General features: G+C 45.4%; 1 protein-coding gene across 1 annotated transcript; it reads left to right on the top strand.

Moving 5' to 3' along the window:
• The first annotated feature begins 34,436 nt into the window (after nt 1–34,436).
• LOC124692585 (lysine--tRNA ligase, chloroplastic/mitochondrial-like) lies at nt 34,437–50,398 on the top strand. The gene is made up of 14 exons (XM_047225983.1): nt 34,437–34,696; nt 34,806–35,018; nt 35,741–35,852; nt 36,725–36,833; nt 39,123–39,180; nt 39,714–39,782; nt 44,291–44,398; nt 45,909–46,001; nt 46,206–46,310; nt 46,614–46,817; nt 47,726–47,820; nt 48,998–49,088; nt 49,731–49,907; nt 50,042–50,398. The coding sequence occupies exons 1-14, from the start codon at nt 34,463–34,465 to the stop codon at nt 50,132–50,134; spliced, it is 1,761 nt and encodes a 586-aa protein (XP_047081939.1). The 5' UTR covers nt 34,437–34,462; the 3' UTR covers nt 50,135–50,398.
• Nucleotides 50,399–70,693: the final 20,295 nt, after the last annotated feature.

The raw sequence follows: 70,693 nt of genomic DNA, 5'->3' as shown, positions 1-70,693 counted from the left end.
TATTCATTCATACCACTTGTATTTCACTATCTCTTCGCCGAACTAGTGCACCTATTAGGTGTGTTGGGGACACAAGAGACTTCTTGCTTTGTGGTTGAAGGGTTGCATGAGAGGGATATCTTTGACCTCTTCCTCCCTGAGATTGATAAACCTTGGGTGATCCACTTAAGGGAAACTTTCTGCTGTTCTACAAACCTCTGCTCTTGGAGGCCCAACACTGTCTACAAGAATAGAAGCTCCCGTAGACATCAAGCTATTTTCTGGCGCCGTTGCCCGGGAGGAAAGGTAAAAGGTACTCACACTCCGGATCTCGGCTACTAAGCTATTTTCTCCGTTGTAAGTACTCGAAGCTATTTCCTTTAGATCCTACAATTGCATCTTTTTGTTTCTCGTTTACACTAGTTAGGCATAATGGACACCAATGAGCTTCTTATTCTATTTCCTGATTTAAGACATGGATGGTTTGATGCGAAAATTAAAAAACCTATGGAATCTTATTTGCATGCTGGTAGTAATATTAGTATGAACGCTTTGAACACCATTGTTGATAATAATATAGAAAGTTCTAAGCTTGGGGAAGCTGGTTTTCATGATCTTTTTAGTCCCCCAAGCATTGAGGAGAAAATTTTCTTTGATGATACTTTGCCTCCCATATATGATGATTATAATGATAGTGGTCTTTTGGTGCCACCTACTATGGAAAGTAAATTTTGTTGTGATTATACTATGCCTCCTACACTTGATGAGAATAATAATGATAGCTACTTTGTTGAATTTGCTCCCACTATTACTAATAAAATTGATTATGCTTATGTGGAGAGTGATAATTTTATGCATGAGACTCATGATAAGAATGCTTTATGTGATAGTTATATTGTTGAGTTTGCTCATGTTGCTACTGAAAGTTATTATGAGAGAGGAAAATATGGTTGTAGAAATTTTCATGTTACTAAAATGCCTCTCTATGTGCTGAAATTTTTGAAGCTACACTTGTTTTATCTTCCTATGCTTGTCACTTTGCTCTTCATGAACTTGTTTATTTACAAGATTCCCATGCATAGGAAAAAGCATGTTAGGCTTAAATTAATTTTGAATTTACTTTTTGATGCTCTCTTTTGCTTCACCTACTATTTCTTGCGAGTGCATCATTAAAACTGCTGAGCCCATCTTAATGGCTATAAAGAAAGAACTTCTTGGGAGATAACCCATGTGTTTATTTTGCTACAGTACTTTTATTTTGTATTCGAGTTTTGGAAGTTGTTACTACTGTAGCAACCTCTCCTTATCTTAGTTTTGTGCTTTGTTGTGCCAAGTAAAGTCTTTGATAGTAAGGTTCATACTAGATTTGGATTGCTGCGCGATAGCATGATTTCTTTGCTGTCACGAATTCCGGTCTGCCTCTCTGTAGGTAGCTCAGAAAATTATGCCAATTTACGTGCGTGATCCTCAGATATGTACGCAACTTTCATTTGATTTGGGCATTTTCATTTGAGCAAGTCTGGTGCCTCAATAAAATCCATCTTTACGGACTGTTCTGTTTTGACAGATTCTGCCTTTTATTTCGCATTGCCCCTTTTGCTATGTTGGATGAATTTCTTTGATCCATTAATGTCCAAGTAGCTTTATGCAATGTCCAGAAGTGTTAAGAATGATTGTGTCACCTCTGAACATGTTAATTTTTATTGTGCACTAACCCTCTAATGAGTTGTTTCGAGTTTGGTGTGGAGGAAGTTTTCAAGGGTCAAGAGAGGAGGATGATATACTATGATCAAGAAGAGTGAAAGCTCTAAGCTTGGGGATGCCCCGGTGGTTCACCCCTGCATATTCTAAGAAGAATCAAGCGTCTAAGCTTGGGGATTCCCAAGGCATCCCCTTCTTCATCGACAACATTATCAGGTTCCTCCCCTGAAACTATATTTTTATTCGGCCACATCTTATGTACTTTGCTTGGAGCGTCGGTTTGTTTTTGTTTTTGTTTTTGTTTTGTTTGAATAAAATGGATCCTAGCATTCATTGTGTGGGAAAGAGACACGCTCCGCTGTAGCATATGGACAAGTATGTCCTTAGGCTTTACTCATAGTATTCATGGCGAAGTTTCTTCTTCGTTAAATTGTTATATGGTTGGAATTGGAAAATGCTACATGTAGTAATTCTAAAATGTCTTGAATAATTTGATACTTGGCAATTGTTGTGCTCATATTTAAGCTCTTGCATCATATACTTTGCACCCATTAATGAAGAAACACTTTGAGCTTGCTAATTTGGTTTGCATATTTGGTTTCTCTAGAGTCTAGATAATATCTAGTGTTGAGTTTTGAACAACAAGGAAGACGGTGTAGAGTCTTATAATGTTTACAATATGTCTTTTATGTTAGTTTTGCTGCACCGTTCATCCTTGTGTTTGTTTCAAATAACCTTGCTAGCCTAAACCTTGTATCGAGAGGGAATACTTCTCATGCATCCAAAATCCTTGAGCCAACCACTATGCCATTTGTGTCCACCATACCTACCTACTACATGGTATTTCTCCGCCATTCCAAAGTAAATTGCTTGAGTGCTACCTTTAAAATTCCATCATTCACCTTTGCAATATATAGCTCATGGGACAAATAGCTTAAAAACTATTGTGGTATTGAATATGTACTTATGCACTTTATCTCTTATTAAGTTGCTTGTTGTGCGATAACCATGTTTACGGGGACGCCATCAACTATTCTTTGTTGAATATCATGTGAGTTGCTATGCATGTCCGTCTTGTCTGAATTAAGAGAGATCTACCACCTTAATGGTTGGAGCATACATATTGTTAGGGAAGAACATTGGGCCGCTAACTAAAGCCATGATTCATGGTGGAAGTTTCAGTTTTGGACATATATCCTCAATCTCATATGAGAATAATAATTGTTGCCACATGCTTATGTATTTAAGAGGAGTCCATTATCTGTTGTCCATGTTGTCCCGTATGGATGTCTAAGTTGAGAATAATCAAAAGCGAGAAATCCAAAATGCGAGCTTTCTCCTTAGACCTTTGTACAGGCGGCATGGAGGTACCCCATTGTGACACTTGGTTAAAACATGTGTATTGCGATGATCCGGTAGTCCAAGCTAATTAGGACAAGGTGCAGGCACTATTAGTATACTATGCATGAGGCTTGCAACTTGTAAGATATAATTTACATAACTCATATGCTTTATTACTACCGTTGACAAAATTGTTTCATGTTTTCAAAATAAAAGCTCTAGCACAAATATAGCAATCGATGCTTTCCTCTTTGAAGGACCATTCTTTTTACTTTTATGTTGAGTCAGTTCACCTATCTCTCTCCGCCTCAAGAAGCAAACACTTGTGTGAACTCTGCATTGATTCCTACATACTTGCATATTGCACTTGTTATATTACTCTATGTTGACAATTATCCATGAGATATACATGTTACAAGTTGAAAGCAACCGCTGAAACTTAATCTTCCTTTGTGTTGCTTCAATACCTTTACTTTGATTTATTGCTTTATGAGTTAACTCTTATGCAAGACTTATTGATGCTTGTCTTGAAGTACTATTCATGAAAAGTCTTTGCTTTATGATTCACTTGTTTACTCATGTCATTACCATTGTTTTGATCGCTGCATTCATTACATATGTTTACAAATAGTATGATCAAGGTTATGATGGCATGTCACTTCAGAAATTATCTTTGTTATCGTTTTACTCGCTCGGGACGAGCGAGAACTAAGCTTGGGGATGCTGATACGTCTCCGACGTATCGATAATTTCTTATGTTCCATGCCACATTATTGATGATATCTACATGTTTTATGCACACTTTATGTCATATTCGTGCATTTTCTCGGAACTAACCTATTAACAAGATGCCGAAGAGCCGATTCTTCGTTTTCTGCTGTTTTTGGTTTCGAAATCCTAGTAACGAAATATTCTCGGAATTGGACGAAATCAACGCCCATGGTCCTATTTTGCCACGAAGCTTCCAGAAGACCGAAGAGGAGTCGAAGTGGGGCCACGAGGCGCCGCCACACTAGGGCGGCGCGGCCCAGGCCCTGGCCGCGCCGGCCTGTGGTGTGGGGCCCTCGTGTGGCCCCCCGCGTTGCCTTCCGCCTACTTAAAGCCTCCGTCGCGAAACCCCCAGTACGAAAAAGCCACGGTACGAGAAACCTTCCAGAGCCGCCGCCATCGCGAAGCCAAGATCTGGGGGACAGGAGTCTCTGTTCCGGCACGCCGCCGGGACGGGGAAGTGCCCCCGGAAGGCTCCTCCATCGACACCACCGCCATCTTCATCAACGCTCTTGTCTCCCATGAGGAGGGAGTACTTCTCCATCGAGGCTCGGGGCTGTACCGGTAGCTATGTGGTTCATCTCTCTCCTATGTACTTCAATACAATAATCTCATGAGTTGCCTTACATGATTGAGATTCATATGATGATGCTTGTAATCTAGATGTCATTATGCTAGTCAAGTGGGTTTTACTTATGTGATCTCCGGAGACTCCTTGTCCCACGTGTGTAAAGGTGACAAGTGTGTGCACCGTGTGGGTCTCTTAGGCTATATTTCACAGAATACTTATTCACTCGTTATGAATGGCATAGTGAAGTGCTTATTTATATCCCTTTATGATTGCAATGTGTTTTGTATCACAATTTATCCATGTGCTACTCTAGTGATGTTATTAAAGTAGTTTATTCCTCCCGCACGGTGTAATGGTGACAGTGTGTGCATCCGTGTTAGTACTTGGCGTAGGCTATGATTGTGATCTCTTGTAGATTATGAAGTTAACTATTGCTATGATGGTATTGATGTGATCTATTCCTCCTACATAGTGTGAAGGTGACAAGTGTGCATGCTATGTTAGTACTTGGTTTAGTCGTGTTGATCTTTCATGCACTCTAAGGTTATTTAAATATGAACATTGAATTGTGGAGCTTGTTAACTCCGGCATTGAGGGTTCGTGTAATCCTACGCAATGGTGTTCATCATCCAACAAAAGAGTGTAGAGTATGCATTTATCTATTCTGTTATGTGATCAAAGTTGAGAGTGTCCACTAGTGAAAGTCTAATCCCTCGGCCTTGTTCCTAAATACTGCTATCGCTGCTTGTTTACTGTTTTACTGCGTTACTACTGCTACCATATTACCACCATCAACTACACGCCAGCAAGCTATTTTCTGGCGCCGTTGCCACTGCTCATATTCATTCATACCACTTGTATTTCACTATCTCTTCGCCGAACTAGTGCACCTATTAGGTGTGTTGGGGACACAAGAGACTTCTTGCTTTGTGGTTGAAGGGTTGCATGAGAGGGATATCTTTGACCTCTTCCTCCCTGAGATCGATAAACCTTAGGTGATCCACTTAAGGGAAACTTGCTGCTGTTCTACAAACCTCTGCTCTTGGAGGCCCAACACTGTCTACAAGAATAGAAGCTCCCGTAGACATCAGAAGCAAACATCACTTTCCACACCATACATTTAATCCTTTGTTTTCAGCAAGCCGGTGAGACTGACAACCTTACTGTTAAGTTGGGGCAAAGTATTTTGATTGTGTTGTGCAGGTTCCACGTTGGCGCCGGAATCCCTGGTGTTGCGCCGCACTACACTCCTTCACCAACAACCTTCACGTGGCCTTCATCTCCTACTGGTTCGATAACCTTGGTTTCTTACTGAGGGAAAACTCGCTGTTGTACTCATCATACCTTCCTCTTGGGGTTCCCAACGGACGTGTGCTTTACCGTCACAAGCACTCATCGCCGTTGCCGATGCATTTCGGAATGTGGGTGCCAAACATATTGATGTTTTTTAGATCAAGGACAAGTACATTGATTGCATGATGCCTTTTGAACTCGTGGATGTCAAGAGTCTCCTTGGAAGAGAAAGCTACCCCCCTCTCACCTCTCAACAAGTTGTGCACGAGTTGCAAGCTCTCAAGGTGGCCGAACAAAACTCTCAGGACTCTCGCAATCGTGCCATTGGAATGTATAGAGGTACAAACCTTGCCTTGACGGTCAATTTCGTGGAAGAGGTGAACCCTCAAGAACCATATAGGGCATCTTGGAGTATGTCCTATCCGGATGATTTGGAATACCACTACAATGACCACATGACATTCCATGCAAAAACCTTTTGGGTTGATCCATGCAAGGCCAAGGAAGACAACATCAAGAGAAACAACTCAAGTGGGTTCAAGGGTTTGGGCCCAAAAACAAGACCGTGCTACAATTGTGGTGACAAGAACCATTTCATCGTCCAATGCCCCTATGAGCATAGGGAAACTCGCGGTGGAAGGCTCATTCCCAAGGACAAGAGCAAAGATTCAAAGGCTCCCAACAATAAATTCTACAACAAGGGTAAGAACAAGAGGCCTTCAAGGATTGTGCTAATGACTAAGGAAGAGTATTCTTCCGATGAAGTTGAGAGTGGTAGTGATGAAGAAGAAACCTCAAAGGAAGTGGCCGCCATTGCCACCACCAAAATTCCCTCTTCATCTCTCTTTGAATCCCCCAATGATAACCCTCACATCAAGAATGCACATTGCTTCATGGCTAGGTCCTCCTTGGACACATCTATTGTGCTATCGACTCAAGAAAAAAGAATATACCTCCGGAGATGATGATGATGATGATGATGATATTGATGATGATGATGATGATGAAACTTCGAATGGATTGATTGCTCTTGCTTCTCTCTCCACCAACTCTTCATCACCAAGTGAATTCCCCAATGAAGACATTCACATGGAGGAAGAAAGTTGTCTCATGGCTAAATCTTCTGAGGTATCATCCCTTAACCCCTCTATGCCTAACATATCAAATGATCTAGGGGTTGATCATGCTAGTTTAAAAGTGAAACAAGAAATGCTTGATTTTGATGAGTTCATTCTTGACTTGAAAGGTGACACTAAAAAGCATGTTTCAAATCTCATGGTTCGACTAGCACAACTTGATGATACCCTTGATAAAAAAATTCAAATAGAGAGAGAGGACTCTCTTGAAATACATGCTCTTTAAAATGCCCTTGAGGAAGGACAAGAAACTATAGTTTCTCTTGAAGAGAGGCTAGAAATTCTTGAAGAGCCTCAAGATGAAATTAATAAGCTTACTAAAGATAGAGATCTTGCTAGGGCTAAGGTAAAAGTGCTTAAAAAGGAAAAGGCCAAATTTGGTGTTGTTCATGAGAAACTTGTGAAGGATCTAGAGGAACTAGACAAGGCTCATAAAGCTTTGAAGAGTGAATACTCTCTCCTCTCCAAGTCTAATGACCGACTTCAAATTAGGCTTGCTAAATATGATGTACCGAGCTCCTCTACCCCCTCTTGTGATCATGAAAATCTTGTTGAGGAAAATGCTAGGTTGAAGGATGAACTTGCTAAGGCCTCCTCTCCCCAAAGTAAACTTTCTTTGGATGACCTTTTGAGTAAGCAAATTGGTCAAACAATGGGAAGGAGGGCATTGGCTTTAAGGCCAAGGTAAACAAGGCAAACAAGAAGATGGCCAATCCCGCACAAGAAAAGAAGAAAGTTATCACTAATGGTGAAGCCTCCAAAGGCAAAACTATTAATGATGATAGTGCGGGAATTGCTAACCCTCACTATGTTTTATTTAAATATTATTATGGTGATGTGTACGCAAAATATGTTGGCCCTTATGATGGTTATGTTGCTTGGTCTATTTGGGTCCCAAAGACCCTTGTTGCTAACAAAAGAGGACCCATTGAAAAATGGGTACCTAAATCTAAGAATTGATCTCATGTAGGACTATGCCGCCGGAGGGTCTAAATGGGTGCTTGATAGTGGATGCACAATTCATATGACCGGCGGCAAGAATCTCGTCAAGGAGTTGAGACCCAACATAAATAATATCACCGTCTCCTTTGGCGATAATTCTACATCTGAGGTATTGGTAGAGTTTCAAGCGGGATGGGACTTTCCAGCAATCCCGTGTCCCATCCCATCCCACTAATCCGGTTTAACCCTCTCAGTAATTTCACTAATCCCGTACGGGCTGAGTGGGACAAGCCCTATCAGCCCAGGGACAGCCCACGCGTCCCTACTCCCTCTCGAGTGAACTCTCTCACGCAGTTTTTGCACGCCCACGCAAATCTTCCGCCGCCGCCGCCTCCCTGTCTCCGCGCGGCCTCAACTTCTTCCAACGCGCGGCGGCCTCGACGCTGGACGCGCCGCAACGGCGCCAACCCCTGCTTCGAGCCCACCGCGGGGTACCACCTATTCACGGCGACGGCATGGTGCACGCCATCTCCATCCGCAACGGCGCCGCCGAGTCCTACGCGTGCCTCTTCACCCAGACCTCCCGCCTCTCCACGGAGCGCGCCGCGGAGCGCCCGCTCTTCCCCAAGACCATCGGCGAGCTCCACAGCCACTCCGGCGTCGCGCTGGCTGGCGCTCTCTGCGGCCTCCTCGACCCGTCCCAGGGCGCAGGGGTCGCGAACGTGGACCTCTTGTACTTCGACGTGGAGCGGAGCGCGAGGCGGCGCGCCGGAGCAACAACGCCACGGGCGCGCGGGCGCGGCCCAAGGGGATTCTGAAGGCGCATGCGAGGAGGAGCGCGGGATGCGGCCACTGTCGGAGCTGGCGGCAGCGCTGGTGATGCGGTACGCGTTCGCGGAGAGCTGGGCGCGTACCAGGTCCGCGTCACTGCCGGCAGCGACCTCGAGACGGTCGGCCGCTACGTCTTCGACGGGCAGCTCATGTAGCTCTCTGTTCGTTTGGGATTATTTGTGAGTTTAATAGGGGCAAGTGGGATATCCCGAAGAAACCCGATTCGTTTTTGAGTTGCTGGGATTACAGGGAGATGGGACAACGGGATAATAGGGACGTGGGAGAATGGGAGGCGGACGTCCCATGTCCATCCCACCTGAAACTTTAGGTATTGGGTTTTGGCAAGGTTGTGCTTGCACACAACATTACTCTTGTGGATGTCATGCTTGTCAAAACCCTTGGTTACAATTTATTATCCGCTTCCGCCCTTTTCAAGATGGGTTTCACCGTCTTTATTGATAATGATATAGTGGTCCTCTTATGGAGCAAGACTCTAAAAGTCGCTTTCGTTGGGTATCGCGAACATAACTTGTATGTGGTGGACTTCTCGGGGACCACCACGACAAGTGCGATGTGCCTATTCGGAAAGGAGGATGTGGGTTGGTTGTGGCATCGCCGCTTGGCCCATGTCAACATGAGAACTTTGCAAAGTCTTCACAAGGGGAACCATATTGTGGGTCTAATGGAAAATGTGTCTTTTGCCAAAGATCGTGTTTGTAGGGCTTGTGTTGAAGGCAAAATGCATGACCCTCCGTACCCAAGCAAGACTATTATCTCTTCCAAGAGGATCTTGGAGCTCCTTCATGTGGATCTCTTTGGTCCCACCACTCATGCAAGTCTTGGTGCGAAGAAACATTACTTGGTGATTGTTGATGACTTCTCAAGATACACTTGGGTCTACTTTCTCAAAAAGAAAGATGAGACTCAAAAAATCTCCATTGACTTTGCCATCGAGGTGCAACGTCAACACAACCTCCTTATAATGGCAATAAGAAGTGACAACGGCTCCGAGTTCAAGAACTACACACTCAATGATTTTCTTAGTGATGAGGGGATAAGACATCAATATACCGCTGCATACACCCCTCAACAAAATGGTGTTGCGGAGAGGAAGAACCGGACTCTTATGGATATGGCAAGATCTATGATGGCGGAGTACAAATCCCGCTATAATTTTTGGGCCGAAGCCATCTCCACCGCTTGCCACTCTTCTAACCGGCTCTATCTCCGCAAGGGCTTGAACAAGACTCCATATGAAATACTCACCGGGAACAAGCCTAACATCTCATACTTCAAGGTGTTCGGGTGTAAGTGTTTCTATAAAATCAAATGAGTTCGTTTATCTAAATTTGCTTCTAAACCTTTGGAGGGTATATTTGTTGGTTACGGTGTCGAATCTTACACTTATAGAGTCTTTGATGTATCCTCCGGGATTATCATCGAATCTTGTAGTGTGAAGTTCGAAGAAAATGATGGCTCCCAAGTGGGGCAAGTTGATGTTTGTGCAGGTGATGAAATACCACAAGATGCCATAGTAAGAATGGGTGTGAGATTTTTCTGCCCCATTGAGGGACACGGTGTGGCGTCTCGGGAAGGACTATGCTCTACCATGGTGGAGCCCTCATCTTCTTAACATCAACAAACTCCATCTCTTGAAGCTAATGATGCACCAACCCAAGAACAAGAACAAAACCCTCCCTCTAGTGTGCAAGATCAAGGACAAGATCAACCAAAGTTTCATGATGGCTCCAATGAGGATCCATTCACTATTTGCCATTCATTGAATAATGTCCAAGATCAAGCACATGATGTTGAGGAATCTCAGGAAATTGAGGAAGCTCAAGTTGAAGGTCAAGACAGGGACCCAAATGATCAAGTTGATCAAGTGATACCTCCAAGGCCAAGAAGAACCAAGGAGGAGATTGAGGCCCGTCGTCTAGCAAGAAGAGATAGGAACTTGGAAATTCTTGGACACACTCATGATAAGGTCCTAAGTGATGTAAGAGGAAGAGTTTCCACAAGAAGGCAATTGGATAACTTTAGCAATCATCATGCTTATATCTCCTTAGTGGAACCCAATAAAGTATTTGAAGCTCTTGAAGATTCGGATTGGTTGGAAGCTATGCACACTCAACAACTTCAAGCGCAATAAAGTATGGACTTTATTAGAGAAGCCAAATGAGTGCTGCAATGTTATAGGCACTAAATGTATTTTCAAGAACAAGCAAGATGAGTTTGGAAATTTTGTGAGGAGCAAGGCAAGATTGGTGGCTCAAGGTTTCTCTCAAATTGAAGGAATTGACTTTGGAGAAACTTATGCTCTCATGGCTCGCCTTGAGTCCATCCGTATCCTTCTTGCTTATGCATCACATCATAACTTTAAGTTACAACAAATGGATGTGAAAAGTGCATTTCTTAATGGTCCTTTGCATGAAGAGGTTTATGTTAAGCAACCCCGGGGTTTGAGGATCTCGACTTTCCTAACCATGTCTATAAGCTTGATAAAGCACTTTAGGGTCTCAAACAAGCTCCTAGAGCTTGGTACAAGCACCTTAAATAATTATTGATAGACTGTGGGTTTGATGTTGGGTAATCGATCCCACTCTTTTTACTAAGAGGGTCAATGGGGAGCTTTTCGTTTGCCTATTATATGTTGATGATATTATCTTTGGCTCTACTAACAAAGCTTTCAATGATGAATTCTCAAAGCTTATGACCGATAGGTTTGAGATGTCTATGATGGGAGAGATGAGGTTCTTTCTTGGTTTTGAGATCAAGCAATTGAGAGAAGGGACTTTCATCAATCAAGCAAAATATCTCCAAGACATGCTCAAGAGGTTCAAGATGACGGAGATGAAGGGAGTAGACACTCCAATTAATGGTTACTAAATGTCATCTTGCACTTGATCCCTATGTTAAAGAGGTGGATCAAAAGGTATATCGCTCCATGATTGGATCCTTGCTCTACCTTTGTGCATCTAGACCGGACATAGTGTTGAGTGTTGGTGTGTGTGCAAGGTATCAAGCTTCTCCTAAGGAGAGTCACATGATGGATCTCAAAAGAATCTTTCGATATTTAGTTGATACCCCAAGATATGGTCTTTGGTATCCTAAAGGCTCAAGTTTCTTTCTCAATGGATACACCGATGCGGATTTGGCGGGAGGCAAGGATGATAGGAAATCAACCTCCGGGGCTTGCCAATTCCTTGGTAGGTCCTTTGTGTGTTGGTCTTCTAAGAAGCAAAATTGTATATCTCTCTCCACCGCCGAAACCGAATATGTTGCCGCCGCAAGTGGGTGCACTCAATTGTTATGGATGAGGCAAACTTTAAAGGAATACAGTGTCACTTGTGACAAAGTGCCTCTTTTACGTGACGATGAAAGTGCCATCAAGATTGCTTATAATCCGGTGCAACATTCAAGAACGAAGCATATTGAGATTCGGAATCATTTTATTAGGGATCATGTTGCCCGTGGTGATATTGAGCTATGCTATGTTCCTACCAAAGATCAACTTGCCGATATATTCACGAAGCCTCTTGATGAAGCAAGGTTTTGCTATTTGAGGAATGAGCTAAATATCATTGATTCAAGGAGTATAGCTTGACCATCTTGCAAACACACCTTTGTCTCAAAACTTTATTTGATTTAGATGTGGGCATGGAAATAGGGGGTGCGGTTTAAACTATTGAGCTATCCCTCCCCCCATGATGCCGATAGTAAGAAATCATTCTCTTTATATCATACATATTGATATGTGAGCTTTAATGACGAGTATTGGTTTTGGGCCCAAGATATATCTTCGCGGTGCCAAACCATAACACTCCTACATGGTGGCCTAGGCCACCACACTCTTCTTTGTGAAGAGTTGGGGTTATTTGGATCTTAATTGGATTTTATTTGACATCTACTTGTTCTTATGGGAAATCACTCTAGTTTGGCCTTATTTGCTCATATCTTGCAAACTTGAGTGATCATGTACCATTAACAGTTCGATCGTTCTAAACCTAAGCCTACACTCATCTATAAGCCATTCCCATCTTGCTCCTATGTCATGTTTTGGTAAAAACTTGGAGTTTGAGTAGTCTCGGTCGAATGATCTCAGTTGTCCCATCTTATTGGTCAATTTGCATCTTATATGTGATGTGATATCTTATTTCATCACATATGGGCATAAGCAAATAACCAAAAAAGATAGCCAGGATTTCTGGTGTTCTGGAATTTTCCAGAAAACCGGATAATCCGACCCCAGGACAGACCGGAAAATCCGCCCCGGCCGGATTATCCGCCCCAACTTTGGGCCTGAATATCCGGCATGGGCAGGTTTCGAAGGGTCTTGAGAGGGAGGCCGTGGGGTGAACGGTTCCAGAACTAGTTCCCCCACGCACCTCTCTCTCTCCTCTCAACTCGCCGGAGCTCCTCCTCCTCGTTTCCAGAGCCGCCCCGTCCGCTCCCTCTTGGAGTTTTTGGGTGGATCGGGTGCTCCTCCTCTCTAGCTTTCATCCCCTCCAAGCGGCTCCTCCAATGGAACAGGGTATGGCTCACAATCCCTAACCCTAGGTGTTGTGATTTATATGTGCTATTTTCTTGATGGGGATGTTGTCTAGTTGTTCCAAATCGTGTGTAGTATATTCCATTTGCATGCTATGAGGCCGATCTGGTTCTAGACAAGTTTTTGCTTGAGATTCCTACATATTCGCAGGGCCGGATTATCCGGCCCGGCCGGATTATCCGCCCCTCGGGGACACCGGATTATCCGGCCTGGAGCTATGTTGCTGCTGCAGTTTTGATTCAATCTATCATGTCTAAACTTTTACCGACTCATTGTATGCTTCTAGATTACACTACAATATCAATACATGACTTATGAGCATTCTTTTCTCTATGCTATCCATCTTTGTTTATCACAGGTAGTGGTACTCATAGGCGCTCTCGGACTCAAAGGTCGAGTGATGAGTTTGCGCAGAACACTCCTAGGAAGTCCGCCACTCTGAGGCGGAAAGGCAAGGAAACAAGGGATAACTAGAAGACTATGGATATTATCTCATATGCTGCTATCCGACAGAAGAACTGGTATGAGGATGTTGAGAGGTATTTTGATATTGAGGATAAAAGCTTCTGGTGCATGGAGCAGAGTTACATCTTCAAGGATATCTATGAACCTATGAATAAGGTGAGACCTATGCAAGCCATTGATGTGGAACTTCTGTCTGTGAACAATTACTTTGAGGATGCTATTTGGGTCACCGGAAGGATGGGCTTGCAGAAGCTAATGAAGGTCCAGTGTGACTACAGTCATGATTTGATTAAGAAATTCTATGCTACTCTAGCTTTCAAGAAGGATGAAGAGCGCACTATTCAGTGGATGTCTGGCTCCTCTTCCTATGAGGCCCCTTTTCGCCGGTTTGCTGCGATTCTTGGCCTCCCCTATGAAGGTGGTCACCGTCTCCATGACCCTCAGAAGACTGGTAAGAATGTGCTATATGATCTATATGACCAGTCTGGAGTTGTTGGTACTACCAAGGGGCTTCTGCCTATCTACGGCCAGGTCCTTTGTTTCTTTAGAGCCACCATTGCTCCTAGTGGTGGGAATAATGATGCTCTCCGAGGTACTCTAGTGGACCTTATGCATCACGCTTTTGAGTGTGCTCAGGATGGTGACGAGGAATCGGATTTCACTCTTGATATCGTGGACTATATCTTTAATGAGATTCATGATACTATGGTTTCCCAGACTACTATGCCTTATGCTCTATACATTCACCTTCTCATCAACAACACTGCGTTAGCAGAAGACTTGTCTCGGTTTCCTACAGAGAGTCACACTTTCAAGAAGGCATATAAGAAGATGTCAGCTGCCTGTGCTGCACCAGCCTCTGGCTCATTTACGGGAGATGCCCGCTCTAGTGGCTATGCACCCGGTCGCCAGTTGCTACCCCTCTGATTCAGAAGCAAGTGAAGAAGCTCAGTTGGTTCTAGTGCAATGTTCTATGCATGAACATTGAGATTCACAAGAAGAACTTTGAGGCCAGCCATCAGCGTGCAGACATTCAGCATAATCAAGCGGACATTCTACATAGGTGTTATCACCAGAATTTGACCGGATCAGAGGTGGGCCGCGATTAAAGATGGGCTTGAAGAATATACATAGAAGTTATACATGAATCGGCCTTGTATACAAAGTTTGGGCTAGTTTGCCCGTGTATCTGTAACATAGTAGGATACGTGTCGATTAGATAGAGTTTGGCTCGTGCCCGGTTGGGATTATTCCCACGTTAGAAAGTCTACGGACTATAAATATGTATCTAGGGTTTATGAAATAAACAACAATCACGTTCACCACAAACCAATCTAGGCGCATCGCCAACTCCCTTGTCTCGAGGGTTTCTTCCGGGTAAGCATCATGCTGCCTAGATCGCATCTTGCGATCTAGGCAGTATACGTTTATTCGTTGTTCATGCGTTGCTCGTGCTGAAGCCTTGTTGATGGCGAGCAACGTAGTTATCATAGATGTGTTAGGGTTAGCATTGTTCATCGTTTCATATGCTATCGTTATGCAACCCTTAGACGTCTAGCCGCCTTTACACCTATCTTAGGTGTAAGGGCGGCACCCCGCTTGATCATTATTTAGTAGATCCGATCCGTTATGATTGCTCCTTGTTTTACAAGGATTAGTTTAATATCTGCATAGTTAGGCCTTACAAACGGGTTGAAGGATCTAGTGGCGCGTAGGGTGTAGTTTGCTAGCCCTAGACAGGATGTTCCGGGGATCAACTTCGTGTTGGTTTTAGGCCTTGTCTAGGGTCGGTTTACGATCACCGTGCGTGACCGCCAGGCTCAATCACGAGTAGGATGTTCCGATTATGCGGTGAAAACCCTAAATCGTAGTAGGTCGTTTTAGCTTTATCTTGATCAAGCAGGACCACCATCTGATCGTACACCTCGTACGGATCATGGTTGGATCGGCTCCTTGAGCCGATTCACAGGACAACCTGAGAGCCGATCGAGGCTCGTATTTAATGTTTACGTGTATGCCATGCATGAAACTAAGCGAGGCACAATCCAACACCTTCCTGATCAGGTATAGATCAGGTGGCACGCCCTTTCACCAGCATCGGACGTGCGTGCCGACTCTTTGAGGGCCGTCGCTCGGAGGGACCAGGGCCAGCCGCAGTCCTGGGAGCCTCCCGGCTCTACCGTGTTGCCCGTCGCTGCTCGCCGGTGGGTTTCTGACCGCAACACATTCTGGCACGCCCGGTGGGACGATCTTCGACATCAACTGCATCGCCATCTATATCTGAGATGGCGGAAGGCACTCCAGTCACGTACGAGGACCTGACCGAGGAGCTCAAGAAGAAGCATGACGAGGTCAAAGCAATCCTCGAAGCCGACCTCATCGGCTCTTTTCACAGAACCCGCTCACATGGCATCGGTGGAAAGGGTTCTCACCGAGCGCGCTCGATGGAGTGGACCTGTCCGCCCCGTCGAAGAACGCACCAGGTCCTGCGTCGGGAGATTAACTTCATGGTAGCTCATTCGCTACACCGCCATTCCGAGAGCCTGGTGAACACTTTGGAGCGTGTCGCTCTTCGGGTGATCCAGGAAATCATGAGGCATCGGTACTCTCCGTCGGGACCAGCTCTAGGGACTCACCAAGGAGAGATGCCACTCCGGTCCCGTCCACCGCTGCCATTCGCATTGGCAGCACCGGAAGTGCCGAATTCACCGGCATACGTCGTCTACAAGATCGGTGGTGACCCTAGTGACTACCGGTTCTTGCATGAGGCGCCTAAGGAGATCCCTCACGGATACACGTGCACATACGTGCCAGACTGCAGTAACTGGGCACTCACAAACCAGACTGCAACAGCAGGGACTTCTGGAACGGCGGGAGGAACTTCGGGAACGGATCTTGAGAAGCAGACGTGGCTAGCTATGCCACTCCGACAAACCTCCAGAGCTCAGCTCTTGCAGTTGGCTCAGAGCTGGAAAATCAAGCATGGCTGGCTAAGTATGCCACTCCGGCGAATCTTCAGAGTTCGACGCCTGCATCCATCACCGCGGATAAGATCAGTACAATCCTGAAAGACCAGTTCGGCATGGTGCCGAAAAGGAGGACAATCGGCTATTCCAAGCCGTACCCCAACGAGTACGAGTTGATCCCGCTACCACCCAAATATCGGCTCCCTGATTTCTCCAAGTTTAATGGATTGAGATGGTTCCAGCTCCATCGAGCATGTGAGCCGATATTTGGCACAGCTGGGCACGATCTCAGCATCGAGATGAGCTGCGTGTGAGGTTCTTCGCACGATCCCTCACGGGATCGGCTTTCGGGTGGTACACATCGCTGCCACCGGACTCAATCCGGACTTGGAAGCGGTTGGAAGAGCGGTTCCACATGCGGTATCACTCGGAGGCTTCCGAGGCTGGCATTGCCGATCTAGCACAAGTACGACGAAGCGCGGAGAAACGGTGTCGGAATATGTCCAGCGCTTCGGGACCGTTAGAAACCGATGCTATTCGGCTCATGTGACCGAAAAGAAGCGGTCGAGTTGGCGGTGGTGGGTCTCGCATCACCGATCAAGGACGTGGCCTCCCAAGCGAGACTACCCTTCACCGGCGCACATGGTGCGAAGCTGTCGGCATATGAACAGCGCCACCCCGATGTATACCGGGATAAATTCAAGCGTGCGGTGGTCCTGGTTGAGGCGGATGAAGATGAAGGCTCGCGGGAGATCAAGAGGTAGCAGTGGCTGAATGGACTCGGGGGGCAAGCCCCGTGTCATGTAAGTGGGTTAAGCCACAAGGTCCTCCGAGAGGGTTTGACTTCGACGTGACCAAAGCTGAGCAAATTTTCGACCTCTTACTCAAGGAGAAGCAGCTAAAGTTACTCGAAGGCCACAAGATCCCCACGGTGCAGGAGCTGAACGGAAAGCCATACGCAAGTGGCATAACACGTTCACCCATGCCACCAACGGCTGCAGGGTGTGGCGGCGAGCGGGTCCAAATGGCGATAGAACAAGGGCGTCTAATTTTCAGCCGAGTACGCCATGAAGGTCGACACACACCCCTTCCCCGCCGTTAACATGGTGGAGTGCACTTACCCCGGAGGGTGCCGGCGAGGATTCTCGTTCAGCATCAACATGGTAGGACCCGGGCACCACTGCGGTAAGGACGGAGACGAGGGCAGCTGCTCTCATAGCAAGGACACGAGAGGAAGCCGTTCCACGCGATCGGCTCCGTCACGATGGCAAGCGCTACATCACAGAGGGAGAGGTGAGGAATGTGAGATATCAGCGACCTCTCTCTGATCACCTCCTCAACAAATATGTGAGTCAATACGACCAACGCCGACGATACAACGACGATGATGAAAGAGATCGTCTGGCTAGGGATGCCAGGAGACACCGTCGGCATGATCGCGACGAGGAGAGATATGAGCGCCACGCCAAGGAAAAGTCGAGAGAGCAAGACGACGTGGATAGGCACTGGGACTGTCCCTTCTTCAGACACTGCTGGGATTCAGGAATGAGCCGATTGCCTACAATCGGCAAGCGCCTGAGAATGTAGACGAGAAGAAGAAGGATGCAGCTAACGTGTCCGTGTTCAAACGTCTAGGGCCTCTCCCGCCTCGGAACAAGCACGGCCGAGTCCTCTCGGGTGGAAGATCTCGAGGAATTGGAAGACGATGATGAAGAAGATAAGTACCACCGGCCAAGGTGGTGCCTCGATGGACTCGGCCGTTCCCAAAAGCATAGGGTTCAGCGACTACGTGGTTTGGAGGAAGCCGAAAGGTTATACCTGCACACGTTGAGGAAGGCGCGGCCTGATCTGGCCGCTAAAATTCAGCGAACCCTGGACGAAGAAGGTTGGCCACAAAGGAAAGAGTGGCGGCCCAGACAAAAGAAAGCCGATGATGAAACATCGGCTGGCACAAACATGGTGTTCATCCTGCCGACGGAGTTTAGTGCTCCGAGATTAGACGAAGCACCGTGGCACAACTTGATCGCGGCCCACGGCCGGTTATCTTTGAGAAGCCACGAGAAAGAAGCTACGGACACCGAAGGCCTTGTACTTGCGAGGCTATATCAATGGGCAGCCTGTCAACAAGATGCTGGTGGACACCGGAGCGGCTGTCAACATTATGCCATACTCCATGCTACGTCGGTTGGGACGCTCTAGCTCGGATCTGATCAAGACCAACGTGACACTGAGCGATTTCAACGGCCAAGCATCTGATGCACAAGGTGTTCTGAACGTGGATCTGACCGTAGGAAGGAAAACCATCCCTACGACGTTCTTTATTATCGACAGCAAAAGCACCTATGCTGTCCTGCTAGGGAGAGATTGGATCCACGCCAAGCTGTTGCATTCCATCCACGATGCACCAATGCCTAATACGGTGGGATGGAGATGAAGTAGAGGTCGTCCACGCGAGATGATTCAGCCGAGATTTCAACGGCTGGCATGAACGTTTGGGAGACAACAGGCCAAGAGCCACTCTCAGGCATCAATTTGGACGACTGCGAGCGCATCGACGTGACGAAGGATGGAGTGAGGCTGGTCTTATCCACCGGCCTGACCGTGTAACAAGAGCAACATCTATGGACAAACGTGGCGATGTCGATCCGTGTGATCGGCCCCGAAGATCTATGGAGGAACATTACAAACCTTCATTGAGCGATTCAATCAACATGGAGGCCGATTCCAGCAATCGGCCAAAATTATCCTCACCATACGTTCTGCCTGTGTTCAACGTCGATCTAATGGGCAACGGTTTTACGTTGGCTGATGAGCTGGAAGAAGTCAACATTGGTCCTAACGGAGCCGACGTTCAAATACAGTGCCTTGGCTAACTACAGAGCCGATATCCGCAGTTACCTGGCAGATTCGGCTCGGGGGGCACCTAATCAGATGAACATGTGCGATACATGTGCAGTGAAATATTGGGGGCCGATAGAAAAATCGGCCAGTAAAATTTTTTTTTGATCCACGATGTACAGCCGATGCACGGACATCGACTTTAGAGCTAAGAAACAAAGCCGATGCATAGCCATCGACTCTAGTACAAATTACCCAGGATCTACCAGCTGCATGTTCCAGACGCGGATTTCGAGAGGATGGAGCTGCCCTGCCCTTTGGAGGAGTTTGGCTGTCTCAAGATTGCCTGAGTTCGAGGCTCTTCGACTGAACTGTGTGTCCTCGCCGCCGCTCTCGCCTTGACTGAGGCTCGGGGGGCAACTGACCTGGTAGATACTCTGTTTTTAAGAAGCCAATTGGGATTTCATCGGCTGCCCCTCCATCATAATCTTCTTCAAAGGTGGTGAGTTCTTGCAGAAGAGGATCACTGGAGCTGGTAGGAGGAATTTAAGGAGGGATCCATCATCACCGGTAGGGAGTTGGCTCTGGGCCATCTGGTTGCTGCAAAGGAACAGAGCAGGGTTTATAAAGTATCACCGAGGAGATTTGCGAGCGGGTGACATCCGTTCGCAGAAGTATCGGCTTCAGCGTCAAGTCGTTTCAGCAGCGGTCCTAGGGCTCTCTTGAAGGAATTGGTCTTCCACATTGTCCACCAGAGCTCAAAGTCATCGGTCGAAAAGATGAAGGATAGATCGTGAGGGACCGATGTGTTAACATCGGCTTATTGAGCATTGACCAAGTTTACGATCTCTCCTTAGTCGAAGAGATGAAGGGCGGATTATGAGGGACCGATGCGTTGCCATCGGCTCATTGAGCATTGGCTAAGTGGACAATCGGCAAAGTCAGTATGAGGGGAAATCGGCTAAATTAGCATAAAGGAAATCGGCAAAATCAAATTGGGGAAATTCTTCATTGATAAACGAGATTTCTTACATAAAGAGCTGATTGCTCTCAAAAGGAAGTACTAGGGGATACATTGCCCCATCTACTACTACTGATCCTATGCTAAGGGTCCTATCTACGGGCCGTCGCTGCCCTCGTCGTCGCCGTCGTCGCCGCCTCGTCGGCGCTACTCCCGGCGGGCTCGTCGTCGGCTCGCTGCGGCGGCCGCCGGCAGGGCCCTCGTTGTCCTCGTCCTCCTCGTCGGCATCGTCGTCGTCGGCTGCCGAAGTCGGCTGAGGTTCCCCGGCCGAGGGCGGAGCGCTTGGCCGGCGGTTCGTCGGAGGAGGTGTCGTCGTCCTCCTCCTCCTCCTCCTCCTCCTCGGAGGAGGTGAAGTCTTCCCAGGAGAAGCGATCGTCATCGCTCTCCTCCTCCGTTTCCCCGTCGACAAGGAAGCGGAGGTCACTTTCCCCGTCGGTCGAGGACTTATCGTCCTCAGACCGGACGGAGAAGTCGTGACTGGACTCCTCCCCGGCTTTGATGGCGCGGCGGACGTTGGCCGCATGGGCCTCCTCCGGGTCCCACTCTGGCGTCGGCTCGCGAGAGGAGGAGGATTGGGTGGAAAGACCCGATCGATGAGGCGGAGGTGGAAGAAGACATGGTGGCGCAGGAGGGCTTTTTGGAGTGCTAATGCGAAGGGGATGAAGAAGCAAACTGTTTGGAACGGTTAAATAAAGGGGATATAGTGGAGATTCAATGCCACAACAGTTTCCGAGGAAGTGGTGCCCAACAGAGAAAAAAAATTGCCAGGTCACGCGGAGAAGTGGAGGAGGCAAGGCATCATGATGAAGGATACTGCGGCGGTTACGCTGCCGCCACGACATGACCCGACGAAGAAAAAGCGAGTGATTTTGGAATTGTCATTTCCAAAACCAGGGGGCATGTGTTATCACCAGAATTTGACCGGATCAGAGGTGGGCCGCGATTAAAGATGGGCTTGAAGAATATACATAGAAGAAATACATGAATCGGCCTTGTATACAAAGTTTGGGCTAGTTTGCCTGTGTATCTGTAACATAGTAGGATACGTGTCGATTAGATAGAGTTTGGCTCGTGCCCGGTTGGGATTATTCCCACGTTAGAAAGTCTACGCACTATAAATATGTATCTAGGGTTTATGAAATAAACAACAATCACGTTCACCACAAAGTTTGGGCTAGTTTGCCCGTGTATCTGTAACATAGTAGGATACGTGTCGATTAGATAGAGTTTGGCTCGTGCCCGGTTGGGATTATTCCCACGTTAGAAAGTCTACGCACTATAAATATGTATCTAGGGTTTATGAAATAAACAACAATCACGTTCACCACAAACCAATCTAGGCGCATCGCCAACTCCCTTGTCTCGAGGGTTTCTTCGGGTAAGCATCATGCTGCCTAGATCGCATCTTGCGATCTAGGCGATATACGTTTATTCGTTGTTCATGCGTTGCTCGTGCTTGAAGCCTTGTTGATGGCGAGCAACGTAGTTATCATAGATGTGTTAGGGTTAGCATTGTTCATCGTTTCATATGCTGTCGTTATGCAACCCTTAGACGTCTAGCCGCCTTTACACCTATCTTAGGTGTAAGGGCGGCACCCCGCTTGATCATTATTTAGTAGATCCGATCCGTTATGATTGCTCCTTGTTTTACAAGGATTAGTTTAATATCTGCATAGTTAGGCCTTACAAACGGGTTGAAGGATCCAGTGGCGCGTAGGGTGTAGTTTGCTAGCCCTAGACGAGGATGTTCCGGGGATCAACTTCGTGTTGGTTTTTAGGCCTTGTCTAGGGTCGGTTTACGATCACCGTGCGTGGCCGCCGAGGCTCAATCACGAGTAGGATGTTCCGATTATGCGGTGAAAACCCTAAATCGTAGTAGGTCGTTTTAGCTTTATCTTGATCAAGCGGGACCACCATACGATCGTACACCTCGTACGGATCATGGTTGGATCGGCTCCTTGAGCCGATTCACGGGACAACTCGAGAGCCGATCGAGGCTCGTATTTAATGTTTACGTGTATGCCATGCGAGGAAACTAAGCGAGGCACAATCCAACACCTTCACGATCGGTATAGATCAGGTGGCACGCCCTGCACCGGCATCGGACATGCGTGCCGAGTCTTTGCGGGCCATCGCTCGGAGGGACCAGGGCCAGCCGCAGTCCTGGGAGCCTCCCGGCTCTACCGTGTTGCCCGTCGCTGCTCGCCGGTGGGTTTCTGACCGCAACAACAGGCTCAGTGGTGAGCAAGGGCCTCCTCCTCAGCCTCCAGTTCACCCCGCCTACAGTGGGTGGCACTCTTCCTAGGTTCCGTGGTCTGATCTTGAGCAGAGTATTCAGAGGGCCAACATCGCTCGCGACTCTCCACCAGCTGCTGACAGTGATGAAGAGTATGTCTCCGAGTCGGGCTCCGAGTGATCTCCGTGGGACGCGTACGCTTTTCCCGTTTTTGGCGTCTCGATGCCAAAGGGGGAGAAGTGTTCTATTAGGTCTTCTCTATGGGATTTGCATGGGTAGGGCACAAGCATATGCGTTTACCATTCCTTTATCGCTTGTGTCCTCTTTTATGTCATTTGTTTGAACTATTTGGCTTGGTTTGTTCGTTCAAAAACTATGTGCTATGTGTGGTTGTGAGACATATTTTTAAGGTCTTCGGAATTCTATATGTTGAGACCGAGGTTTATGATATGGTGTGTTATTTAACTATCCGGTATTATATATCTCCATATGGGTATGATCTCTATCACCTTGTCTCAACTATATATATATATATATATATATATATATATATATATATATATATATATATATATATATATATATGTCTATATCTCTTGTTTTGAGCTCATGTTGGATATCTTGTGATGAGGCACCTCGCACCTATATGTTGTACATTTGTATTCAAATGCAAATTAATTGTATGCACACATGTAGGGGGAGTGCCTCTATGTTTTGCCAACATGTTAGTTCTCTCTAGTAGTTTTATTGCAAATCTGTATATTATCATCAAACACCAAAAAGGGGGAGATTGAAAGAACATCTCTCGGTTTATGTTTTGAATGTTTGATGACAATATATGTGATACACTAATGTTTGATGAGATGGTGCAGATAATATATATGTATATGTATATGGTTTTTTGTGTGTGGAAAAACAAGTCAAAAGGAAGCAGGGTTATATTCTCTAGGCCGGATATTCCGGGCCGGATATTTGCAAAATATTCGGGGCCCAAAAATCGGCTAAGGACTTTGGCGCAGTAATACCCTGGACAGGGGCTGGACATTTTCCCGAAATTTCCAAGAGGCCTGATTTTCAGGGGGGCGGGCGGATAATCCGGCCCTCACTTACACCGGATAATCCGGCCATCGAAATGTCCCAACGGCTGGATTTTGGAAGGGGGTATTTATACCCCCTTCTTCCTCCTCCCCAAGCTGCTCAATCATTGCACAAGTTCATCACCATTAGAGCCACCTCAAGAAACACAAGAATCACAAGATCTCCTCCGACACCCAACCAAAGCTCTTGATCTTTGGAGATTCGAAGGAGAAGACCCCGATCTACATCTTCACCGAAGCGATTTGCATTTCCCCCTCATATGCTTGAGGGGCCCTTTCCTAGTGTTCCTCTTTTGAGAAACCCTAGTTGTGTGCAGTTGATATTGTTCTTCTTGTTGTTGTTACAGATTTGGGAGCCTCCAATTTGGTTGTGGATGTGTGCCCCAAGAACCTTGTAAAGGCCCGGTTTCCGCCTCGAGGAAATCCCTTAGTGGAAGTGGGCTAGGCCTTCATGGCGGTGCTCACAGGAGACCTGAGTGAAGCCTTCATGGCGTTGGTCTGGCTTTCGTAGCGACCACACTCCTCCGAACGTAGACGTACCTTCTTGCAAAGGAAGGGAACTACGGGAATCAACTCCGTGTCTCCGCATGCTCCACTCTCGGTTACCTCTATCCTATTATCTCCCCAATATATTGTGTAACTATATCTTGCTTAGTCGTTGACCTTGTCATATAGGTAAATTCACATAGTTGCATGTATAGAGAATTTAACTTTGTGTCAAGCCTAAATTGAAAAAGGACTAAAAATTGGTTAGCACCTATTCACCCCCCCTCTAGGTGCGGCATACGATCCTTTCGGAGTAGCATGAGGTTTAGGTACTCAAGATTTTCAATTTGTGATTTGCAATCATATAGCTTATTTTTTACTCACATTAACCTTAACCATTCAAGATGCTTATGATAGGGGCAATGCAAGCTCAAAGCTAATAAGTACCATACTTTTTGAAAGGTTTAAAAAAATTGTTTATCTTGCTTACTCTGTAAAGAGTCTCCTTTTTACTGTTATGTTGAGTCTTCATCTTCTACTTTACGCACCAATTAAGAGAGCATAGTTGTCATTCTTAGTGCAATGTGCATAGTCCCAAAATTATTATTGATTGATTCATGATTGTGCTATTGCTTGTTCTTAAACTATTTGTATCTAGTCACCCTCTAAACTTTGAAGGTGTCCTAGCATTTATGTTTTGAATTCTATAAGTACATGTTGAGTATCACTTTGTTATGTTTACTTTATGCTCATAAAAAACAGTTGCTTTCAATGCACTATTATTCACGATCCTTTGTTTGAATTACTCTTCATGTTATAACATAGTTGCTAAGTTCCATTGAATTATATCAATCATGCCTATGTTAGAGTACTTAGATCCCAACTCACAATGCTCTACATGCTTGATCAAGATTGTTTTGGCTTCATATCACCTCAAAAATTAATTTTGTTATCACTTACCTACTCGAGGATGAGCAGGAGTTAAGCTTGGGGATGCTTGATACGTCTTAAACGTATCCATAATTTTTGATGATTCATGCTTGTTTTACACCAATTCATATATGTATTTCTTACACTTCGTTGCACTTTTACATGATTTCCGACACAAACATATTAACAAGATGCCACAGTGCCAGTTCCATGTTTTCTGCTGTTTTTGTATTTCAGAAAAGTTGTACAGGAAATATTCTCGGAATTGGACGAAATAAAAGCCGAATTCAATATTTTACCGTAATGAAGACAAAGTCCGAAGGGGGGGGGTCGAAGAGGCGCAACAGGGCGCCCAAACCACCCCTAGGCGCGGCCTAGACCTGGCTCGCGCCTAGGGTGGGTGTGGGGCCACCAGGCACCCCACCGACCTAAATCCTCCGCCTATTTATACATCTTCTAGGGAAAAAACTGGATACCCGAGCCTCCATCCACGAAAAGTTCCGTCGTGAACGCCATCGCCGAACCCATCTCGGGGGTTCTGAAGCTCTTCCCGGCACCCTGCCGGAGGGGGAAATCATCGCCGGAGGCATCTACAACGCCATGCCCGCCTCCGAAGTGATGCGTGAGTAGTTCATCCCTGGACTATGGATCCATAGCAGTAGCTAGATGGTTGTCTTCTCCACTTTGTGCTTCATGTATAGATCTTGTGAGTTGCCCTACATGATCAAGATCATCTTTATGTAATCTTATATGTTGTGTTTGCTGCGATCCGATGAATATTGTGTACTATGCTAAAATTGATTATATATTCATGTCATATGTTATTTGTGATCTTGCATGCTCTCCATTGCTAGTAGAAACTCTGGCCAAGTGGATACTTGTGACTGTAAGAGGGGGTATTTATGCTAGATAGTAGGTTCATGCCTCTAGTTTTCTACGAGAGTGATATTAAACTTCTAAGATTGTAGATGTGTTGTTGCTACTAGGGAGAAAAGAATAATGTTTTATCCGAGAGTAATTCTATTGTTTACTTTACACACATTGCTTAATGCGATAGTCTGTAGCTTGCAACTTAATACTGAAAAGGGTTCAGACAATAACCTGAAGGTAGATTATTAGTCATAGACGCAGTTGGATTACGGTCTATGTATTATGTTGTAATGCCCATATCAAATCTCATAATAATCGTCTTGTCATGTATGGTCGATATTTTGTCAATTGTCCAGCTGTAATTTATTCACCCAACATGCTACTTATCTTTATGGAGAGACACCTCTAGTGAACTATGGACCCCGGTCCTATTTCCTTTACACTGATAAATTCAACAACTGCAATCATGTTCTGTTTACTTTATGCAAATATCTCTTTCCACTCGATACGTCTAATCCTTTGTGTTCAGCAAACCGGTGAGATTGACAACCTCACTGCAAATTGGGGCAAATTACTTTGGTTGTGTTGTGTGCAGGTTCCACGTTGTTGCTGACGCCGGTAGTGTGCCTTGCCACTAGTCAGCTAGCAACACCTTCATAAGTCACGCCTTTCTCCTACTGGTCGATTAAACCTTGGTTTCGTACTGAGGGAAAACTTACTGCTGTGCTCATCACACCTTTCTCTTGGAGTTTCCCAACATCTTTCACAACTGCCAACAAGATTGTCTGGTGCCATCACCGAAGCACCATCATTCAGTAGTTAGTACTAGTCCAAGCTACTGTTTATTCAATCTAAAAATATACTTTTTTCATGTCAATACCTTGTTAAACTTCTGATGTGCAAAAGATATAACCAGGAACAACTAGTAGTATGTCCATTTCAGGGAAACGTCAAGTTCATGTCGCAAGTGTTTAGTACTGCCTTTTTATTTTCACTATGTCTTATTTTCACTATGTCATGATAAGTTGACTTCCCTGTCTTCCATATGATGTGTTTTTCAACAACGCACATCCAGTTTAGCTGGTTGTCACGGGTATGATGTTAAGTTGTACTTATGCAATCTACTAAGATGCTTTCTGCATGTAAAGAAGCATCATAGTTGTGTTTTGGCGATGTTCTAGTTGCAAGTGGCAGTTTTCCCTCTAGTTTTGCAATTGAGGTCATAAAGTTGCACCTGGGATACCTTCTTTTCTATTATAGTTCATGAAAGATACAATAGATCTTTTTTACTTGATCAACATGGTTTTTCTTCATGGGGGCATTGCTGTAGAAGGTGCGGGGAAGGGGAAAGCATGCAGATATATTTTACTTAACCACCTTCTGCATGAAGTAAAGTAGAGGGAAAGCATGCAGATACCTTTGATTTTAGTGCACTGAGAAGATGGAGTTTTTGCTCCTTAGGTTGCTACCTTTTACTCAGAAACAATTCATGGAGATTTGGAGGAGAAACAAATCTAGGGGATAGAGGAGGAAGAAGTTTGGAGGAGGATGAAAGCTGGAGTTTTTTTTTAGGGAAATCCCCGATCTTGTGTTTGACCTAGGCACCCAGGTGATCACGCGATTCCCGCGCAAGAGGTGTCCCTTTCCTCTTTTGGACGTAATTAAACCGTGTGGGAATACTTTCCTTATTTGGACCAAGGGCTGGATCAGACTAAGCAGTCCCTGGAGGCTGACTAGTCGCGTCCATAAAAGAAACTCTTTTCTATTTTTTTTCGAAATGGAGGCTACTTAAGTTGGTTCGTCCAACTATTTTTTTCTGGCTCAGCCTTCCGCAATAATCTTAGAGCTACATACTACGACGGTTGGCCGAACTATGGTCCCTTTCTTGAAAAACATGCCAAATTTTTATTTCCACTCATGTTTGTGATAAGTTCGTAAGCACATTTTTTAAAAGCCTTTTCCATATACGCAACATTACTCAGCTTCCCCCAATTTCACAAGTCCCCTCGCTCAACAACGTTTGCCCAAATGCTAGAGGCTACGACGGCAGACCAGCAGGCGCTAGCCATGGGCGAGATATATCCGAGAGGTGGATGACTGGATGTGAATCCTTCATCCGCCTATAGTCACAAGCCTAGCCACATGCAGCGGACGCAAGCGTTGGTAAGATGGGCAGATGGCAGCTCTGGCTTAGGCAGGCATCGCCTCATCAAGCTTGACCTCAACAACACATATGAAGAATTGAATATGTTGTAAACTAGCGAGCATTCAAATGTGTCGTGAACTTGTGAGCATTGAATGTGTTATTATCTTCTAATGTATTGTTTTCATAATTCCGCATAGAACTAGAGTGAAAACAATACCCGCACCATGTGATATTTATATTTATCCGATAAAAAATAGTTTCCTTGCATCGCGCCCAGGCTTTGAAAATTTCCTGGGTCTACCACTGCACGCAACCACTCTTTTTGTCTAACTTGTGGGGAGAGAGTGTACTGGCCATCGCACAAGCATATATACATGTACACCAAAAACCTAGTGAAGCAGCTTAGGGAAAATAACATAGCCATAGGCAAGATGTATGCAATAGTGGGTAGTTTCTTCGGGGGTATGGAGAATGTTCCTTTCATAAAGAAATCACTAAAACCAGTGTGTGGTAAGATAAGTCGTGATCGGACTGACGATGTCGTACACAAAACTATTCAAGTGTTTTTCGAGATGGCAACGAAAGATCCTTAGTTCACGTTTCGGCGAAAGCCGCATCAAGAACCTCATGTGGGCGACTAGCAGTGGCAGTGCACAATACAAATATTTTGGTGATGTACTGACCTTCGACACAACATACAAAACGAATTTGTATGACATGCCATTTGGTTTGTTCGTCAGGGTTAATAATCACTTCCAGAGTATCATATTAGCTGGTGTAATGGTTAGGGATGAGCAGGTCGAGAGCTTCGAGTGGGTATTCACAGAATTTATAGCCATGATGGGAGGTCGTGCTCCGCGGACAATCCTGGCAGGGTTTTTTTTATACCCAAAGTGGATTATAAATGTGAAAATGTTTTTGCCAATGGAAAATGATGTTGACATATGTTGTGATGATTTCTTATGGAACTCTGAAATGCAGATCAGTGCAGAGGCATGGAGGTCGCCATAAAGAAAGTAATGCCTAGCACAACACACGGGTGAATTCATCAAGAGGATGATGACTTTCGAGCATCTTGGGTACAAGTTGCAATGGGTGAAGAAGGTATGTTACATGGTGAAAACTGTTAGTTGAGCTATTTGATATAATTACATTTTCTTGATGGAACCTTATGACATCGGAATTAAAACCTGGTCCTTTTTTGCAGCTGATGCTCCCGTTCTACCACCAGGATAGCTACAGCCTATATGTGGTGGACACCGATGAGAAGCATGTCCTCATCATGGACCCAACAGAGTCGAGTTCTCCGCTGATCGACCTGAAGCGTAAACATGAAGTGCTGGCAGTCAGAATTGTGAAGAACTTGAGGAAATGCTTAAATGCAGTTTTCAATGACTAGTAAGTGCCGGGCGGCCTGTAGAACTTCGAATACAACCTGGATATGCACCCAAACTGTGACAGGTTGGTGTAGAAACAACGCATAATTAAAGTGCAGCCCTGCTTCATCCCCACTTGCATGTGACATATTGTTTGCTATTTTTGCAGGGAAGATAGTCCATTTTATGTTGTGCACTATGTCAGGAAATATACAGGAGAGGGTCTGCGGTAGTGCGGTACAACCTGACTGAGGTTAGAACTGTGGCAGAAAATTCAACTGGATAATGAAACATGCTAAGAAAAATCTCCTTAATTCTATTTGTTTTTGCTACATCTGCATAGCACTCTCAGTTTCCTCTGTCAGTCTACAACGCTGCAGGTAGCGAGCATGGACGAGAATGAAGGGGGTCTCCCAGACTTCGTCGATGATCTGCTGGTTTGAACTTGATATGTGGATCTGGAAAAAGAAAGGATGGTAACTAGTTTGCCTTCTGGCTGCCGAGGAGATTCATTCAAACTCAGTCATTCGTCATGAGAATGGCATGTTTGTGTCTATGAGATTTCGCGGGAACCTATTTCAAAAAGACTTGTGTTATTTGAACCTTTGTGTGTTGTATTGCACTACTAATGTTTTATTATCGAACCCTATGTGATGGTGTTATCCTTTGTGTTGTGGCCTGTTATTTTACTGAGATTTTCCACATAAATGTTCTATAATGCATATGCCTAGCACAATTGTTGTAATGGTTGTAGCACGAGATGTTTGGGTTCGGCAGTTAGGGCAAGAAATGTGATAAGTTGAAATGCATGCATTTTATGGGAAGACACACATACATGTAATTAACGCAATGTTTTCTTCTATGTGATGCAAACAAGTACTGTAAGAGTGATATTCGCATACATTCGGGGTGGGTATATAGTGAAGCTTCATGCATGACACACAATAGCGGGATGAACACGTGAACACGAGATGAGGTAGAATCCGAGATGGGGAAAAGAAATTGGGAGAAGCCTTGTGGGAGAAGGATGAGAGCCGACATGTGCTGGTTTAGGTTAGCAACGGATGGCTTCTAGAACAAATGACATATATGTGTGTACCTAAGGAACATAATCTACTCCGAGCGGTACCTTCCGTCAACCTAATTCTGGGCCAGTTACGGAAGCCCATTTCTGTTCTGAACATTGCTAACGGTGAGCTGGGCCATGGAACAGCAGACGTTCGATTAAAATATAGGCATACAAACCAGCATACAGAGCGATACTGCCGATCTCAACGAGCTCATCTGAGCTCGGGTTCAGAATGACGTTTTCGGTTTTAGCACACTAAAGTTTTTTTTCCAAGCGACCCCGACTAGGTCAATTTTCATTACCATGATGATAACGGAAAACAGCATACAACCAAGTACGATTCCAGAGAAATGGCTAGGAGGCTAAAAAACAGGAAAAAAGCAGGAGGGGGGATCGCCACCGATTGCTAGCGTTTAAACAGAGGGGAAAGCCCTATTACAAAGTGAAGCAGTTTTTCAACCCGATAGCCAAAACGGAACCACACCTGGCTACCAGCCAGATCACTAGCACAAACAGCCAACATACTATCGAAATTTTCTGGAAACAGTCTTGACCAAAAACACTAGCGCCAGTGGAAGGATTATCAACAGCAACATCTTCGAACAGAAGAAGCCAACCAGACAACAGATCATTCGTCAGTCTCCATATCATCTCTAGCAGGATCATCCGTTGTCGCATCTGCCAGGTGAATAATCTCTCCAGGTTGTTCATCAGATGGTGGAGGAGGGGGAGCAGAAGTACCCGCAGCAAGCTGAAGCAAACTGGCAGCGCCAACTCTGATGTTTTCTGCATCAGGAGAGTTGTGAAGACCTGCCCAATAGTTCATAAACATAGCAGCAAAACTGATTAGTTCACTCGGAGATTTGATGAGTTTATTTTCAAAGCAAGCTCTACTTCTTAGTTTCCAAATTGCCCAACATATTGCAGCTAGTCCAGCAATCTGCACATTTCTACTTGCTGGAACTAGTTGGGGAAACCACCAAAAGAACTGGGTAAAATTTCCAGGTCTATCAGCGGCACCAATCAATCATGCAACTGTGATCCAGACAAATTTTGCTGCTACACACTCAAAGAAGAGATTAGATATAGTTCCATTTTCACGGCAGAATTGACAAGATGCACTCCCAGACCAGTTCCTCTTCAGCAGATTATCTTTAGTTGCAATAGCATTGTGCCAGATAAGCCACAACCATATCTTAATTTTCAAAGGAATCTTGATTTTCCACAAGTGTCTGAAGGATCTGTCTACGCCATTTCTGCAGAGATGATTATATGTAGATTTGATAGAAAAATTCCATTTTTTGACCATTTCCAGAAGGTTCTATCATTTTCCTGTGATAGAACTGTTTGTCTCACAATGTTCAGCAGTCCATGCACCTGGATAGTTAGATCTGGTGATAAGTATCTCCTAAAAGAGAGATTCCACCCAAGGGCAGCAGCCTCTGCTACATTCATACTTTGCTCATTGCAGATACTAAAAATGTCAGGGAAGTTTTCTTTTAAAGGATGAAGACTACGCCATGCATCATGCCTGAAGCTTGTCAATTTTCCATCTCCTACATGCATCCTCCTGCCACTAAGATATATTGATTTTACCTTCTGCATATCTGTCCATAAAGGGGAGTCACCTGGTTTTCTCTTTGAGTAGAAAATACCAGCATCTCTTAGGTATTTTTTGTTCATGAATTGCTGCCAAGGACCATTATTAGACTCAATCTTCCACCACCACTTACACATGAGGCTGACATTGAATTTGGTGAGATCTTTCAAGCCCAAACCACCTTTTTTCCCTTTGGCTTACATATCCATTTCCATTTCACAAAATGGTATTTCCTTTTATCAGCACTACCAGCCCAGAAGAAAGATCTGGTGGGTTTATCCATTTCTTCTATTGTAGCTTTGTGTAAGAGTCTCATGGACATTTGATATACTCCAGTGTTGGATAGACAGGCAGCTATCTTGATCATTTTAACACCAATGGACATATTTTTTCCTACCCAACCACACATTTTCTTCTTTATCTTTTCACCTAGGAATCCCATCTCAGCAACAGTAGGTCTTCTTGCAGAAATGGGTGTACCTAAGTATTTTATTGGCCATTTTCCTCCCTGACAGTTGAAGAGCTCAGAGTAGCACTGCATTTTATTGTCATCTGGCAAAATCATCATTATCTCACTCTTATCAAAATTTATCTTTAAACCAGACATAGCTTCAAAAAGATACAGAAGAATTTTGAGATTTATGACCTGCTCCATATTTGCTTGGGTCAGTAAGATGGTGCCATCTGCATACTGGAGCATAGCAACCCTTTTTGGAACAATGTTGTCAGCTAGGCCCACCAACAAGTCATTCTAGTGAGCAATATAAATTATTTTTGCAAGACTGTTGGCTGCCATACTGAACAGAAAAAGAACAAAGGGGCCCCCTGTCTAACACCCTTATGACTGCCAAAGTATGCTCCTATCTTGTCATTGACTTTGACACTAAGTGTCCCATCAGTTACCGCTTTCTTGATCCAGATCATCTAGTTGTCACTGAAACCTTTCTGCTTACAACAATCAAAAAGGAAATTCCAATTAACCTTATCATATGCCTTCTCAAAATCAATTTTTAGGATAACCCCTTGCTGCTTTTTGAATTTTGCTTCCCTTAGAACTTCCTGGAGTAGAGCTACTCCATCAGTAATGTATCTGCCTTTAATAAAAGCAGTATGACATTGATGAATGATTTTGTTCATGACTGGCACATCTCTGATTGTTAGAGCTTTAGTGAAAATCTTAAACAAAACTTGCAGTAAGCAAATTGGTATGTATTTATGTATTTTATCTACTTTAGGCCCTTTTGGCACTAAGGTAATAATGCCATAGTTTATCCTCTTTAGGTCAATTCTATGACTGTGGAAATCCTTAAAAGCTGCCATCATGCCTGCCTTAATTATCTCCCAACACTCTTTATAAAATTCAGCAGGGATGCCATCAGGACCAGCTGCTTTGTTATTTTCCATCAGATCAATAGTGTTTTTTTTTATTTCCTCTTCAATGAACTCTCTATCCATCACCTCCCTGTCTAGGTCATCCATTTTTTCCTCAAGGGACCAAATATTATTGTCAAGCCTGATCCCAGAGTCAACAACAGGCCCAAAGAGATCTTTATAGACGACAGAGGCATGATCTAGCAAATTTGGAATACCCTGAATAATTTTTTCCCCATCTTTGAAGGAGAAAATATTTCTTTTTCTTTTGCAACCATTGGAAATTCTATGAAAGAAAGAGGTGTTACTATTTCCTTGCAGCAGCCATTTTTCTCTTGATCTTTGGTGCAAGTAGTTTTCTTCTATGTCAACTATGGACAAAAGTTCCTTTTGAATTTGAGCCCTCCTTCTTATCTGAGTTGCATCTAGAGGATGATCTTCTTCTTGCAATTCCAAGGCCTCGCTAATCTCTTTCTTCCTCTTGATGTCTCTCCCTCTCAGATTTGCACCCCATCCTTTCAGATCATTTTTGACATTTTTCAGTTTTATCTGAATTATGCCAAGACTATCAGTAGCTCTTACTGGTTTCTGCCAAGCTCTAGCTACTCTACCAAGAAAATCATCTTCTAATTAGTTTTTCAAATTTAAAGTCTCTAACAGGTCTTATTCTTTGTTCCATAGTGTCCAGGATGAGAGGGTTTGCTAAAATAATTTACACGAAGTAGTAATAAAATTAATTAGAAGAGAGAAATGGAAAAAGAAAGAAAGAGAAGATGGGTTCCAAGGGGATTACAGATACAGCCTTCCTCAAAAATCCAAAACAAACAAAAAGCATCAAAATTGGAAGATAACCAGCGCATCCCCGTATACGCGACGAATGGAGGCGCTGCGGGTATGGAGGGCTTCCTCCAATCTCCTCGGCTTCGCGGTCTCCCGCGCCGCCGCCGCCTCCTCCACCGCCACGGCCGGGAGGGCCCACCGTCTCCACATCCGCTGCTGCTCCCCGGCCGCTGCCGCCACCACGAAGCCGCCGCAGGACCGCCGCCGCCGTAGCGCCTCCTCATCCTCCACCTCCGACCGCGACTCTATCCGCGCCATTCGCCTGAAAAAGGTCAGCTCTTCGTCCGCAGCAGCTTGCTGTGCCTGTACATTCTGCTCCCCCAATCTGTGGTCCATACTGCCGCGAATCTGCCCGAATTCAGTAGCTTGTTGGTTGCTAGGTCGAGGAGCTAAGAGAGAAGGGTTACGAGCCGTACGCGTACAAGTGGGACAGGACTCACACGACCAAGGAGCTCCAGGAGACGTACGCTCATCTCGAGGATGGCCAAGTCTGCACAGAGGCGGCAGTTTCCATTGCTGGGAGGATCGTTGCCCGAAGAGCATTTGGAAAGCTTGTTTTCATGACCGTAAGGGATGATTCCGGGACTATCCAGGTTCGAATCTTCAAATGATTTGCCATCTATTGCCAGCCGAATTAATCGTGTGAATCAGACACAAATTAAATAATTACCACTTGATAAATTGCTTCTCGGCTTATATTTCCCTGGTAGCAGTATATTTTTGTGCCTGAGATTGCATTTGGAACTGGCCATTTTGTACATATGAATATTTTTAAAGATTTGTCACAAGGATTTATTGAAGAATTGCCTAGACTTATTTCTTGAGGACATAAATACCATTGGTTTTTCATATGGGAACTCTTTGCCGAACCTTCTTGTGCTCACAATGAAAGCTGGTTGATTCTTTCCACAATGAACATCTGATGCGTATTCAAATCAGAGCATATTATAATCCAGCTTAGGATTGATCGATTCAAAGTGGTTTTCACCATCCAGTTCATTTTCTATCACTAACTTGTCAATATGAGTTTGCTTTGTAGTCAGCTTAAGATCACACCTAACACTAATAATCACATACAGCTCAGTGTGGAACCATCTCACATCAGAACTAGTTAAGGGTGCGCATGCACTAACATTCCTGCCAATCAGATTTCGGATTATTCCTAAAAAAAATGAAATGTGGTAGATCATGTGCTGCAATTTGCATTAACTTTTCTTGTGACTGGTAGCTATTAAATTTGTCTTTATCTTAATTTTTCAAGATATTTTGTTCCTTATATATATGTTTTTTAAATGTTCCTTTTGGCAATTGATAGCTTTACTGTGAGAAAGAAAGCCTTACGGAGGAGCAGTTTGAGCAACTGAAGGCATTTATTGATATTGGTGATATCTTAGGTGCAAGTGGGTCCATAAAGAAGACAGAAAAAGGTTTAGTATTAATAATTCTCTTACTGATGCATGAATATTGTCGATTGTATTTGGGATTTGCTAATTGTTAGCTGGCTGAGAATGAGTCAAATCTCAGTCCATTGAGTTGAATAATACCAAACCTAAATTTTCTAAGTAAAGTGACATGCAGGAATAGGCGCCATGCACATTCCCAATCCTTAAATTGCACACAGCTTTTGTTTCATATAAGTCATGAATGCAGTGTCAGTTTGCAGTATAACATAACATTGTTTCTATGTTTCCGTCAGAAAACCACTTGCTTATATGGATATGTAGTAGGTTATTTTCTGAGAGTCATCTCATTGTGAAATTGGCCATCCAAACAATTGTATTTGAAATCTCAATGTATAGCATATTTCCAACTGCTAAGTTTTTCCTGTTAAATAATTATCCACTTTTATGTAAAATCAGGTGACTTATTTTTGTTTTGATAGCCATATAGTTATTCTCCTTTTGGATTTGAACTATGCAACCAACCCACATCTCTGTTCTAGAAAATACAACTGGGTGACGGATGTAAAGAAAGAAAGAAAAAAATGAGGCGCTTAGTAGAATGCTGCAAAATTATCAAGGTCCTGGGGCAGTAGATCTGGATGTCTGGTTGAGTATTAGAGTGGCTCAAAGTCTTTGTAAATGACTAAAGTTTATATATTGTAAATATAAATATTATAATATGAGGTATGCAAGTTCAGTTCATGCCACTTGATATACATGTTTACTGATTCCAATTCGTTTTTTTGAGGAACTAGTAAACTAGCTTACATGTCAATACTACTAACTGAATATTCACTATAGTTCTGTTGTCATTTGTCAATCTGCACTCTTATTTGACATGGTCTATTTCATCGCAGGGGAACTATCTGTTTATGTCAACTGTTTTGAAATCCTTACAAAATCTTTACTCCCACTACCGGATAAGTATCATGGATTAACAGATGTGGATAAGCGGTATCGCCAAAGGTTAGCTATTGTCTTTCTTCACATTTACTTTAACCATATATGTTCTTCTGTTTCTGAATATTACCCACTGAATTACTGCGCTATGTGCCATCTTCATACAACCATTGGGACAACTATCAATGGGTTTAGATGTTAATGTATTTTGTTTGGAATTTTTATTTTTATTGGAGAATCATGTCCTCAGCATTCATATTTCAGTTAGCAGTAGTGTCTGGTGAATCGTAAATGTGATGATTTTTCTCCAAGGAGGGATGTCAACGAAGTCAAATGCATCAAGGACGGAGAGGATCAACTTCTTGTGAAGGATGAGGCGATCAAGCGTAGATGGCGGGAGTACTTTGACAACCTTTACAATGGAGAGGTTGAGAGCTCTACCATTGAGCTAGACGACTCCTTTGATGATACCAGCATGTGCTTTGTGCGACGTATCCAGGAGTCTGAGGTTAAGGAGGCGTTAAGGAGGATGAAAGGAGGCAAGGCGATGGGTCCTGATGGTATCCCCATCGAGGCGTGGAGAGGCCTTGGAGACGTAGCGATAGTATGGCTAACTAAGCTTTTCAACCTCATTTTTCGGTCAAACAAGATGCCCGAAGAATGGAGGCGGAGTATTTTAGTACCAATCTTCAAGAACAAGGGGGATGTTCAAAGTTGTACTAATTACCGTGGAATCAAGCTGATGAGCCATATTATGAAGCTATGGGAGAGAGTCATTGAGCACCGCTTAAGAAGGTTGACAAGCGTGACCAAAAATCAATTTGGTTTCATGCCTGGGAGGTCTACCATGGAAGCCATCTTCTTGGTACGACAGCTGATGGGGAGATACATGGAGCAAAGGAAGGACCTTCATATGGTGTTCATTGATTTGGAGAAGGCCTATGATAAGATACCTCGGAATGTCATGTGGTGGACCTTGGAGAAACACAAAGTCCCAATAAAGTACATTACCCTCATCAAGGATATGTATGATAATGTTGTGACAAGTGTTCGAACAAGTGATGGCGACACTGATGACTTTCCAATTAGAATAGGGCTACACCAAGGGTCAGCTTTGAGCCCTTATCTTTTTGATTTGGTGATGGATGAGGTCACAAGGGATATACAAGGAGATATCCCATGGTGTATGCTCTTTGCGGATGATGTGGTGCTAGTCGATGATAGCCGAACGGGGGTTAATAGAAAGTTGAGTTGTGGAGGCGAACTCTAGAATCGAAAGGTTTTAGGCTTAGTAGAACTAAAACTGAATACATGAGGTGCAGGTTCAGTTCTACTAGGCCCGAGGAGGGAGAGGTTAGCCTTGATGGGCAGGTGGTACCGGAGAGACACTTTTCGATATTTGGGGTCCATGTTGCAGAAGGATGGCGATATCGATGAAGATGTGGGCCACCGAATCAAGGCTGGTTGGATGAAGTGGCGCCAAGCTTCTGGCGTACTCTGTGACAAGAGAGTGCCACAAAAGTTAAAAGGCTGGTTTTATAGGACAGCTATCCGACCTGTGATGTTGTATGGCGCGGAGTGTTGGCCAACGAAGAGACGACATATCCAACAGTTAAGTGTAGCAGAGATGCGCATGTTGAGATGGATATGTGGCCACACAAGAAAGGATCGGGTACGGAATGACGATATACGGGAGAGAGTTGGGGTAGCACCGATTGAAGAGAAGCTGGTCCAACATCATCTCAGATGGTTTGGACATATCCAACGGAGGCCTCCGGAAGCGCCAGTGCATAGCGGACGGATAAAGCGTGCTGAGAATGTTAAGAGGGGTCGTGGTAGACCAAACTTGACATGGGAGGAGTCCGTTAAGAGAGACCTGAAGGTTTGGAATATCGACAAAGATTTAGCCATGGACAGGGGTGCGTGGAAGTTAGCTATCCACGTTCCGGAACCATGACTTGGCTTCGAGATCTTATGGGTTTCAACTCTAGCCTACCCCAACTTGTTTGGGACTGAAAGTTGTTGTTGTTGTTGTTGATGTTGATGTATCTTTTGATATGGTTTCGATATTGCAGATGTTTACATAATTTGTCTATAAACTTCGTCAAACTTAAGAAATTTTGATTTAGGGAGTATGTTACTTACAGTTGTCTGCCCTGCCGCACTGATGCTTGTGATTTAAACTAAAATTAGATCCTAGTATTCCAGATGTAATGTCACTTAATTGTACTTGATTAAAATGTGATTTACTTATCTTGTTATTATGTCTTTGTATGTTATTTTTATCTATGTCAACTATTATTCTTATGCTCTAAAGTTCAACTCATCTTATGTGTTGCTTGTACCTAATGACAGATACATCGACATGATTGCAAATCCTGAGGTTGCTGATGTGTTCCGAACAAGAGCAAAGGTATTTACTACATCTACTAGACTACTAACTGGATTGCCTTTGTCGTTTCTTCGGAACCAATTCTGTTAATTAGCTAGGGATAAACAAGGAGATTTAAATCACATTTTTTGCACACAAATTTGCATACCAAAGGTCTGCCAGACAAAGCTTGTTCATGAACGTGGTCACCCATGTTTTGGCCAAGAAGGCTGGAAAATGAGGCCAGTGTAAATGGAATCTTGCCAAAAATTTAGCAGCAGATTAATCACAGTTCAAATTCAGTCGAAGTGACCAGATTTTTGCCACTCTTATATCAAATTAAACTGGATCTTGAATTTAATTTGCCAACTTTTATTGATATCAAATCTTATGTGGTACATAGAAACATGTTTTTATTAGCAACACAGGTGGAGATTGTGGTACAGAGAATTCTGCAACTGTACCATCCTTAGTTAATCCAAAAGTACACAATATGATGGATATTGATGGGCAGACATCTATCATTTAATTAACCTACCTTTTATATTTATCTTAGCTATTTTAATTTTTCATAGGTTGTTTCTGAAATCCGCAAGACCATGGAATCATTCGGTTTCATTGAAGTTGAAACACCAGTTCTACAGGTTTGGTTTCTGCATATTCTTTAAACTAGATGATACCCCGCGCGTTGCTGCGGGAATTTGTATGAACAAAGTATGGGTATATTAGAAAAACAAATAGTTTTAAGTTGAACATAATTGCTAACCACGTCTTCTCTATGCAAACACAAAATAATTTCAATAAGATGGATGATGTACGACTGGGTGGTACGGTAAGAATATATAGTCCAAATACATATAAAACTATAGCTTGATGTCATATAACAATAATACTTAAGTTTGCAATGATAAAAACTCAGGAATAATACCCTTGACATAATGGAGCTTGTATCCAATGATAATGCCTTGGACGCCTTAAAAAAAACTCATGAATAATATTACTGGATAGAAGTGACAGGGGTACAACACAATCATCAAATGTGAAAGACGCATCACATGATTTAACTGTGAATTGAGAAAAGCACGACATTGCAAGTTCAAGTGTTGCTGCAAGTTCAGATTTTCCTTATATCGATAAATTTTGTATGTAATTGATTGTCTAAAGTTTTTTACAATCTGCACAAAAATGACCCGAGGAAATATAATGTTGGACATTATAAGTAAAGAGCAATCAAGAGAGAAAGCTCTGAATATTTCCACGCTGATCAACATCAGTTCAATGATTGAACTTGGCATTCTGTAGCAGATTATGCTTTTGTTCCATTCTTTTCAACTCAATGTTCAAAGACAATAGCGTGTAAGTGGTGTACAAAAGCTATGAAAATAAAGTGATATAAGAAGATATTGCCAATTCTGCAAAGATAAACATAGATAAAAGGTGCAGATCTGAAGTAGCTCTAGAGCAATCAAAGGAGTGCAGTTTGTAACAACAATTAAAAGAAGACTGATGGCTTACATTCATATATTGGAACTTTGGAATCTGAAGCACAACCACAAAAGTTTTCATCATAGATTGAAACAAAATCAAATGGAATGTACTTCCATCATAGTGCGAACACAGAGGTCGGCAAAACTGTTAACTTTGCTTCTTCCAAACCTGTATCTAAATAGGCTGTTAGGTTGTTTTGTAGTGTTCAGTTCTCTGTTCAGAATAACATCAGTGGTAAGGTGTGCTTAGTCCATGCAACGACCAAGTAGTGTATTGAGCAGTTCGGTAGCAGATCGAGCAGGATATCATGTCCAACAAACTTACTCAAGCGTTTTTATCTCAACGTTCTTTGTTGTAATCCTTCAGAATATGAAGAGAAAAGATAGAGCAAAAAGCTGCTAACTTTTACACATGCAAAATCACTCTCTCGTGTGTCTTCCTTTGTGAGAATGCAATGTGCTCACGTCAAGTTAATTCAGGTTCGCAACTACAAAAATAAGGAGTGACCAATCCTCCTTTTAAATTTCAGTATTTAAACAACATTGAAATAATAAATCTTGCTTTATAATATAACACTATTGGGTTTCATGATAAAGAAGATTATGAAAGACTGCTCTGCAATCATACATATAATTCAACCGTTAAGAAAAGCATTTAGTAGACAACAATAGTGAACAACTGAAGATGTGTTCAGTGATAAAGAGGATTATGAAAGCATACGTTAGATGAGATTTCTACAGTATTGCAAGGTAAATTTCTCCAGATCTTCTTTGCAAAACATAGCTCACTCAAGTGGTTGATAGCCTTGCCTTCCTCAAGGGGCTTCAATCCAGTGTGTTAGCAGATGCAATCAGCTAGAGCAAAAAGGATTAATCAATAAGAATTCTGCAACCTTGAATGAAATTCCAATCAAATCGGGGCAGGCAATACGTCGAGCAGGTTTCGATCAAAAGAAACTGAGACAGGGAATCTCGAGCTGATAGTTTTTCCAGCTCTTGTTTGCAAAACATAGTTACCTCCGGTGGATGATATCATCGCCTTCCTAAAGGGCTTCAATCCAGTGTGTTCGCAGATGCAATCAGCTAGATAAAATGGGATTGAATTATGCAAACTTAAATGAAATTCCAATCAAATCGGGGCAGTCAATACGTCGAACAGTATTCGATCGAAAGAAAGGGAGAAAAGGAATCTCGAGCTGATAGCTACCAGAATGGATACCGCTACCAGAGATAGATACCATCAGGCGGTGCACTGGATGTCCATGGAACCACGAGGAGCTTTATAAGCACGGAGGCCGCGACGGGTCAATTCAACCTAGAAGTTTTTGTGTATTTGCAAGGCAATGATGGATGATGAATGAAGGGTATCGTGGGACAGTTTCACGGGCATTTGTGGCAGGTCGTACTGGGAGGATTCATGGCCATGAATTCATAGGTAACGGCGGCGGCGGAGAGCACCATCGGAGAAGACGAACGGTGGCCAAGAAATTTTTTACAGGAGGAAATGCTAGCGACATGTACTGGTGTCTCGTCTGGCAAGCAGAATCGTGGAGTACGGCTGGTAACAATGCGGGGGGAGGTGAAAATTGTTAATCGAGTGACGTGGCTCGTTGTGAGCCCAGCAAAATGGGGCCATCTATTAAGAAAGAGAAGATTACTACTCTGCATGGTTAATCACTATGCAATGTTCGATATCTACCCTGATAAGAGCCAATTTATGAGGCTATTTAGGTTAAATTTATGCTGCAGCTTATTCTTGTAGAAAATTGATGTGGCATCTACTCCGTATCGCTCTAGCCAAGTATTCTTTGGTGGATTAAATAAACTGAGCTGGTGAATTCCCTGGTTTGTTTTTTCCGGGTTCAATTGTATGCGGCCATTTTTTTAGCGGGGCGGAACCTGGTCCATTTGCTCAAACTTTAGTCCAGGTGTTGAATTGTATCTAGTTAACCTTTTGGTGAAGACTATCTTATGGTAACACATCAGTTATGTTCTTAAACTTAGTTTACTTGGTTGTGTTCATGATGCTGTAACACTTCTTTTTGTCTATCATGCTGTTTTAAACAATTTCATGTCTAAACTGGGTAATATTGTCCATGTCAACGGTTTATATTGTTTTGTGTCTGTTGTACAGTTCAGACAAGACAAAGCCTTCCAATTGGTTTCTTCTACCCAACATCTGAACTTGGCAAAACTGTTATACAGTTGTGCAAGAACACCTAGAACCCCTCTAACTTTTATCTCAGATATGCATAACATAAACTTACTCTTTTACATAAAAAAATCATGTATACCTTCACAAATGAGAGAATTTTTTTCTCTTTAACGTTTTTTTGATCTTAGCAAGTGATGGGCACTAACCACAGTATACCACATGTCAACAGAACCATTCTACTTTGCCTGCATAGTGATAGTGTTCGGCAATACAGACAGATCTCCCTTTACTCTGCAAGATGCGTATAACTGCTAGTAGAACATTGCCAATGAGGGCTAGTCGATTCAGCTTTGCCAAGCGAGCAAGAAAGCATAAAAACCTCTTGCTACTAACCATTTAACGAAGTGAGCTGCCTTGCATATATTAGCTACTCTCAAATGTACTAGTTTAATCTAGCGGCAAGCAAGACGAACTAGTGATCTAAACGTTCCCTGGATCAACACATGCCTCAGGGTTTTGCCAGCTGCATTGGGCTAATATACCAAAGAAATAATCCTACCTCACAAGGCCAACATGAATAGTTTGTTATATTTTTTGAACTGGAAAAACATATACACTTGCCTATATAGTGAGCTAGCTTCATGCATCTGGATATTGGATTTCAATCACCTTTTTGTATGGAGGATCCCACTCACCTGTGTCAGGATCATCGCTGCTTGATCCTATCTGGATTATTGTTGCTTTCCATGGTAGAAACTACTCCCTCGGAGTCAATCTGTGCTAGTTATCACTCTGTTCCATAATATAAGCCGTTTTGACAAACTAAAATAGTTTGCCAAACGGCTTATATTATGGAACGGAGGTAGTAGTAGTTATGGTCCTTTTGGTTCTCAGCCACATTTTGGCAAGTGTGGTTGGAAATTGGGCGCCACAAAGTGTGGCAAAAGTTGGCAAAAAGTCACTCAATGACAGATGGGTCATATGGATAATAAAGTGTGGCAAAAACCAAACACATACCAAAGTGCCAAACTTTTGCTTAGCAAAGTGTGGCTGCCAACCAAACATCAAACATTTTTGGGCTGGACTATCAACGTAAAAAAAATAACATCTACCAAATATTCACCTTTGACTGATCTAAAACGACCTATAGCTCATGTAATGTCCAGTATGTTTTTGTAGCAATTCTATCATTGTAGCTAAGCCTATATGACACAATCTAGTCTAATAGCAGTATCACTAGATACCAAGAAAAGATCTTGTTTTTCAACACACATCAAAATAAGTGTCTTGTATTAGAAGAAGACCGCTGAGTAGGAGCCAAAGCTTACAAAGGCAAACAAAACAACAAAGCTAGCCTAACAAAAGCAACTGAAGAGTGAACCATCCTACAAAAAAGCAAACAAAACAGAGAAAATATCTATGGTTAGCTAAGAATCTTGTTTCTTGTACATTTTTTTTGGCTTATGATCATTATTAGGGTCTTCTTCTCTGACCTTTTTTTTCTTTCTAGGGAGCAGCAGGTGGTGCTGAAGCAAGACCTTTTATAACTCACCATAACTCACTTCAAAGGGATCTTTACTTGAGGATTGCAACGGAGCTACATTTGAAAAGAATGCTGGTGAGGTTACACTGCAGTTTTTTCCCTCTAATTTTTGGCAGTTCAGCTTTCCTTGAACTATTCTATGTTAATATTCTTTGCTGTAATGCAATTGTTTCCATCTTAATGAGTATATGTACTACCGGCAAGCAGTGGCGGACGCAGAAAAAAATTGGTGGGTGGGCACACTTTAAAACAAAAATCACTAGCCCATGTGTGATAAAAAAAACAAATGATTAATATTGATACCCAATCGATTCACAACATTGTAGCTCAATACATTTTGTTTCAAATGGGGATGGTTCCAATACGACGAGGAGTGGAATTCTCTATTTATAGTGAAATTCTCAAAGAAACAGTTTTCCAAGACATTAACCCTTTTTTATTAGTCATGAAATAATTTTTTTGAAACGTAAATATTTTGTAAACATCCATGAGACAATTTTTTTTTTAAATGCATGAGACAATTTTTTAAGTGTGAACCATTTGTAAGCCATGTAACTTTTTTACGAACATGAGGTCTAGAAGAGTAAATATTTTGTACACATCGATGAACCATTTTCTCAGCAGTGTGATTGAAAGTTTGGAAGGAATGCGTGGGGAATTTTTTCGATTGGCACGACGGAGCCAGGAGGCAGCGCCTGGTGCATGTGTTTGGACTTTGGACAGTTAAAAAATATGAATGGGCCTTTCACTTGAGCCCACATGTGTAGCACTGCAGCCCAATGTCCTTTCTCATCCTCAACATGTACCGCTTGGAAGGGAAAACAAACCGAAGCTGTTTGTCTGTTCGTTAATGGCGGCCGGCCGTCCGCCTGAGATGCAGACCTGCTGAGGTGGGATGCCCTGCTCCGAGCCGGGAGACCAGGGGTGGCCGTCCCTGATCGCCCCCGATAGGTCCGCCATTGCGAGAAACGGAGAGAGATTTCGACCAGGTTCTAGTCAGTCCGACCCGTAGTATGTAAAAGAAAATTCTCAAAAGTTCTGGGTGGTCCACGGCCCCCTCGGCCCACCTGCTGGGTACGCCCATGCCGGCAAGCAGCATGTAACTATATTTCATTTGTAGAAGAATTAGATCTAACATGTGCCTTGACTTGCTTGTTAAGTCAAGCTGATCTTAGTTTAGCGTGTTAAATTGTTAATATTACTGTTTATCTGTAAGCTTGTAAGTTCCTTTCCTAGATTATTCATGTGCATGTTTCTCGACTTTGTTAACATCAAATTTATCTCAATATGTTTCATGTAATAGTCATGGGTTGCATGATGAAGAAAATTACTTTTAGAGCAATTTTCAATTCTCGAATTTGAAACTTTGCACCATACAACTGGTCTTTATGCCTTTATTCATCTGTTTCTAAGCAATTAAGGGGGTTATAAACACAAGTACGGACTGTAACTGGATAAAATAAATTTGCATTAATGGACTTTTGGTTAGAACATCACCGATAGGGGGAACCAACAACAATTTCAAAGGGCCATGCCCTGGCCCAAACTTTTATTTGCTTACCAGTTTACCATTGATAAAATGCAGGTCGGAGGGCTCGAGAAAGTTTACGAGATTGGAAGAATATTCCGGAATGAAGGCATCTCTACTCGCCATAATCCTGAATTTACCACTATTGAAGTAAATAATTGATCCTTTTCTCTCAGTCATATGTTTTCTTCAGTGCTGCTGTGTTCCCTTTCTATTTGTGGGAGCTACCGTGCAGCTTAATGATTTTATCTATACCATTGCATTTTCCATGTTCCTTTCTCTTTTCCCCCCTTTGCTTGCAGAATATGCTACTTTGAATAATGCCTGACTCACTGCCTTATATTTGGAAGCTAGATGTACGAAGCATATTCAGACTATGAAAGCATGATGAATTTGGCCGAAGAAATCGTAAGTCGATGTGCTATGGCTACTCTTGGAAAGCTTAAGGTTGATTACCAGGTAATGAGAGAATATATTGTGCTGCATTATGTGAATGAACTTGTATTGTCTGGAGAAGCATCACAACAAAATCATGTCATCATTTGTTGTTTATATCACTGCTTTAATACATAACTACTTTTTTGTTATCGTTTTTATCTGTGAACTCATTGGCAATTATTCTTGCCATCAGTGATGCTGTAACTAGATTATGCTAAACAGATAGGCACTGGGCACATGCGAACTTGCACATACCAACAACTAAAGCACATTTATACTTCTATCTGTATTATTTCCTTCACTCAACGTTTTTCTATTAAGCAGGGAACTGAAATCTCTCTTGAAAGACCATGGAGGAGGGAAACCATGCATCGTCTTGTTGAAGAAGCAACTGGTGTTGACTTCAATAGCTTCGGAGATATCGAGTCCGCTAAAAATGCCGCAACAGGGCTGCTGGGGATCAAAACAGAGAGCCATGAGAATACTTCTTTGCAAGCTTGTTCATCTGTTGGACATGTTCTCAATGAGGTATTCCCCAGCTTTTGTTTCCTTCTTTCCTAAAAAATTTACCCTCGTGATGCACTGGAACTTTCTGAAGGAAGACATCCTAATTTGTTTCTTAATTTTGGGTTCAAGTCCAATTTAGACCTTCAGCATTTTGAGGACCCTTTTAGTCACCCGTCACTTCCAGGGGTTGGTCCAGAACATGATTTCAGAGTCTTTTAGGCCTACAAAAAGAAAGTGGGATGATAGTTTAGGAATCCAACAGCTGCTTTATGCTCTGGTTGGAAAGAAAGCTATATGCTACATTTTGCATCAGGCGTTGTTAGTAAATTTGATGTTGATTCGATTTTATCCCTTACTGCAAGACAGCAGCATGCCCTGTGATCAACAATTTATGAAACCTGAAATAGTGCGCAGCAACTGCTAGGTTACATAAAGAATTATTATAATTCTGCAGACCAAATTACTGTCAAGTGAAGTGAACTACTGAACTTTCTGTTAGCTGTATGTATTTGATTCCTATATTCCGGAAGTATTCCATCCATTAAGAATCTAGTGTCTACAGATGATTGAATAAAAATGACATCTAGGAAATTTAGCTAATAGAATATACTTGTGTTATTTTATGCGCAATGACTTCTGTGATGCATGTTCAGGGATTTGAAATTAGCTAATATCCCTTCTAAAACTCGAAGTGTTATGCACATGATGATTTCTTGGGCAAGTCTCCCTTTTCCAGTAGGAATATGCATCTAACTAGAATTACATATCCAGTTTTGATTTGAGAAGAACACATGTCCGTTCAATATTGCAAAAAATTCAACTCATGGTAATATGGCATGTGCTTACTTCATTTGAGTGATTAAAGTAGTTTGATTGAGCTAATCACATTCCACTGAGCGTTGATTATACAATTGTAATTCATATGCCAGGTCTTTGAGACTGTTGTTGAATCAACTCTCGTGCAACCAACATTTGTTCTTGACTACCCAGTTGAGATATCGCCATTAGCGAAACCACATCGGAGGTAATTCTCTTTCAGCAAAGCTGAAATGTTACGTGTTTCAGAATTACTCTTTAGGGAATTAGCTTATATTCGTTAATATTACTGCACTACATACTTTGGAAAAGCTTTATTTGTATAGTAATTTTTTCTGTTTCGCTAATATTATCCGTTTATGATTCATTGATTCCTTTTGTAATGTAATTGACAGATAGGACAAGTTCCATTATGAAGTTTAAGTATATTTCAAAGTTCAGTTTTTGCCCTGATATTAGTAGATTGCTACCTCCGTCCTATAATAAGTGTATCATTTTTGTCTAGATACGGATGTATCTAGACGCAGAAAAAGTAGAGACACTTATTATTGGACGGAGGGAGTACATGCTACCATGCACATAATACAGTTCTGAAACCAAAATCATTGCCCACAATGGTTAATTCAGTATATGTCACTGCCAGTTTCATGTAATCGAGAAATGCCACTGCAAAAAATGACTTACGAAAAATGCCTAATTCAAAAAATACCACTGCCACAATGGTATGTATTGAAGTACCCAAGTGTTGGCAGTGGCTGTTTTCCAATTTTTTTGCAGTGATATTTTTCAAATTCGCAAAGCAGGCAGTGGTTAAACCTGGTTTGAGTACCAATATCTCAACCTGTTACCTTTTCTACACCAAGGCCCTGAGCCCTTCAAGGTTTCACAAGTTTTAAATGTAATAAAAACAAGTGTAAATATCAGATGCGTCAGAAAACATAACGGGATAATGGGGATGTGTTGTGCTAGTCAGGAATCTGTCGGTACTCCCAACATAAAACCATCAAACTGGGGATCAATGTTGTGAAAACGAGCGAGTGCATAGAGTTCTGTTCAAGCATACCCTTTCAAGTTACAGCTGCAATAGGTCATGTGAATTTTGCATTGACTTCACTTGGATCCACCAAACCTGCTGGCCCATCCATATAAATGAATAAGCTGTGTTGATGCGATCCATGCTAAAGGCCACAGTATTTACAGGTCACGCTACTGTTGTGAAGGTACCAATTAGTTTCCTTGCACATGTGCATAGCCTACACACTAATCTGGATACAAGGACCTTTTTATGCCAATTATTCACATTGTGTATTTTGATGATCTGGACAGAATTGAGTTTGGGTTGCTATCAACTGTAATAATCATAATCGATATTTCTCTTCTTGTAGGCATGCTGGTCTTACTGAACGATTTGAACTTTTCATATGTGGCCGTGAAATTGGAAATGCGTTTTCTGAGCTCACAGACCCGATTGATCAGGTGCAAATTTGTTTGTTATCTTAATGCATGTCAAAGTGCTAATGTTATCACATTTTCTTTGTGAAGATCCGCTTTACGTTGGCGTAAACAGTACATATGCATATGACAAAGGTTGCTAGAAAATCTACAAGTTCTGGTCCATGTTGATTAACTGTAAACACTGTAATCTACTTGCACCATTTCACTAGACAGGTTCCAGAAATATACACTGATATAGCAAGTTTGAGTAATGTAAAAAGCCTGTAGGTATTGCAAAATTCCAATTATACTGTTGTTCAAGTTCATTAGAAGAGCAGTCCTGAAAATACTTGATTTGCAATGAAAATCAATGTGTTGGTATGTGACGTATGATCCTATTACTAGTTGTTTTGGCCTTACTAGGATGGTTTATGAAATTTGATGCCATAGTCCGAACTAAGAGTGCTGGTTAACATGCAAAGGGCATCGCCATATTACACCTAAGGAGGGCTTGTGGACATTACATGAAAAATGTGGGTCCCTGACCCCAGAATGACAAGGCATGTTTGGTGTAACTAATTGCTGTACATCCATGTCTTCAATTGTGTATAAAGTCGTTTCACTAGGTGAAAGATCCAGTGTCACTGTTCTTGATTGTAACAATAACTTCATTTTCTGTTGCAGAGGAGTCGTTTTGAAAATCAAATAAAACAGCACAATGCTAAACGTGCCGCAATGGGTAAGAAGGTTAAATCTGCCGAGGGTAAGGGGGATGATGATGATGAGTATTCGTACGAAGTTTCCTTGGATGAAGATTTCCTGACTTCTTTGGAATATGGAATGCCACCTGCTTCTGGAATGGTACGATCCTTAGAATTGTCTGCAATTTCCTTTGTCTCTCTCACAGACAAGTTTTCACTGAACCATTTGTTAATCATTTTTAAATTATGTGGTTTGTGCGAACTAATTTGTGTGGAATCATTTTGAACTTTCAGGGCCTTGGCATCGACCGGTTAGTAATGCTGTTGACAAACTCTGCCAGCATAAGGGATGTTATTGCTTTTCCTGTTCTGAAGCTTCAGCAATAGGGCCTTTTCTCGGGGTAAGAACTAGAAGAGATGCAATTTTGACAAATGCTGAGAAGTTGTCCGCACCCTATGCCTTATGCTCAAAAGTAGATTTTGTATTTGATCAATTTTCCTGATGGTAGATCTTTTATATCTTTATACATACTACAACTGGACGCTTAGGAGGGCTAAGAGTCCAGTCTGGATTTGTTCTTGGGCAAAATAGTCGATAGGTCAAACACTGGAATAAAAAAAAATGATTCACATAATTCTGGTTTCCCAAAACCATTTCGCCAATCCAAGAATACCATGGATGTGTTGTTTTGACCCACTTTTTTACTGAATAAATGTCCCTTTGCTATGTTTTCAGAGCTGCACAAATTGTCCGATTAGCAACCTAAAAAATATCCACTTACAAGTTACAATCAGCTTGATTTTATAACTATTTGGGAAGCAAAAAATATAACCTTTCTTACGTCAGAATGACAGCACATCATCTTCCTGAACACAAAAATCTGTCCTTCCAATGCTGCATAGCAAAACCCATGTACCATGAACATGGTGTCGCATGTGTGCATGCATTCCCTGTATGTCTGTATTAGTTCTAGTGCCACTCGGCCGACCCACTCACTACAAGTAGAAGTCAAGCAGTCAACTGAGCGTAAATGGCCAAGCAACACAAGCGGATGCCGACTCCTGTACTCACGCGCGCGGAAGGAAGGTTGCGCGACACGGGGACTGCGACAGTGCACCGACATGGCCAGCCCAGCCGCCAAAAGCGGGGCACCAAGGGAGCTGCATCAGGTCCAGAAATGGCAGCGTGCGTCCTGGCGTTGATATCCGGTCGGCTGATGATCGATCTCTCACTGTCTAACCCAACATCATCTCTAGCTTAGCTCGATAGTGAGGGCGTCAGTACTGCTAATCAGGGCTGGGCCTGTTCCATCAAGTCTCGGATAAGCCTGTCATTTTGGGGCAACATTTGGTCTCCACCTCTCTGATTGCGTACTGCTTAATGTGCGGCTATGAAGTGAAGTGAAGTGCAAGCTAAAGGAGGAACATCTCTTGGAGAGAGTGACCGTGAGGTGCTATCACGGGGGGCTCTTGATTCATGGGGAGTTCATTGTACTAGCTTAGCCCACCCTGTCATGTTCGATTCTGAATGTCGGTTTCGCTTGAGAACAGGAAACTGGCAAACTGTGCTTAGCTAGGTACAGCAACCGACGGGATCAATTTGTACAATCCACCATCCATTCCTAGCTCTGATAGATGGCGATGGCGTCAGTACTGCTATAATCGGGGCTGGGTCTGTTCCATCATCCTCGGATAAGGCTGTCATTTGGGGCATCATTTGGTCTCCTGATTCCGCTCTCTGATTGCGTACTTGCTTTGTAATGTGTGGCTCTGAAACTGAAGTGGCTGATGTGCATGCCAAAGGAAGAACATTGCTGCTGAGATTGAGCGTGAGGTACATTGGTGGGTTCTGGATTCATGGAGAGTTCATTGTACTACTAGCTTAGCCCATCCTGAATGTCGGTTTCTCTAGAGAAGGGGAAAACGCCCAGTTGCCTAGCTAGGCTGTACATGGTTCCTCTGAAGTTCCCAACGGAGCACGCCATATGAGAAGTATATTTCTTTTACAGTCTACCACATTGTCGGCTTTCGGCAACTGTTGTAGGTTACACATATAAGAAGCCAGATTCTGAAATTACAAGTACCGTGGAGCAAAAAGATGGCACGCTTGTCGGTGGGCTTTGTTTCAGTACACCCTTCGAATATATATTGTTGTGATTTCCGTTGTCAGCCAACTGTGGAGAGTAGAACATAATTACACCCTCCATCTCATAATATAAGTTATTATTACAACCGATTACAACCAATAGAGCGGCATGCTCGATAAGCAACGAAAACAAACAACCAATAGATCACAGCCTATATTGGCCGTAGTAACATCTTATATTATGACACATAATATTAAGTAGTTAGTACGGTACTACGGTCTATGTAAGGGAGTAATTCTAAGTTATCACGGGTAATTAGCAGGGTCTATATATCTCATGCATCCAGGGGATATCAGGTCATCTTCCATCTACCGACGCCATAGATCTCCCATTCTGGGTCAATCAGTTGCGTCAATCATATCGGCTCTTCAATTTTATGCAGACGTGATCAGTGCGTTAACAGCAGACAATGTATTATTAAAGGGGCTCATAGGTCCTATTAAAAAAATGTATTTTAAATTTGTTTCAAAATGTTAAAAAAAATCAAAATAAAATCCTGAGTGTGCATCCTCATATTCTATGTTAGCTCACAAAAGTTTGGCACGAAAAAACATGTTATATGCACTATGTAAAAAAAGACAAAAAAATGTTTCGTTAAAAGCTATTTTGGAGCGTCGGAATTTGTTTTTTTACACTGGCCACACAAAATAATATGTTTCTATGAAACTTCGTGCGCAACATAGAATGTCTGGATGTACACCCTCATATTTTTTTTCAGAATTTTTTAACATTTTGAAATATGATTTTGTATAGTGGGTGCATCTACACCTATAAGAGTATGAGCCAAAGTAGATTTCCCTTATTAAAGATGCAAGTGTCATGAGGCAACACATTCAGCTGCCGAATTACCATCGTTTCCATGCATAAGACTACATAGATAGTTACATAGTAGTAGTATATTCTTGCATTGAAGTTCGGATGACTGTTGTTTTAGGTGAATTTCCTAGTAAGTGTGAAGCATGAACAGTACGACCATAGACACTAGCAGTACTAGCTTGCATCAAACGTATCATACTATCATCCCCTATAGTGCTAATCAAAACCACAACAATGGTGTCAAGATCTTGACCCTATCACGGGAGCAGCAGAAACACAAAAGCATATGTATCACCGATATAAAAAAAACCTCATGTGCAGCATCGTGGCAACAAACTGCCACAAAGACAGAGACTAATTAATATAGTATAAACAAGCTACAAGCTATAGGTAGACCACTTTTTGCTGGGAACTCTGTGCACGGAGCAGGCATACATCATCATCGTCCCAGTCGCAGGAGCTTCAGCTAGAAAAGCAGGGCGTGCCAGCTGATTCACGTGCGTGTCATAGGCTAGCTCGTGATCAACGTCCCTAGCAAGCTAGCTAACCAGCTCGCTCGCGGAAACCGATGATGTCGCTACAGCAAATACAGCAATTTTCCGACCTCGTAATCTTTCCCCGATCAGGGCATCGTGGCGCTGTCGGAGGCAGGAGGCTGACTCAATGTCCGTACATCGCCATATTTTAAGGCTTTATAGCCTTTAGCTAGGGTCCTCGGTTCCCATTTTCTTAGGAGAGGAGTTCCCATGATTTTGTTTAGTTGCTTCAGTCTTTGAAAATGGGAAGTTGTGCATGTCTACAAAAGTATATAGATTGCCTCGGTTGCATTTGGTCTAAAATATGAAGTGAAAGAGTGGAAATGTAGTTGATTTGAAGGCTTTCATGGTAAGAGCTGCCACAAAGAAAATCACTTTGCTATGAAACCAATTGTAAGATATCAAATATGTGATATCTTATACTTTGAATTTTGTTCTGCCACATCTTTATCTTTTTCTCTGACAAATATGTGATATCACATAGCCAAAATCTTATACTACTTTGAGTACATATCATATAGTTAGAGCATGTCTAGCAGGCCCCTCAAAACGCGCGCACCTCGTATAATTCCGGTGGGATAGGGGGGTGAGGGCATTTTGGGCCGTCTAGCAGGCCCCGTATTCGGGCCGGGCCATATCGGCGAAATACGGGGCCCGTCAAACCCACCCCGCCGCCCCTTACAAATACAGGGTGTAGGTGCGAGTGAGGTTCCAACCCCTCACTCGCAACCCTAGCCAGCCGTGCGCCGCCGCCTCCCCGCACACACTCCGGCGAGCAATTTGCAGCCGCACGCCGCAACATTTGCACCGCCACCGGCCATGAGCGCACATCGGCGGAGTAGCGCCTCGCCCGCCACCAGATCGAAGCGACCCCGCTCATCGGACACGATGGAGGATGCGTGGCGCCGCTGCTGCAAGCTCTCCGCCGTCGGGAGTCGGCGTGCGGCGTGCAAGTACGCCGGCGCCGAATGGGTGCCGCCGACGCTCCGCGACTTCGCCGCGGGCAGCCGCTACCACAAGGTCGACCCGCCGCTGAAGCCGATGAGCGGCGGCGCTTTCGACAAATGGCGGAGCGAGTGGGAGCAGCAACGTTCATGGAACGCCGCATGGGAGGGGAGCTCCAGCGGCGGAGCGTCGCGAGCCGGCGACGAGGAAGAGGAGGCGGAGGAGGGGGAGGACCCCCTCTACTTGGAGGCGGTGGCCGCGTCCATGAAGGAGGCCGCCGACAAGGCTCGGGCAAAGGTGGAGGAGGCGGCGTAGGCCATCACCGCTGTCGAGGAGATGAAGGCGCGGGAGGCCGCCGCCACTGTGAAAATCGTCATCCTCGATGACTAGGTGGCATTGTAGAAGTCGCGATCCAGTAGAATCGCGGAATTTTGTATATCCCTATCTATGATCTATCTATGAACGTGATGAACTATCTATGAATGTTCCCGGGTTTTGCAATTTTCAAAAATACGGGGTAAAATACGGTCTGTTAGACGGAATGGATCGTGCGTGACAATTTTTTTGATACAGGACCCTCTACTCACGTTTTACGGGCAGAAAAATAGGGGTCTTTTAGACATGCTCTATCGATTTTGGCCAAAGTCTAACAATTGTAAGATATCAAATATGTGATATCACATAGCCAAAATCTACCACATCTTTATCTTTTCTCTGACGGAGAGGGAGTAGCTGTTCTTCTGCAAGGAAGATTTCAATAGTATTTAGTAAATGTACTTTCTGACAATACTTAGACGGAACCTTTGAACAAAGCTCATTGTTTTATGGGATGGACTCTGCACTCGAGGAACAAGGCCGCCGCCAACAGTGACCCTGGCGCAGCGTACGTGTGGGCCGGGAGGGCGTACGTACCACACATGGGTGTTTTTACCGTATGGATCTGACGTCCTAGTTTCTGACATAAGACGACTCACTGTCCAATTGACCAGCCAGATGCAGAAACTTATTCTTACTTTTCCGATCCGAGGAGTTATATTACCAGGAGATTCTCTCCCTGTCATAAAATGCTGGTTTTATATATGCAATACTCTCTCGGTCAATTGAATCATAGATAGATTAATAGATAGGTCTTCGCGCGAACTCGAAAGTCTGGTCGGTCCTCGACAGTGAATTAGAAATAGTTATTTCTCGTCCACGTGAAATCGTCTAAGCTTGCATGCTCTCTTGAGAAGAATGAGAACCGGAAACTACACATCACGTGAATTCGTGCATGTTCACGGTCTTAAATTTGAATGTCACTGTGGTAGCTAGCACACATATAAATATGGTGCTGTGCTTGGTCATATTTGGTGTATGTAAGATACAACCTATTGATATAGTACAGTTGTCTCTTACAATCTAATATCGCAGACGGTAACACGCTAAAAGATAATGCACTGGGAGTGGCTTTAGTTGATCGATCATCGCACAAATTTATATATGTGAGGAAAAGTGCAAGAATGAACGATAAATTGATCATATAGGTGCTCAGATGTGTAAGTTGGTAATGGTAAGTTTGACATCACAATTAACTATGGATCATGTGTTAAGCATAGCGACTCCGCAAAAATATTGTGGCTGAGTGACCAGGATCTTCAGTCTAGTGCACATGCGAGAAATAAAACACTTCAAGCTTTCTTTACTTAGGCACACATGCAAAAAGAAAAACTCCGGTGTTTAAATATGCTACTTGCTGAAATATGCTAGACATGATGTTCATCAGTTAGGAATATATATACCATGTGGCTCAAGAATTGAGAAAAATACTTCAAAGTTTGATCCTGTCGTATATATGCCTAACCATCGAACATCACACCTAGCTAGCAGACACACAAGCACACACTAATTAATTAATCAACTAATTATAATTTCCATCAACTACAGTTCCTAACATTGCCAATTTGGAAATAAATATTTATTGCTAGATATATACTTGCTGTTATAGAATATCATGGTCTACCTGTTATGTTCTAAAAAGAAGCTAATGGTCAAAACAATAGCTGTGCTGACTCTCCAACTTCGGTGAAGAATCACTTGCTTGTGATTGTGATGAACACGATCGGTTTGCGGATAGGATCCTTCATAGTTCCGTTGGTCAGACCAAACCTGTGTTCTGAATTTGTTGCACCGCTCTACGCTGGACTCCGTGGAACATCAGAAATAAGTTCATTATTGAGGGAACTTTTCCTTCTTAGCCCGTTAATGCCTTGTATAAAATGTCGATGTACTTGCAGGTGTGGAAACCAGTGAGTAGGAGACAAGATCAATAAGCGGTGGAGTTGACGATAGGCAAGATTTGTGCGCTCCATATCACTATCCGAGACACTCCCGCCTAGGAGTTCTCGTTGCTCTTGCTTGTATCCATTCTTCTTTCTTCTTTGCGTTTGGGCGTGAGTGAGTTGGTGATCTCTTCTGGTCTAGACTTTGTTCTTATCTGGATGGTTGATCCTTGTGTGTGTTGTAAGACTGCTTGTTTGTACTCTGCCGTGGGAGCTTTATTAATTTAAAACCGGGCTATGCTCGAGCCTTCCATCTGATGAACAAGATGCATGCTAATTAAGCTAGATCAGTGTTTCAATCTCGTCGTAAAACTTTGGTCAAGTTGCACATGGTATGGCCCAATTAGTGTGGTCAGCAGCCTCTTGGCGCCAATAATGAAGTTTGTCTTGCGTGCCCAAGTAGCTATTAGCTAGCTCCCAAGAGGAGAGCTATTCAGTGATTGCATCATGTCTCTTGTGCAATAACACTTAGCTGGTCCTTGCAAGATTCCCACTGTGCATATAAGCTCTAGTGAATGAATGCCCACAAAGCCTAGATTTTTGTGATACTACTCCCATATGATTTGGTGTACAAATATGCATATATTTCACTGCATGTTATTACACTCAAGTCCACGCGCATACATAATCGAAATGAATCCGGTTAGAGTTTTCAAACTACTTAGGCTATTTTTGTCTACGACATGCGTACACATGTAACTTCTCGCCTTCTCGGGTATTTGTTTGTTTGTAGTGCACTGGATCTAGGCCCACAAGAGCACCTGATCAAGAACACAAGGAGAGCTTTCCTACACTACGGGAACAACTTCATATGCCGACGGCCCCGTACCGTCGGCACAACCACTTCAACCGTCGGCACCGGCTGTGCCGACGGTGACCGTCGGCACAGGCTGGTCGGCACATTTCCGGTCGGGGCAGCTCCCATCACCGTCGGCACAGTGGACCACCGTCGGCACACGCTGCACCGACGGCTGGGACGGTGGCCGTCGGCCGTGCCACCGTCGGCACGGGGCGTTGGTCGTCCGCAACGGAGTGACGGCGCTGGCGAGGCCGTTAGGCTGTGCCGACGGTGAAACCGTCGGTACAGCTGCTCCGATTTTCCCGGAATGCGTGGGCGCGAAAACCGAAAAATTTCGAAACCGGCAAAAAAACGCGCGCTGGGCCGGCCGTGCCGACGGTGTCACCGTCGGCACGCACCTCGCCATTTGGCACAGCTACGGGCTCGTGCCGACGGTGACACCGTCGGCACAACCGGCCCGTGTTTTTTTCGGTTTTCGCCATTTTTGCTCTATTAGCTCGGAAAATTGCTCGAAATTGCACATATTATAATATTGAATGCCCGAGTAACATATATAGCACCATATAGCACAAAGATATCACCGTATAGCACCAAATCTCACAAATATAGCATCAAATCTCACAAATAGCACAAATATAGCATACAAGACCATGGTACATACACCGGATCCACTACAAAGATGAAGCGTGTCATCATGTGCTAGTACAATGTAGAAACTATGGTGGTGCACCACCCGAGTGACGATCTAGCTACGGTGACGAGCTAGCTCCGAGTCGGTGAAGTGAGGCCGTCGTATCTCGACGGTGCTCGGGAGGTAGAACCACGACGAGAGCCACCGGAACCGAGAAAAATGCCGAGGTTCGGCGGAAGCACCAGGAGAATGGCGACCGGGGTGCATCGGCGTACCACAAGGAGTGTCGTTCCCGGATTCTCCCAATCCCTACATGTTGGAGGGAGTTAGCAACTTAGCCATGTCACACCAAGTTAGCAACTTAGCCAAGTTAGCAACTTACCGGGTCAACTCGACGCCGACGCTTGTACATGATATAGAACTCCTCCTTGGACGGGAACACCGGCGTCGGCCCGGATGAGGTGGCTCGGGAGTGGTTCCTCTCGCACTCCGCTCATCATGAACCGAGTGAAACTCCGCAAGAAACGGGAGAGATTGCTCAGATTCAAACATGGGGACTTATGATGTTTTGCAACCATAGAGATTGAAACTTACCGCCATCTCGGTTGCTCGTCCACTGGACATAGGCATCTTTCACAAGGTCATGCTCCTTAATCTTCTCGAGATACTCCTCGTAAGCTACTCGCGTAGGCCTCCTCGAGCTGAGTCTACAATTTCGGAAATAATGCGTCTCATCAACATAGCCATTCAGGAACAAGAGTCAAAACGAGAGGATGAAAGTGTGGATGACTTACATCTACCTCTACCCGAGAACGGCTCGTAGTCCGCGAGGAGGTAGCGTAGGCTGCCGGAGGGAGGGTAGCCTTGATCTGCGTGAAGTTCCTCCGAGGCTTGAAACCCCCGGCAAGGCGGGCGGGACGTCCATGCGGCTGGCCGGACCCCGCCAGCATCATCGCCACCTCGTCGACCGGCTCGGTCATCGGGTCCTCCACCTCTGGATGGAGCTTGGCGTACTCCTCGCAGTATCTTTCCTTGCTCTCTTTGGCCTTGCCGTAGTACCTCTCAGGCGCGGGCCGAGGCTCGTTCGGACTGGGCGTCACCAGCCTTCATGTGCGTCCACGCTTCCATCTCACCAACTTCCCTCCCGAGCTTCTTCCCCGCATCACAAAACAAATGTTATGCATATCATCGAAAATCAAAAAAATGCAGCTTGTTCCATTTTTATATGTACCGGACGCTCCCGATAGCGATCGGTGCCGCTCGCTCCCCGCACTCGTGTGTTCCCCGGTTCCCACGGTTGGCCTTGTTCCGGTCGCTCACGGCCTTGAAATCGGGGTTTTCGCCGACCCAATTCTTGACCAACTCCATGAAGGCGGCCCTCTTATTATTATCAGCCCAATGTGGTACAACCTCGCAAAATCAAAACTCATTTGAAGAACAAACAATATAGTTGCAAGTTAGCCGCAGTACATAGAATCGCATTGACAATTACTTACCGACATGAATTGCTCTATCGTCATAGCCGGGCGAGTCCTCGCACAATCTCAGGCTTTGTGTACCTTACGCCCTGCTCAAGCATAGAAGTGGCCGATGCACGTGATCCTCTCGGTTGTACCACTCGCTGCCGTGTCAACTTCCGACACATGCTACGGAGGATCACGTCCGCCCTCTCCTTATGCTCGGTCGCCACCCTATAATTGCGCTCGCAATCAAGCATAACAGAAAGTGTGAGAGGCATGAGTTATCACGGTGGGGTTATCAACTACATATGAACGAAACCCAAAGAGTATGCATTACGTACCCAAAACTTCTTGATCACGGCGTCGGCGGCGGAAGTAAAGCCGGGGTAAGGCGCTATCTCAAAGTCTTCCCAAGTGTAGGCTAGCTTCGACTCGCCCCCAAGGACCGGAGTGTACATCCCCGGCCAGTACTTCCTAATAGCAGCTCCAATCAGACTCCCTGGCACGCGGACATTCCCCGTGTATGTGAAATTCCTGCACAATTATCAAACATTAGAAAATGCTAAGTGTCATAACGAAAATGAAATCACCTTACTACTTACTCTGTCTTTCCCGGGACAAGGAGCCACTTCTCATCCTCCGTAGCAGGTTCCTTACTCTCATCGGGAACTCGCGCTTCCCCACGAATCCGCAACTTCTTCGGAGCCATCTCCGTCGAAGCCTCCTCGTCCCTAGACTCCTCCTCCTCCTCCCTAGTGTCCTCCTCCTCCTCCCTAGTGTCCTCCTCCTCGTCCATAGACCGTGAAGCCACCGAGCCGGAAGCGAGGGAATGTCGGCTAGAAGGAGCTGTGCATTCCCCCTCGTCCTCCGGCCTCGTCCTCCCCCTCGTCCTCCGGCCTCGTCCTCCCCCTCGTCCTCCCGGCTCGTCCTCCCCCTCGTCCTCCCCGCCCTCCGTGCCGCGTCTTCGTAACGCCGGGTGGGAACAATGGGTCTTCCACTCCGTCCGGAAGCACCCGGCCCCGGCTTCCGCCGATGCATCCGATCAAGCAAGGAGCTCGATGATGCCTTCCGTCCGCTCATATTGGGCAATTACCCGCATAAGAAAAAGAGAAAATAATTAATAAGCATGTTGAAAATTAATAAGCATAATGACAAATATAGGTACTAAGCATAATGAAAAATGTAGGTATTAAGCATAATGACAAATGTATGTATTAAGCATAATGATAATGTAGGTACTAAGCATAAAAGACCCTCACCATTCATCACCACTCTCATCTCTAGGCATTGGGTTCTCAGCCTCACTATCAAAATTTCAATTTCAATTTCAATTTGCAAATTTACATTACAATTTCAATTTTAATTTGCAAAAGCTAAAAAAAATAAAAAAAAGGTAAGAACCTTACCATGGCCGGGGCAGGGTGCAGGGAGGGCGGCGGCCGGGAGGACGGCGGCGGCGCGGGGACGGCGCGGGGCAGGGCGGCGCGGGGACCGCGCGCAGGGCAGCGGCGGCGGCCGGGAGGACGGCGGCGGCGCGGCGGCGCGGCGCGCGCGCGCGCGGGGGCGAGGGAGTGGGCGCGGGCCGGGCAGGGTGCGGGGGAGGGCGGCGTCGCGGGGGAGGGCGGCGCGCGGGGGCGGGCGGCGCGCGCGCGGCGCGGGCGGCGGCGGCGCGCGTGGAGGGCGAGCGGCGCGCGGGGGTCGGGCGTGGGGGCGGGGCTGCGGGCCGGGGTGGGTGTGCGTGTGTGGATGAGGGCCGGCCGGCCGGCTCGACCTCACGTTAAGTGGGTGTGTGTGCCGACGGCCGGGGTTGTGCTCGACGGTGACCGTCGGGACACTTTTTTTTTTTTTAAATAAACATTGTCACTATTTATTCCAAATAATAAAAACATAATATATCATCTCAAATACTAATACTATATCATCTCAAATAATAGGGTTTAGGTTGTGCTGACGGTGACCGTCTGCACAAGTTATTTTTTTATTTTTTCAGCTTTTTAAAATAAACATTATCACTATTTATTCCAAATAATAAGAACAGAATATATCATCTCAAATACTAACACTAATCCTAACCCTAACCCTAAACCCTAGATCCGATCCTCGATTTCTGAAGAAACCCTAGTTCTGTTGACCGCGCCGTCTACCCCTTTAACTGCATCCCATCGGGGTTCCCCGGTGGGCGTATGCCTACGTTTGAGCTTGGTTAGGTCATAGGTACATGTGGAAACAAAAATCATCCCATATGATATCAAGTTTCTCTCCGGTTCACGTACGAGGGAGTCCCCCCTATACATGCGGAATCCGCCCAAGTGTAGGAACCCCCGTCCGAGAAGCCGGACACACCCGGGGGTAGCATTGGATGTAGAACCATCACAAATCACTTATGTGCATGCCATGTGGACACACACAAGTTTTGGGGCCATTCCCTAGATCCGACGCTCGATTTCGAAGAAACCCTAGTTCCGTTGACCGCGCCGTCTACCCCTTTGATCGCATCCCATCGGGGTCCCCGGTGGGCATATGCCTCCATTTGAGCTTGGTTAGGTCATAGGTACATGTGGAAACAAAAATCATCCCATATGATATCAAGATTCTCTCCGGTTCACGTACGAGGAGTCCCCCCTATACATGCGAATCCGCCCAAGTGTAGGAACCCCCGTCCGAGAAGCCGGACACACCCGGGGGTAGCATTGGATGTAGAACCATCACAAATCACTTATGTGCATGCCATGTGGACACACACAAGTTTTGGGGCCATTCCCTAGATCCGACGCTCGATTTCCGAAGAAACCCTAGTTCCGTTGACCGCGCCGTCTACCCCTTTGATCGCATCCCATCGGGGTCCCCGGTGGGCATATGCCTCCATTTGAGCTTGGTTAGGTCATAGGTACATGTGGAAACAAAAATCATCCCATATGATATCAAGTTTCTCTCCGGTTCACGTACGAGGGAGTCCCCCCTATACATGCGGAATCCGCCCAAGTGTAGGAACCCCCGTCCGAGAAGCCGGACACACCCGGGGGTAGCATTGGATGTAGAACCATCACAAATCACTTATGTGCATGCCATGTGGACACACACAAGTTTTGGGGCCATTCCCTAGATCCGATGCTCGATTTCCGAAGAAACCCTAGTTCCGTTGACCGCGCCGTCTACCCCTTTGACTCGCATCCCATCTGGGGTCCCCGGTGGGCGTGTGCCTCCATTTGAGCTTGGTTAGGTCATAGGTACATGTGGAAACAAGGATCATCCCATATGATCCCAAGGTTCTCTCCGGTTCACCTCCGAGGGAGTTCCCCCTATACATGCGGATCCGCCTAAGTGTAGGAACCCCCGTCCGAGAAGCCGGACACACCCGGGGGTAGCATTGGATATAAAACCATCACAAATCACTTATGTGCATGCCATGTGGACACACACAAGTTTTGGGGCCATTCCCTAGATCCGACGCTCGATTTCCGAAGAAACCCTAGTTCCGCCGACCGCGCCGTCTACCCCTTTGACTCGCATCCCATCGGGGTCCCTCGGTGGGCATATGCCTCCATTTGAGCTTGGTTAGGTCATAGGTACATGTGGAAACAAAAATCATCCCATATGATATCAAGTTTCTCTCCGGTTCACGTACGAGGAGTCCCCCTATACATGCGGAATCCGCCCAAGTGTAGGAACCCCCGTCCGAGAAGCCGGACACACCCGGGGGTAGCATTGGATGTAGAACCATCACAAATCACTTATGTGCATGCCATGTGGACACACACAAGTTTTGGGGCCATTCCCTAGATCCGATGCTCGATTTCCGAAGAAACCCTAGTTCCGTTGACCGCGCCGTCTACCCCTTTGATCGCATCCCATCGGGGTCCCCCGGTGGGCGTGTGCCTCCATTTGAGCTTGGTTAGGTCATAGGTACATGTGGAAACAAGGATCATCCCATATGATCCCAAGGTTCTCTCCGGTTCACCTCCGAGGAGTTCCCCCTATACATGCGAATCCGCCTAAGTGTAGGAACCCCCGTCCGAGAAGCCGGACACACCCGGGGGGGTAGCATTGGATATAAAACCATCACAAATCACTTATGTGCATGCCATGTGGACACACACAAGTTTTGGGGCCATTCCCTAGATCCGACGCTCGATTTCTGAAGAAACCCTAGTTCCGCCGACCGCGCCGTCTACCCCTTTGATCGCATCCCATCGGGGTCCCCGGTGGGCGTATGCCTCCATTTGAGCTTGGTTAGGTCATAGGTACATGTGGAAACAAAAATCATCCCATATGATATCAAGTTTCTCTCCGGTTCACGTACGAGGGAGTCCCCCCTATACATGCGTAATCCGCCCAAGTGTAGGAACCCCCGTCCGAGAAGCCGGACACACCCGGGGGTAGCATTGGATGTAGAACCATCACAAATCACTTATGTGCATGCCATGTGGACACACACAAGTTTTGGGGCCATTCCCTAGATCCGACGCTCGATTTCGAAGAAACCCTAGTTCTCGTTGACCGCGCCGTCTACCCCTTTGATCGCATCCCATCTGGGGTCCCCGGTGGGCGTGTGCCTCCATTTGAGCTTGGTTAGGTCATAGGTACATGTGGAAACAAAAATCATCCCATATGATATCAAGATTCTCTCCGGTTCACGTACGAGGAGTCCCCCCTATACATGCGAATCCGCCCAAGTGTAGGAACCCCCGTCCGAGAAGCCGGGACACACCCGGGGGTAGCATTGGATGTAGAACCATCACAAATCACTTATGTGCATGCCATGTGGACACACACAAGTTTTGGGGCCATTCCCTAGATCCGACGCTCGATTTCCGAAGAAACCCTAGTTCCGTTGACCGCGCCGTCTACCCCTTTGATCGCATCCCATCTGGGGTCCCCGGTGGGCATATGCCTCCATTTGAGCTTGGTTAGGTCATAGGTACATGTGGAAACAAAAATCATCCCATATGATATCAAGTTTCTCTCCGGTTCACGTACGAGGGAGTCCCCCCCTATACATGCAGAATCTGCCCAAGTGTAGGAACCCCCCGTCCGAGAAGCCGGACACACCCGGGGGGGTAGCATTGGATGTAGAACCATCACAAATCACTTATGTGCATGCCATGTGGACACACACAAGTTTTGGGGCCATTCCCTAGATCCGATGCTCGATTTCTCGAAGAAACCCTAGTTCCGTTGACCGCGCCGTCTACCCCTTTGATCGCATCCCATCGGGGTCCCCCGGTGGGCGTGTGCCTCCATTTGAGCTTGGTTAGGTCATAGGTACATGTGGAAACAAGGATCATCCCATATGATCCCAAGGTTCTCTCCGGTTCACCTCCGAGGAGTTCCCCCTATACATGCGGAATCCGCCTAAGTGTAGGAACCCCCGTCCGAGAAGCCGGACACACCCGGGGGTAGCATTGGATATAAAACCATCACAAATCACTTATGTGCATGCCATGTGGACACACACAAGTTTTGGGGCCATTCCCTAGATCCGACGCTCGATTTCCGAAGAAACCCTAGTTCCGCCGACCGCGCCGTCTACCCCTTTGATCGCATCCCATCGGGGTCCCCCGGTGGGCATATGCCTCCATTTGAGCTTGGTTAGGTCATAGGTACATGTGGAAACAAAAATCATCCCATATGATATCAAGTTTCTCTCCGGTTCACGTACGAGGGAGTCCCCCCCTATACATGCGGAATCCGCCCAAGTGTAGGAACCCCCGTCCGAGAAGCCGGACACACCCGGGGGTAGCATTGGATGTAGAACCATCACAAATCACTTATGTGCATGCCATGTGGACACACACAAGTTTTGGGGCCATTCCCTAGATCCGATGCTCGATTTCCGAAGAAACCCTAGTTCCGTTGACCGCGCCGTCTACCCCTTTGATCGCATCCCATCGGGGTCCCCCGGTGGGCGTGTGCCTCCATTTGAGCTTGGTTAGGTCATAGGTACATGTGGAAACAAGGATCATCCCATATGATCCCAAGGTTCTCTCCGGTTCACCTCCGAGGAGTTCCCCCTATACATGCGGAATCCGCCTAAGTGTAGGAACCCCCGTCCGAGAAGCCGGACACACCCGGGGGTAGCATTGGATATAAAACCATCACAAATCACTTATGTGCATGCCATGTGGACACACACAAGTTTTGGGGCCATTCCCTAGATCCGACGCTCGATTTCGAAGAAACCCTAGTTCTGCCGACCGCGCCGTCTACCCCTTTGATCGCATCCCATCGGGGTCCCCGGTGGGCATATGCCTCCATTTGAGCTTGGTTAGGTCATAGGTACATGTGGAAACAAAAATCATCCCATATGATATCAAGTTTCTCTCCGGTTCACGTACGAGGAGTCCCCCCTATACATGCGAATCCGCCCAAGTGTAGGAACCCCCGTCCGAGAAGCCGGACACACCCGGGGGTAGCATTGGATGTAGAACCATCACAAATCACTTATGTGCATGCCATGTGGACACACACAAGTTTTGGGGCCATTCCCTAGATCCGATGCTCGATTTACGAAGAAACCCTAGTTCCGTTGACCGCGCCGTCTACCCCTTTGATCGCATCCCATCGGGGTCCCCGGTGGGCGTGTGCCTCCATTTGAGCTTGGTTAGGTCATAGGTACATGTGAAAACAAGGATCATCCCATATGATCCCAAGGTTCTCTCCGGTTCACCTCCGAGGGAGTTCCCCCTATACATGCGGAATCCGCCTAAGTGTAGGAACCCCTGTCCGAGAAGCCGGACACACCGGGGGGTAGCATTGGATATAAAACTATCACAAATCACTTATGTGCATGCCATGTGGACACACACAAGTTTTGGGGCCATTCCCTAGATCCGACGCTCGATTTCGACGAAACCCTAGTTACGTTGACCGCGCCGTCTACCCCTTTGATCGCATCCCATCGGGGTCCCCGGTGGGCATATGCCTCCATTTGAGCTTGGTTAGGTCATAGGTACATGTGGAAACAAAAATCATCCCATATGATATCAAGTTTCTCTCCGGTTCACGTACGAGGAGTCCCCCCTATACATGCGAATCCGCCCAAGTGTAGGAACCCCTGTCCGAGAAGCCGGACACACCCGGGGGTAGCATTGGATGTAGAACCATCACAAATCACTTATGTGCATGCCATGTGGACACACACAAGTTTTGGGGCCATTCCCTAGATCCGATGCTCGATTTCTGACGAAACCCTAGTTATGTTGACCGCGCCGTCTACCCCTTTGACTGCATCCCATCGGGGTCCCCGGTGGGCGTGTGCCTCCATTTGAGCTTGGTTAGGTCATAGGTACATGTGGAAACAAAAATCATCCCATATGATATCAAGTTTCTCTCCGGTTCACGTACGAGGGAGTCCCCCCCTATACATGCAGAATCTGCCCAAGTGTAGGAACCCCCTGTCCGAGAAGCCGGACACACCCGGGGGGTAGCATTGGATGTAGAACCATCACAAATCACTTATGTGCATGCCATGTGGACACACACAAGTTTTGGGGCCATTCCCTAGATCCGATGCTCGATTTCTACGAAACCCTAGTTCCGTTGACCGCGCCGTCTACCCCTTTGATCGCATCCCATCGGGGGTCCCCGGTGGGCGTGTGCCTCCATTTGAGCTTGGTTAGGTCATAGGTACATGTGGAAACCCTTTCCCGCTCTTTTTTCCCGCCCACCCTTTCCCGCTCCTTCTCTCCCGCCTTTTTTTCCTGCCCACCCTTTCACGCTGCTTCTCTCCCGCCCTTTTTTTCCGCCCACCCTTTCCCGCTCCTTCTCTCCCGCCTTTTTTTTCCCTCCATGATTTCCCGCCAAGTTTTCCCGCCCACCCTTTCCCGCCCATTCCCTCCCGCCAAGTTCTCCCGCCGTTTCCGCCCCTTGCCGGCCTATATATAGCCATGTCTTCTCCACTAACAGCACCGACAACATTTCTCCCTTCATCGCTTCTCTCATCCAATAGAACCACAAAATCCTCTAAGCTGCCGCCGAGATGGCTCCTCGTCGCCGTAGCAACACGGGCTTCATCGGCGTTCGCTCGCGGCCTGCGGGACATTTCGCGGCTGAAATCACCGCCGGTGGTACGCGTGTGTGGCTCGGCACCTTCTACACGAAGGAGGCTGCTGCCCGCGCATACGACGTTGCGGCTTGGAGGTTTGGCCGGCCGCGCCACGAAATGAATTTCCCGGAGGTCGGGTCTCGACGGAAGCTCGGAGTCTCTCTCCGAGCCGCTACTTCGCTCACGGGGTGAAGCGCGGCGGTACGGGGCTGGCCGGCGGCGGATTGATACCACCGAGGCGGACGAGCGGTTCATGGCACGGTGGCGCGAGACCATCCCGGAGACGTCGAGGCAACGCGCGCATTCGGAAGGAGAAGCGGACGTACGGGAGAGAGAGGAGGGCGGGAAAGCGGCAGAGGAAGGCCGAGGTTGAAGCGAGTACGCCAAAGGAGAGGCGTCGACATGGGGGAGAATGATGAACGGTGGTCGTGGAACCTCACAACCACCGCTTCGGAGGACACCCCGGCGAGGATGAAGATTTCGACTTCTCCGATTAATATGTGTGTGTGTCGAGTCCGTGTGTCTAGCGGGTCATGTGTCGACCCGGTGTTAAGTGCTTTGTTCGTGTGTGGGTGTAGTTCTTTAAATGCTTTGGTTTGTGTGTGGGTCTAGTTCTTTAAGTGTTTTGGTTCTCGTGTGTGGGTGTAGTTTCTTTAAGTGTTTTGGTTCCTGTGTGTGGGTGCGGTTCTTTAACTCGTTTCGGTTCGTGTGTGGGTCTAGTTACGTAAGCGCTTTGGTATGTGTGTGAGTCTATTTATTTAAGTGTTTTGTATCGTGTCCGGGTCTTAAGTTCTTAAGTATATCACTTTTGTGTCCTTATACCGCCCTTATACATATATAGGTTTCCCGCAAAGGGGTTCGCCAAACTAGCAATAAGAAAGAAATAAACAAATAAAAATGATTGGGATTATCAATTATATGTAGTAAAAAATGTTAAATAAAAAATGTTAAATAAAAAATGTTAAATAAAAAATGTTAAATAAAAATGATGGGCTGTGCCGACGGCCGAGGTTGTGCCGTAGGCCACCGTCGGCACACGAGAAGAGGGGACCCAGTTGTCGAGTGCCGGGCCGACGGCCGAGGTTGCGCCGTGGGCCACCGTCGGCACGAAGCATAGACGGCGCCGTGACAGCAGTAACGGCTCGGCCCACCTACCGCGCCTGTGCCGACGGGTGAACCTGTGCCGACGGTGACCTTCGGGCGCTCTATCTTTGTGGCGACGGCCATGGTTGCGCCGACGGTGACCGTCGGTGTAGCATGCAGTGTGCCGACGGCCGGCCTATGCCGACGGTCAACTCCGTCGCCGGTCGACGAGGGCTTCTGTGCCGACGGCCCCGACATTTGGCCGTCGGCACATCTCTTGGCCGTCGGCACATGCCGGCTCTCCCGTAGTGCTAGCCATCTGCATGCATGAGAGGAGCAGCCTGTTTTTTTGGCTATAGCCTATAGATGTGGCAGCACACGTACATAATACTGCAGAGATTGTACGATGCATGGAGGAGGTCCAGAACACTTAAGCAAGCTCCAAAGCATAACTACAAAAGGAGCGCAGTGCAAGATGCGACCTCTCGAACGTCCTCATCGGGCTAAGGCCCACGAGTTGGTACGAAATACTGTTGTCTTTTAGCATGCGAATTTTGGAGTAAATCTTTTCAAAAGAATATGCAACATTAATACATAATCTTCTTATTAATAGGAAAGAATGGGCAGCCAATCCAAGAATCCTAAAACCTGTATTTACCCTGGAGAATGGCCGCATATATATTACAAACAACATTCTCGACAATGCGTCCCAAGCTTGGCAGGCATAGGATCTGACCATTGGTACAGCATTCTGGAAACATGAACCATTAGGCCTATCACACATTTTTGAGGGATTGCGCCGGTGTATGTAAATTGGAGCAAATACGTTGGATCGGTATAAACTGGAAAATTTCATAAACCGCTGTATGTAGATGCAGCTGGTCCAAACTTACAAGGCTGATGATAGACCTGCTTGTAAGTGAGATGAGAGCGGGAGAGATAGAGATAGAGATGGAGAGAGAGAGAGAGGAGTGTGCCTGTAAAAAGTATCAGTCTATTTCTTCAAATTATAAGATGTTCTTGGTTTTTCTAAATCATATGTATCTAGACGTATTTCCTGATTCAGATATTTTGTACTCCCTCCGTCCCGTTTTAATCAACGCGGGAGGAGAAAAACAATTCACTAATCACATTTTACAGTCCAGTCCTTAACAAAAATAGTAACCTCCGTCAAGCACTGGATCGATCGAGCTGGATCGATGAGGATGCCACCCGCCTCCGCCCGCTCCTGCTGGGGCCCGCCACGCACGGCGGCGGCGGCGACGGGGAGCTGCTGCCGGCGGCGGCGACGGGGAGCTGCGGCGACGGGGACGTGTCTGGGGCGAGTGTCGGGGTCAGGCTCCGCGACAGCCTCCAGCTCCGCCTGCCTGGGCTCCTCGGGCAAGAAGGCAGGGACGACACGGGCCTCACCAGCGCCGCCGAACCCGCTGCGGCGGTGGGACAGGCCGCCTTGATGGCGCGCCCAACAGATGAGACGGTGGAGGAAGCCGTGGCTGCAGGGGCGGCGGCGGAGGGAGAGGACTGGGAGGGAGGGAACGGGGGTAGGGGAAGGGGACGACGGGGTCGTGGGGCTGGTTTCCAGTTGACTTGGCAACCAACAGTGTACGCTCAAAAAACAAGAAAAAGTGGGGGGTTTTCGCAAAAAAGACAGCCAAGTTAATTAAAATGGGACGGAGGGAGTAGTAAAAAGCGCTCATTGCCCCTCTTCTCCCTCTAGACAGTGAACAGTAGTTGAGAGGCTCCTCAAGCCATCCGGGCCGATCCCGACCCCTCTCCGGCGGCTCTGCCGGCCGGAGATGGCAAGGGAAAGGCGCCGGCGTAGTTGTAGATAGGTCTAGTAGTCCCGTAGTGGCGTCTTGGAGTAGATCACCAGCTCTCCCCCGTCAGATCTGGTGTATCCTGCTGTTGGGTGGTGCGGCGGCGTGGCTCCGGTGGCGAGGGTGATGGCTGCTGCGCGACACCAACGCAGGCATCTCGGCAAATAAGGCGGTTTGGAGCTCGAGCTTCTCGATGTGGTGGCGCAGCATCGGAAAGCAGATCATGGCGGATCTTTGCTCGCGTCCATGGTGGGCGTACAGCGGAGTGGCCGCGGCGAGCTCGGTCAATAAGCGCTGGCTCCGGCAACTACAACTCCTTCCTCTCCTTGGTGTCCTCTTGGCCGGCCGTG

The sequence above is a fragment of the Lolium rigidum genome, chromosome 2 (assembly GCF_022539505.1).
Source record: "Lolium rigidum isolate FL_2022 chromosome 2, APGP_CSIRO_Lrig_0.1, whole genome shotgun sequence".
NCBI classification, from domain to species: Eukaryota; Viridiplantae; Streptophyta; class Magnoliopsida; order Poales; family Poaceae; genus Lolium; species Lolium rigidum.
This window is presented reverse-complemented; position numbering and strand designations above follow the sequence as displayed.

Bases quoted from the DNA above. Each gene is read 5' to 3' on its own strand.
- LOC124692585 (XM_047225983.1), top strand. From the start codon at position 34,463: ATGGAGGCGCTGCGGGTATGGAGGGCTTCCTCCAATCTCCTCGGCTTC. The intron at 34,697-34,805 runs GTCAGCTCTTCG...GTTGGTTGCTAG, and splicing joins GCGCCATTCGCCTGAAAAAG to GTCGAGGAGCTAAGAGAGAA. The intron at 46,311-46,613 runs GTAATGAGAGAA...TCTATTAAGCAG, and splicing joins AGCTTAAGGTTGATTACCAG to GGAACTGAAATCTCTCTTGA.